Source organism: Loxodonta africana, chromosome 7, assembly GCF_030014295.1.
Source record: "Loxodonta africana isolate mLoxAfr1 chromosome 7, mLoxAfr1.hap2, whole genome shotgun sequence".
NCBI classification, from domain to species: Eukaryota; Metazoa; Chordata; class Mammalia; order Proboscidea; family Elephantidae; genus Loxodonta; species Loxodonta africana.
This window is the reverse complement of record NC_087348.1, coordinates 34,473,650-34,545,738: the sequence shown is the minus strand read 5'-3', so window position 1 is coordinate 34,545,738 and position 72,089 is coordinate 34,473,650. Positions and strand designations below refer to the sequence as shown.

Below are 72,089 nucleotides of genomic sequence, written 5' to 3'. Positions count from 1 at the left end.
AGGGTGGCTGTTTTGTGGCTCCTATGAGATAATGCATATAAAAACATTTAGCAAAATTCCCCACACTTCGGAGGTACTTGGGAGTCCTTGGGTGCTGCAAATGGTTAACTACCTCAGCTGCTAAACAAAAGGTTAAAGTTCTATGTCCATCCAGCGACACCTCGGAAGAAAGGCCTGACAATCTACTGCCAATAAATCAGCCACTGAAAGCCCTGTGCAGTTCAACTCTGACACATGTTACGTTGCCATAAGTGGGGATCAACTTGACAGCAACTGGTAACAGGTGCTCAGTAAATATTAGTTATTTTTAGATCTCATTAGATCTCAATGGTTACGTGTCATACTCAAGTGGAAAATTGATTTTCAAGGACAATGCCATAGGATTTATTTCCAGTTCTTTATCATCTCTGTTTATCTCAAAACATTCTTATTAAACTCCAGGTACAAAGAATCATAGAACTCAATGAGCAGGGTGGTCCCAGCACCTGCTCTCAAATAAAGTCCTAAAGGATAAAAAAGGAACAACATACTTCAGTGGTTCAAGAAAAGATTTATTCTCCCTTCCCTTCTGTTCAATAATCTCCCTTGTTCTGACCCAGATTCTCTCAGAAAAAAAGAACCATAATAATCTGTATTTTACTTTTATTATTTTTATTATGAAATTTAAATAGTACATGATTTATGTTATTTATTTCTCAAAGTAATCCTATTACGTATTTACTATTCTTATTTTATAGATAAAGAAAATGAAGCTCAGTGACTGATTTTCCCAAGTTCATACATGCTCATTAGAGATACTTAGGGAAGTAGAGAAAAAAATATAATGAGGAAATAGAAATCACTAACCTTATAGTGAATTTCTGTTCATAATTTTCCTTGAATTATGCTAATCTTTCAAGGAATTTTGAATAAAGGGCATACACAGATTTACATCCAGCTTTTTCTCTTCAATTTAAGCACTTCCCCAAGACAATATTTTTTAAAAACATTTTTAATGGTTGCATTATTTTAAAAGTCCCATAATTTATTTGACGATTTCCCTATTTATGGGCTTTTAAGTTACTTCCAATTTTTACTATAACAAATGACCCTGCTCTGTGACTCTCTGGACAATTTTCCCTAAGATTGATTCCTTAAAGTGGGAAGGCTGAGAAGAGGGGCATGAACATTTTTTAGGATCAGATAGAGTCTCAGTGCAGGTTGATGACAACTGCTCTTTCAGGAATTAGAGAAGATGCTGAAAAAAACAAAGACAATCATTAACTCCCAACCCAGACCACTCTTCCCCAGTCTAAATGTCTTTAAACACCTTTAACCTCTTCTCCAAGGACTTATGTCTGTCCTTGTACTCTCCAAATTCTTCCCCCCTTTCTTAAGCCAGAAATACACTCTAGACTATAGTCTGTGAGGACCTGACCAAGACCGAAGATAGTACAAAAAAGATGTACCACTTCTTGTAACTCATGGTACTACCACCATTATGAACTCCCTACTGTGGGTTAGGCAGCGTTCACGAGCTTCATACAATATCCCAGTTCAAATTCACCACAACACTTTAAGATAATAATTAATGTCCTCACTTTACAGATGAGGAAATGCAAACTCAATCAATTTAACATTTAAGTGACTTTCTCAAGATAACTGATAGTAAATGCCATAATGGGAATGAAAACCAAATCTATTTCAAAAACCAATACTGTTTTTACTGCACTCTTCCTACCACATTCACTCTCTCACTACTTAAAAATTTCAGATATTAACGTGAAACTTGTCTTTGCCCAAAGAAGGCAGCACGATGCCATCAAAAGGTCACTGTCCCGAACCCAAAAGACCTCAGTTTTAGTCCCAATACAATCACTAGTGGCTGGGTGACCCTTTCAAAAGACTTCCTCCCTCTCTTTGGTGCTCTACGCCCCCATCTATAAAACATGAGAGTTGGACTAAGTGCTATGATTCTAAGCAGGGTAAGTAGAAATACACAAAACAAATAATTTCACCTATAATAATTATCAATTTTTGCTGAATTAAAAATAACAAGAAAGAAAATGTGTGGCTTTACATTTTTACTAATTACCTTTGCTACTTTCCCTGAAAATGGGTGGGGGGCTGGGGTTCACATTACATGCTTTCCATGCTTTAAACTGACTTTGATCTCTCACCAGTTAACAGATACATTCTCTGTCTTAAAAAAGAACGTTAAAATGTAAAAAGTCTCTTAAGGATATTTTAACCATCAGGTATCCAGAGATTTCATTTATGTGAAAGGGTAACATGCCTGGGCTTTGGGGAAAGGGTTTCAAGCCTGGAATTGTTCTAATTTCCAGAGAGCTAATTCTCTCTCTCTTTTTTTTTAATGTGGTATCAGGAACCAAAGATAGAATAACCCACAGAAAAGGCTGAGGAACTCAGCCTGCTGTGTAAATCCTGACCCCACCACTCTACATACACTTCCAAGCTCATAGTCTGGACATCCATCTGGAAAGACTCTAAATAATTCAATGCATATGAATGCCTTCTCTGAGCTTTGTGATATCATCTCCACAAGTGTAAGAAATAGTAACTAAAAAAAAAAACTAAAAAAAAAAAAAAAAACTAGAGCTGTATAATTACACCAGCTTGCAATTATTGAGCACGTGTTGTATTCCAGGCCCTGTGCAGATCACTTAAATGACTATCTCACTCAATCCATCCATCAACATTCCTATGAGGAAGCTCCTACAATTGATTCTATTTTTTTGTATGAGGAAAGTGAGGATTAGAGCAAATGAGTGACTTGACCAAGTTCACACAGCCAGTAAAAGGCAGAGACAAACCTGGAGCCTAGTGTACCTGGTTTGAAAGCTGTCTTCTTGGTCACTATACAACAAGAAAATGAGAACATCTTGAACGCCCAAAAAGGGCATGTCCTCTGCACCTAAGGAGTGAGCAAAAACTGCCTGCAGGAAAAGGATTCCAATGATACCATGAGAATCTTGAAAAACAAAAAAAATGAACCCACATGCAAAAACTCACACTTGATGCAATGAAGGCAGGAGCGTGAAAAACACCCTGATACTGAACAGCAGGACTTTCATAGAGGGGATCAGGAACAAACAAAGCAAATGAGGACATCTGTTCTCTGTAAGAGTTCTTGGTCTGTTCAGGTTTATTCTAGCTAAAGAGTGTCCGAAAGACTGAGCCACATGGAAACTCACCTGAGTGAGCTCCACCCTCCTCAGGTGATCAAACTAAGTCAAGAAATCTGGCAGGAGAACTGAATAGTGCAGTAACTTTTAAACACAGAGAGTTCAAGGGAGGATCAAGTGCTATTGCCCCACCCATAACCATCATCAGACTTGAACCCCTCTACTTTGGAAACCATAGCACGTTCATTTTTAGTAAAAGTACTTGAGGCTTGCTAATGAGACCCCAGGGGCATTGCATCCCAATTAGAGGAGTGGGCCATGGAGACAGCAAAACCCCCTTGCCACATTAACTTAGTGCTTCAGACAAACTTTAGAGGTTGAGGAAACTGCTGTTTTTATCCTTGCTTTAGACTCCTATACTGAGTCATCCTAAGCTCATCCATTCAACATGTAATTATTAAGCAGCTACTATGTGCAGGGAATGGTTTTGTGCCATCTGTTTGGGGAAATAAGCTGGCATTCAATGTGAAGTGATCTTTTTTTAAGTAGCAGGGACAAGTTTAAACTAAAATAGACCCTCAAAATTTATGTTAACATGTTGTTCTTAGATGCTGTCTCGTCTATATTCGACTTGTAGTCACCCCGTGTGACCAAAGCAGTATTTACAGAAGCAGATCTCCAGGTCTTTCTCCCAGGAAGCCACTAGGTGGGTTCAAACTGTCAACCTTTCTGTTAGCAGTCCTTAACTGTTTGTGCCACTAGGGCTCCTTTATGTTAACAGAGCCTTTTGAAAAGTGCTACTACTCTGTGAGAAGTTAAGTCAAATGAGGGACAATTTAGTGTGGTACTTAAGAAGAACTGAAGAATCAAGCTGCTTTTTTTTTAAAGTCTGACTTGGCCACTTTCTAGGTGAATAACCTTCAACAAGTGGCTTACACTCTTTGGGGGATGCCATTTCTTTGTCTGCAGTTTTTTTTTTCTTTCTTGGGTTAAAAAAATAAATATAGAACTGCACAGTCATAGATGGAAATATTAACACTCCTCGATAAGTGTTTGTATAAATAGACAAAAAAAAATTAAGTAAAGAATAAAAGAGCTGAACAACATATGAACCCCCTTAACCTAAATGATATTTATAGAGCACTGGACACTAAAACTGAAGTACATTTTTTTCAAATACACATAGTACATTCACCAAGAGAGACCTAATGTTGGGCAATAATACAAGTTTCAACAAATATAAAAGGAATTACATACGTTGGAATATGTTCTCTGATCACAAGGGAATTATATTAGAAATCAATAGCAATAAGATATCAAGGGAACACCACAAATGGAAACTGGAAATTAACAACATAGCACATGACCAAAGAAGAAATCATAAATAATTAGGATGTATTATTAACTGGATGATAATGAAAATTCAACATGTAAAATATCAACAAGAGATGCAGCCAAATTATGCCTAAAAGAAAATTATAGCTTTAAGTTCTTGTACTAGAAAGTAAAAAATGCCTAAAATTAACAAACTAACTTTACACTTTAAGAGTGAGAAAAAGGAGTAGTAAATTTAAATAGCCTAAGAAAGAAGGAAATAAGAATGATAACAGTAGAAATTAATCACATAGAAAACAAAAAGAGAAAAAAAAATTAATACAAAAGCCAAACAATGGTTCTTTGAAAATGTCAACAAAACTAATAAACCCCTAGAAAGAAAGAAAGATAGATAGATGGATGGATGATAGATAGCTAGATGTTGTTAGCTGCCATCAAGTGGGTTCCAACTCATAGCAACACTATGTACAACAATGAAACACTGCCTATTCCTGGGTCATCCTCACAAGCATTGATATGCTTGAACCCATTGTTGCAGTCACTGTGTCAATCCATCTTGTGGAGAGTCTTCCTCTTTTTCACTGACTCTCTACTTTACCAAGCATGATGTCCTTCTCCAGGGACTGATTCCTTCTGATATCACGTCCAAAATACATGAGACATCTTTGCTTCTAAGAAGTATTCTACTTGTACTTGTTCCAAGACAGATTTGTTCATTCTTTTGACAGTCTGTGGTATATTAAATGTTCTTCACCAACATCACAATTCAAAGGAGTCTGGTCTGCTCCAGTCTTCCTTATTCCTCATCCAGCTTTTGCATGTGTATGAGGCAATTGAAAACATGATGGCTTGAATCAGGCACACCTTAGTCTTCAAGGTGACATCTTTGCTTTTCAACACTTTAAAGAGGTCTTTTGCAGCAGATTTGCCCCATGCAGTGGGTCCTTTGGTTTCTTGACTGCTGCATCCATGAGAATTGATTGTAGATCCAAGTAAAATGAAAGCTTGACAACTTCAATCTTTTCTCTATTGAATGATCTACTTGTGTGTGATGTTAATGATATTGTTTGATAATTTCTGCACTCTTTTGAAACACCTTTCTTGAGAATGATTAGAGCAGAAATAAATGAAATAAAGAACAGAAACACAATAGAGAGCATCAATAAGACCAAAAGTTGGTTCTTTGAAAAGATCAACAAAAATAGACAAACCATTGACCAAACTGACAAAACAAAAACAGAAGGGGAAGCAAATAACCCAAATAAGAAATGAGATGAGGAACATTAGAATACACTCAACAGAGATAAAAAGGATCATAACAAAATACTATGAAAAACTGTACTCCAAGAAATTTGAGAACCTAGAGGAAATGGACAAATTTCCAAAAACACACTACCTACCTACACTAACACAAACTGAGATAGAAAATTTGAACAGACCCATAAAAAGAGAAAAGATTGAAGAAGTAATTAAAAATTAATAATAATAATAATAATAATAATAATAATAATAATAATAATAATAATAATAATAATAAAAAAAACTCCCAACATCGACAAAAAAGTCCTGGCCTGGACAGCTTCACTGGAGAATTCTACAAACATTCAGAGAAGAGCTCACACCAGGACTACTCAAACTATTTCGGAACATAGAAAATGAAAGGTAGTCCCAAATTCATTCTATGAAGGCAGCATAACCCTGATACCAAAGCCAAACAAAGACACAACAACAACAAAAACAAACAAACAAAAAACAAAGGAAATTACAGGCCAATATTGCGTATGAATATAGATGCAAAAATTCTCAACAAAATTCTAGCCAATAAATAAATAAGTGGTAACTTTGGTGAAGGGTAAGACAGTACACAGTACTGGAGAAGCCAGCACAACCTGTACAAGGGAAGATCATGGTAGCTCCACAGACACATCCAAATTCCCTGAGGGACTGAATTGCTGGGCTGAGGGCTGTGGGGACCATGGTCTTGAAGAACATCTAGCTCAATTGGTATAGCATAGTTTATAAAGAAAATGTTCTACATTCTAATTTGATGAGTAGTATCTGGGGTCTTAAAAGCCTGTGAGCAGCCATCTAGGATACTCCATTGGTCTCACCCCTTCCAGAGCAAGGAAGAATGAAGAAAACTAAAGATACAAGGGCACGATTAGTCCAAAGGACTAATGGACCACATCTACCACGGCCTCCACTAGACTGAGTCCAGTGCAACTAGATGGTGCCTGGCTATCATCACTGACTGCTCTGACAGGGATCACGATAGAAGGTGCTGGACAGAGCTGGAGAAAAATGTAGGACAAAATTCTAACTCAAAAAGAAAGACCAGGCTTGCTGGACTGACAGAAACTGGAGAAACTCTGAGAGTATGGCCCCCAGACACCGTTTCAGCTCAGTAATGAGATCACTCCTGAGGTTCACCCATCAGCCAAAGATTGAACAGGCCCATGGAACAAAGCAAGACAAATGAAGAAGAATGGCTTTGCGTTCATCATCAAAAAGACATTTCAAGATGTATCCTGAAGTATGACATTGTCAGTGATAGGATAATATCCATATGTTTACAATGAAGACCAGTTAATGTGAGTGTTATTCAAGTTTACACACTAATCACTAAGGCCAAAGATGAAGAAATTGAAAATTTTTACAACTTCTGCAGTCTTAAATTGATTAAACATGCAATCAAGAAACTTTGGTAATTACTGGTGATTGGAATATGAAAGTTGGAAACAAAGAAGAAGGCTTGGTAGTAGGCAAATATGGCTTTGGTGATAGGAACCGTGCCAGATATGGTGTGATAGAATTTTGCAAAACCAACGACTTCTTCATTGCAAATACCTTTTTTCACCAACTTAAACAGTGACTGTTTTTTTAGTATAAGTGGACCTTGCCAGATGGAAAACACAGGAATCAAATCAACTACATCTGCAGAAAGAAACTATGCAACAGCTCAATGTCATCAGTCAGAACAAGGTCAGAAACTGACTGCGGAACAGACCACCAATTGAACATATGCAAGTTGTATACGTGGACCTTGCAGATGGGAAACACAGGAATCAAATCAACTCCATCTGTGGAAAGAAACTACAGAACAGCTCAATGTCATCAGTCAGAACAAGGTCAGAAACTGCGGAACAGACCACCAATTGAACATATGCAAGTTCAGGTTGAAATTGAAGAAAATTAGAACAAGTCCATGAGAGCCAAAGCACAACCTTGAGTATATCCCACCTGAATTTAGAGATCATCTCAAGAATAGATTTGATGCACTGAACACTAATGACCAAAGACACGATGAGTTGTGGAAAGATATCAAGGACATCATACAGGAAAAAAGCAGGGACCAAAAAAAACAAAACAAAAACAAAAAAAACCCATTGCTGTCTAGTCGATTCCAACTCATAGAGACTCTCTAGGACAGAGTAGAATTGCCCCATAGAGTTTCCAAAAAGTGCCCTGTGGATTTGAACTGTTGACCTTTTGGTTATTGGTCGTAGCTCTTAAACACTATGCCACTAGGGTTTCCAAGAAAGCAAGAGGCCATTAAAAAGACAGGAAAGAAAGAAAAGATTGTTAAACATAGAGTAGTTAAAAAGAAAGGAAGAAATGATGAAGTATAAGCTGAACCAAAAATTGCAAAGAGTGGCTTGAGAAGACAAAGTAAAGTATTATAATGAGATGTGCAATGGACTGGAGATAGAAAACCTAAAGGGAAGAACACAGGTGGCATTTCTCAAGCTAAAAGAACTGAAGATTCAAGCCTCGAGTGCAATATTGAAGGATTCTACAGGGAAAATATTAAAGGAAGCAGAAAGCCTCAAAAGATGGCAGGAATACACAAAGTCACTGTACCAAAAAGAAATGGTTGATGTTCATCTATTTCAGGAGGAAGCACAAGATCAAGGACATATAGTACCGAAGAAAGAGGTCCAAGATGCACTGAAGGTATTGGTGACGAACAAGTCTCCAGGAATACCAACTGAGATGTTTCAACAAACGGATGTAGAGCTGAAAGTGGATATTCATCTACACCAAGAAATTTGGAAGACAACTACCTAGCCAACTGACTGGAAGAGATCCATATTTGTACCCATTCCAAACAAAGGTGATCCTATGGAAGGGAGAAATTATCAAACAATATCATTAGTATCACACACAACCATGAGGATTTTATCTTTTCACCACACTTATTTGATCTCGATGCCTTCATCAAGATGGATTGACACAGTGGCTGTAACAATGGGCTCAAGAATAACAAAGATCGTGAGGATGGTGCAAGACTGGACAGTGTTTGTTCTGTTGTACATAGGGTTGCTGAACAAATAATCTGAGAAGCTGGACTATGTGAAGAAGAATGAGGAATCAGGATCGAAGGAAGGCTCATTAATAACCTGCAATATGCAGGTGACCCAAACTTGCTTGCTGAAAGTGAAGAGGACTTGAAGCACTTACTGATGAAGATCAAAGACCACAGCCTTCAATGTGGATTACATCTCAAGATAAAGAAAACAAAAATCCTTACAACTGCACCAATAAGCAACATCATGATAAAGGGTGAAAAGACTGAGGTTGTCAAAGATATCTTTTTACTTGGATCCACAACCAATGCCCATGGAAGCAGCAATCCAGAAATCAAATGATGCATTGCATTGGGCAAATCTGCTGCAAAAGACTTTTTAAAGTGTTAAAAAGCTGAGATGTCACTTTAAGAACTAAGGTGCATCTGACCAAAGCCATGGTGTTTTTACTCCCCTCATACGCATGAGAAGGCTGGACAGTGAATAAAGTAGATGGAAGAAGAATTGATACATTTGAATTAAGTCGTTGGCGCAGAATATTTATATCATGGACTGCCAGAAGAACGATCAAATCTGTCTTGGAAAAAGGACAACCAGAATGCTTCTTAGAAGAAGAAAGGCAACAGTTTGTCTCACATTACTTTGAACATGTTATCAGGAAGAACCAAGCCCTGGAGAAGGATATCATACTTGGTAAAGAAGAGGGTCAGCAAAATAGAGGAATGCCTTCATCAAGATGGATTGACACAGTGGCTGTAACAATGGGCTCACACATAACAAAGATTGTGATGATGGTACAGGACCAGGCAGTGTTTCATTTTATTGTAATAGGGTTGCTGTGAGTCAGAACTGACTCAACGGCACCTAACAACAACAAAATTTGGAAAGGAAAAAGTAAAACTATCCCTATTCTTAGATGATATAGTCCTATACGTAGAGAATGCCAATGATTCCACAAGGAAACTACTAAGCTAATAGAAAAATTCAGCAGAGTAGCAGGATATAAGATCAACATACATGTTGTGGAGCCAACATGGCACTATAGACAGAAGTACTATGCCATCCCTCAGCAACAAAGACTTGAAAACATAAATAAAATAGATACAAATGTTAACCCTGGAACCCTAAGCATGAAATGAAGGGATAAAGAACTAGATCAAGCACCAAAAGAAGAAAATGACAAAGAACAGAAAACTAGGAGAGCTACAAAGTGGAAGTCCCCTTCCAGCTAACATGGCACAGCTTTGCCATGTTGAAGTACAGTCACTAAAGACTCTGGACAGGGAGTAGGGGAAGGTAACTTCACAGAGCTCCCAACAGGAGACACAGCACCTGGCCCTGCACTGCCTCTGCCCCATCCTGATGGGCAATGCTGAGCCATCTGGTGAGACAGACTCCAGCTCATCACCACATCGGTTCCACCCAGCTCCTACTGGTCTGCTTGTTCAGTGCCATATTTTTGTTTGCTTTTTCTTTCATTTTCTTTTCTCATGCCCACCTGGCCCCATGAGCTGCCTCTGTCCCTTCTCAATGGTCCTTACCACACCACTCTGCTAGGAAACCACCAGCACGCAGGCTCCCCACATCTGCCCCCAACTGCCTGCTGGCTTCTACCATGCTGCAATTTTTTTCTTTTGTTTCTCTCTTTTCTATCCCTCTTCCATCTAACTCCACACATCACATCCTCTCCCTTCCCTCCTGCCTCTCTGAACCACCTGCTGAGTACCATGACCCAGAGAGGCAGCTGTGTGGACCTCTGGAACCCTGGACCCCACCCTATTCCACACATACTATGTGTAAGTCCATGTTCTAAGCTTTTTACATCATCTCTTTTAATTATTACAATAACACTCTGAGATAGATATCAATATTATCCCCATTTTACACAAGAGCAAACTGAGGCATAGAAAGGTTAAGCAACTGGCTGAAAATCTCAGGTTATTTACTATACTCTCTCTAGTAGGTGCCTGATAAATATCTGTAACATAGAATATAGGATTGTGTGGAGATTATAGAGAACTTTTTGTTTGTAGTAATGATTTGGGCTATTGTTTTAATTAGGTCATCAAGGTGTATTGAAAGAGTCAGAGGCTTCCTGACTGGACTAATAAATAACATATGCAGGAAATAGGTGAAGGAGAAAGTTCAGCAAATGAGGAAATATATGTTCATTTTATCTTTTTCTCCTGGGCACAAAGAAGCTGTATTTCCCAGTCCATCCAGGTGGAGCCTTGTTACTAATGGGTGGAAGTGGTGTACCTCAGGTCAGTCCTGGCCCCTAAAATGTCTCCAGTGATTCTTTATCTCTCTTTGCTCATTGGCTAGCCAGGAGTAGATGACCCAGCAGAGGGTCCTGAAGCCACAGGTGACTGGATGCAGTGCAAGGTGGAATGGGCCGTATCTGGGAGTCACAGCTTGGTGGAACACTGCCAGGAGACCTACCTGTTTAGGCATATTTGCTCTGGACTTAGTGCAAAAGAGAAAGTTTTATTAGTATTAAGCCGCGGATATTTTGGGGGGCACTGTTTAATCATAGTATTTCTAACCCATCCCAATTAATTCAGGGGACTAATTAATGGAGTTCTTAGTGAATTTATCCAAAAAAAAGAGGAATGGAAATGATGTGAGACACCTAGGAAGGGCTGGATAAAGGACCATTTTGAGGATCATTACTCATGGGACTAGGATCTGTGCTAGGTAGGGTCCTTGCCACGCTACTGCCTGTTCCACAGGACTGCACTGGTCACCATCTTCTACCTCTATGGACAGGTCCCCACAATGCCCCCAGCCACCTAGAGAAATACTTGGGGCATTTCTGAGCCCAACAAACTTGAAACTGTTGAGCGAATGAATGATTAGTGGAGCTCTGCCACATCACAGAATGAGTGTAAGGCGCTGATGTTAATACCGGCTCTGCCTTATTATAAAACTGTGAAGAATGAAGGTGTTAATGGATGAGAACACCTTTTACAAAATCTAATGCACGAATAAGAAATAGCATGATTTCTGCTATTAACAGTCTTCAGCTATAGGCTGCCTCCGGGTTAAGTTGCTGGGAGTGCTGACAAGACTCCCTGACTCCAAATTCCTTTCCCAAAATGCATCATTGTATCTACTAGATTGACTGTACCATAATAGAAGGAGACATGATTTTTTTTTTTTTTTTTCCTGTTTGACACTCCTTATCCCCAAACCCAAGAAACCCTGGTGGTGTAGTGGTTAAGAGCTATGGCTGCTAACCAAAAGGTCAGCAGTTTGAATTCAGCAGGCACTACTTGGAAACCCTATGGGGCAGTTCTACTCTGTCCTAAAGCTTCGCTATGAGTCAGAATCAACTTGACAACAATGGTTTTTTTTTTTTTTCTTTTGTATCCCCAAACTCTACTGTGCACAGTGTTCAACTCAAAGATGCTCAGTTCCTCTTGGATGGAGGATGGACAGATGCCCAGGGAAGTGAAGTAACTTTGATGAAGCTACAGATTTCCTGAGATGGGCTTTAGCTCTTGATTTCAACCTTTAATCTCTGGAAAACTTCATTGGGCTGCTATTCTCTTCTTTTTAAAATGAGAGGTTTGATCTATATAAATTCTCAAATGTTCAAACCTGATTTTGTATTCTACAATTTTGAGAACAATTTAATAAGTTGCCTAGAGTTTCATTTTTATACACCCTCTGGGCAACACATGACCGAAGGAGGAAGTAGAAAATGCATGGGTCATCCCAGAACCAGGTGACACTGTGTGGTAGCGTGCTAAGCTTTAGAGCCAAGCCTCCTAGGACATCATTTGACAGTGGGGACGCTGGAAAAGTGACAGGGAGAGAAGGATCACTGGGTGCTCAGGAGAAGGTAGTTAGAACAGATGAACGGAGACTTTTGGAAGAGATTAAGATTCACGATTTAAGAATGACAGTGAGTCTTCCAACATTCTAGACATGATAGCAGAATTCAGCTTTAGGGTAAGCACTACTGTTTTCTTAGGAAAACATTTTCATAACCCTTTGATTTCTATAAAGGGATGGCCCGGAGTCTCTCTGGAGAAGTTGAGGCAAAGAAGAACTAAGCTGTGCTGCATGATAAAGTAAAAAGGTGACTCGTGGGGTGGAAAAGTTATAATGTTGTGAACTGATTTTTGCTTGCTTCAAGGAGTTCGAGAGAGGTATTTTGGGCTCTGGATTGGGGAAAGAGAGGATCTGGCAAATGGGATGGGGCCCTTGCAGAAGTAGGCCCCAAGAGATTGTGACAGCCTGGTCCAGAAGCTCCTTTCCTTGTGATGTGGCTAATGGACACGAGGAGCCCTGTGCCTGATATTAAATTTTAAGATTTCCTTTTCATTACTATACTTCCTTCATGTTATCCTCAGGGCATATAACTGGGCCAGGTGTTGTTATGCTGAAGAGGATGAAGGGAGGGGCTGGAGTGGCATAGAGAAGTGGTGATTAGATGCCTAGATTCACATGGTTAGAGAAGAGTGACATTGATAATGATAATGATGGTGATGTTAATAATGGTAGTAGTAATACCAAGTACTTACATAGCAATTGCCAAGTGTCAGAAATTGGCCTAAGCATTTTATACATACGATCTTATTTTATTCTCATAATTGCCTAATGAGATAGGTACTATTTTTAGCACCATTTTACAGATGAGGAAACTGAGGCACATAGGCCAAAGGGTAAATTGTTTTTCCAAAAGGAAAACCTGGAGCAGAAATATGAAGGTGAATGATTTTCTGTGGGCATCTAAGATGGGAAGTTGAGCTGTTTACAGTATTTGGATAGTAACATAAACTGTGACACTGAAAGGCTGGAACTCCTGGGCCCACAGGTTGAGCGCTTGTGACAAACTTTGTCCACTTCTCCATATTACCACACCCTGGCCCTGGGCCACACTCAGTTGAGTCAGTGACCTCTGAGGCAGAGTCTCCTAGGATTACCATATTTAAATCACTGGTCCAGTGCCAACTTTCTCCAACTTGTGGGGAAGAAGGAGGTGGTTCCTTTCAGGAGAAGCCTCCCCAGCTTCAGATACTCAGGGAAGACACACTTGCAACTTATACCAGTTTTCAGGGCAGGAAAGACAATGGTATCAGGGGGCTCCCAATCTGGTTGGGTCAAATATTTAGTGTCTTTAGCCAAGAGGTCTGACATCAGGACACTGGAGCTGGAATCATCTAGGGGACAGAGCAGCCATGTCTTTCCCTCACCCTCCTTCTCATTCTGACTCCAGAGGGCCAGCAAAGTAGGGAGTGGGACTGAGATCCGGTGCAGGTGAGTTAGTTGTTACAGTGGTTGCAACATAGGCAAAAGTCAAAATTTCAACTTGTATTTCAGAAATTTTCAATCCTTCAGATTTTTTCTAGAGCAAATTTTCCAAGGAAGAGGATAAAACTGTACATCATTGAAGTCCTTCGAGTTGACTGCTCAAGTAAGTTATCCTTCATTGTTGATGTCATTTCCATTAAATTCAAATTTTCTATTGTTTTCTATGTTAAAACACAATGAAAATAACTTCGGTTTGACTCGGTACTGACTCTAAATTCATCTTTCTCTTTGCTGAATTTTAATTGATATATCTAAAATCCTACTTTATATTTGAGATCAGAGTTTGAATTGAGGAAAAAAAAAAAGGACCACATGTTGGTGATACTAACATGTAACTACTTATATTTTTTCCTGGAGTTTTTTAGTGTCCACAGTCTGTTCGTGTATTTTCTTATCTGTCTTCCTAACTCCCTTCAGAGACAGGGAGACCAAGTATTAAGGTAATCCCTGTTTTATAAATGAAGAAATTGAAGCTCGTATTGGCTAGGTGGAGGGGCTGGGGCCTTCATGGCTTGATGGCCATTTTGGAGTTTCTGGGTCCAATGGCACTAAGAACCTGCCATTGGATTTAGAGACTGAATCTTCTAATCCAGTGTTGTGAATCTCCCACCCATTTGGAATTGAGTTAAAATTCTTTCACCAAGATTTTTTAACCTGTCCTCTGCTACGATGTCCACCCCCAGTTGCTGCAGAGTTGATTCTGACTCATGGCGATCCCCTATGTGTCAGAGTAGAACTATACTCCATAGGTTTCAATGACTGATTTTTTTGGAAGTAGCTTGCCAGGCTTTTTTCCAAGGCACCTCTAGGTGGACTCGAACTTCCAACCTTTCTGTTAGCAGTGGAGGGTGTTACCCACTTGCGTCATCACTCAAGGAAATAAGATATAAAAAAAAAGAAAAAAAGATATAGCTGTAGTCAAATCCTGGCTTTACTTCTTACTAGACTTGGGACAGTAGGTACAAGAACAAATTTTACCGATATTTAATTTCACCACCTCTAAGAAGGGAAAAATAAGACCTACTTTTCAGTTTCATTGCAATGATGAAACACTATGATGCATAATAAAGTGCTTAGTATACATTCAGATAGACCACTTAGATAGACATAAAGATGTCTATCAGTTCTGTAGATGCTTTGGCAAGAAATCTCCAGAAAGGAGACTTGCCACCAATCTGAGAGGCTGAGAGATATTGATCATACACTAAATTACTTCTCAGTTTGCTCTAAATAGCTCCCTATAGAATGAATAGACAATTTCCAAAAGACAGAATATACTGGTTAGAAAAATATAGGAAGTTGTTCATCATCAGTAATGGTCAACAAATGCAAATTAAAAATAAGACAAAATTTAGCAACAACAACAAAACTTGAGGTCCACTACTGGCTAGAGTGAAGAAGTAAGTAATCCATTACATTTTGTTGATAACAATGTAAATTGGTAGTGACCTTTTGGAAATAGATATCAAAAGCCTTTAAAATATCTCTGCTTTTTCATGCGGTATATATCTCAAGAAATCATCCTAGGGATCCAGAAATAACTTGGTGTGTGATTAGGTTCTCTGTGATACAGAAACAACGGCTCATTGTTAGATATGTCTACTTGACAGAATAATATACAGTCATTAGAAAATGCTTTTAAAGAGTTTATAATGATATTGGGAGATGCTTAAAGTCATAATATTGATCAGGATAATATATTAAATATGTAGTATGATTTCAAACGTAAAATAAGAAGTGAAGAAAATCTATGTATGGAAAAAATAATGGAGTAAAATGCATAAGAAGTTTTTCTTTTTGGGTGGCAGAACTAAGAGTAACCTCTTTTAAATATTGTCTAAACTCTCTCTAGTCACCATGGCTTGTCTTTATAATTACTTTCCTCCATTTTTTCCTTAGAAGTTCTGCTGATGCACCACCTTGGCCAAAACCAGAGCTAGCAAATATGTCTTCCCTTTTGTTCCTTTTTGGCTTTCTCTGGGCTGAATGATCTGGGTTCTGAGAGGAGACAGTGTGGTCTAGGCGGAAGGTACAGATTTGGGAGTCAGAAGACATGGGGTCAATGTCAGATGTCTCAAAACCTAGCTTCTGTGACATGGGACAAGTCACTTAATCTCTTAGACCAAAGTGTTAGCATTTATATACCAAAGGAGTTTGGACAAAATTACCACAAAAACACTTTCCTTAATGGCAAAAATGGGAAGCAATGGCTTGAGGAATTCTCTACAGCCTACAAATGGATGAGACCCCTTATTCAGTTTTTGAACCCAGGTCACTTAGGATTGTGGGAGATTTCCAAGTCAGAGAAGAGATTATGAAATCATAGATTTTCTCACTGCATTTTTTCTTCCTGCAGAAACTATCTTTAATCTTATATAGGCATTTAACACATACATCAATCAAAGCAGAAGGGGGTGGACCAGATGATGAGGGAGAATGGACAGATGGCCTGTTAAGAATCCTGTTGGTTCTATAAATCTGGCATGGCATGTTAGGAAACAATAATTCTGGTAGGATGCTATCAGCCTCCTTAGATCCAGTCATTGTAACTTCCCTATATTTTTTTTGTTAGTTTTTATTCATTTTGCAAATACTCATTAGACACTGCTCTAGGTCTGGAAATACAGATATTAAATGCATGGAATTTCTGCTTTCAAGATACTCCAAGTATAGAGTGGCAGGTTGAAGAGAGACCAATACAACATGTTAAGAAATCTGGGTGCTGGAAATCTGGGTGTAGAAATACATTGGAAGGTCTTGTAATCTAGCCTGAGGTGGGTAAGGAAGGCTTCCATGTGGAGAAGACGTTTGAACTTAGTTTTGAAGGATGCGTAAGAGTAAGCTAGCCTTTTGGTTAGGAGTGCACTGGATTAGCTGTTTACACCACCCAGGGACTCCACTGTTGTAATATAGGTATGCATAATTAGTGTACATTGCAGTAATTGGTACACTTTTAAAATAGCTTCAGGTCCAAAACTGTACCCTGCTTTTGCATTTCCTTTTTGGAAATATTTCTGGCATTTAGGTTTTTTTTTTTTTTTCTTTTTTTCAGGTCTATTCTCTTTCTTCTCTTCCTCAGTTTACTCTTTCTTCTCTCTCATTCACCCACCCACTCAGACACACACTTGTTATATTGTGTTTAACGTTTTTTTTTTTTGAGCAGGAGTGTGTGTCTTTTTATGTCAGCTAAGTCTACCATATTGCAGGAGATAATATTATTTTAGGAAACAATTTGGTCATATGTATGAATGTATAGGAGAACTTGAAGCACTTACTGATGAAGATCAAAGACTACAGCCTTCAGTACGGATTACACTTCAACATAAAGAAAACAAAAATCATCACAACTGGACCAACAAGCAACATCATGATAAATGGAGAAAAGACTGAAGTTGTCAAGAACTTCATTTTACTTGGATCCACAACCAACACCCATGGAAACAGCAGTCAAGAAATTAAGCGATGCATTGCATTTGGGAATATCTGCTGCAAAAGACCTCTTTAAAGTGTTAAAAAGCAAAGATGTCACCTTGAGGCCTAAGGTACACCTGACCTAAGCCATGGCATTTTCATTTGTCTCATATGCATGTGAAAACTGGACAACAAATCAGGAAGACCAAAGAAGAATTGATTCTTTATGAATTCTGGTGTTGGCGAAGAATATTATGTATCATGGACTTCCAGGAGAACAAACAAATCTGTCTTGGAAGAAGTGCAGCCAGAATGTTCCTTAGAAGTGAGGATGTTGAGACTTCATCTTAGGTTCTTTGGGCATGTTATTGGGAGGGACCAGTCCCTGGAGAAGGGCTTTTTAAAGTAGAGGGTCAGCGAAAAGGGGAAGATTCTCAATGAGGTGGAATGACACAGTGGTTGCAACAATGGACTCAAACATAGCAACAGCTATGAGGGTGGCATAGGACCGTGCAGCATTTCATTCTGTTGTACATGGGGTTGCTATGAGTTGGAACAGACTCGACGGAACCTAACAACAATGACGATAGTCATGTTCATGTTCTAGTGTTCTGATTTGTTTACCTTTATTGCAGCATATATATATGAAAGCAGCACTGGTGGTGCAAACAGTTAAGTGCTCAGTTGCTAACTGAAAAGTTGGTCGTTCAAACTCATCCAGTGGCTCTGTAGGAGGAAGACCTGGCGACATGCTCCTGTAAAGATTACAGCCAAGAGAACCCTATGGGACAGTTCTTCTCTGTCACATGGGGTCGTTGTCAGTTGAAATCGGCTTGACAGCACCTAACAACAAATCCGTATACAAATATATGTAACAAAACATTTCAACAGTCTTCACAAGTATAGTTCAATGGCATTAATTATGTTCATCATGTTTTTTCAACTCTTATCTGTCCTCAAATTATATAATCACCCTTAACAGAAGGTCAGTGTCCCCTAAGCTTTGAGTTCTTTCTTCCTTCCTACCACCTGCCCCTGGAAACCACTAATAGACTTTGGTCTCTATATACTTGCCTGCTCTAGATATTTCATGTAAGTGGAATGATACAATATTTGCATATTTGTAACTGATTTATAGTAAAGTATCACAAATGAGGAAGCCATGGTGGCGTAGTGGTTAAGTACCAAGAGGTCGGCAGTTTGAATCTGCCAGGCGCTCCTTGGAAACTCTATGGGGCAGTTCTATTCTGTCCTATGGGGTCGCTCTGAGTCAGAATCGACTCGATGGCAGTGGGTTTGGTTTTTTTTTTTTTTTGGCTTATCACAAATGAAGGATTTTTGGTGTAGCAAAATTTTGGAAAAAACCTAGATGTTTAACAACACTTCGTAGTAGATCAGTAAATCACAGCGTAGTTTGTTTATGAACCTTATAACCCATTGCTGCTGGGCCAATTTCAACACATAGTGTCCTATAGGGCAGAGTAGAACTGCCCCAGAGGGTTACCAAAGAGCACCTGTTGGATTCTAACTGTTGACCTTTGGTTAGCAGCCAAACACTTAACCACTGTGCCACCAGGGCTCCATGGACCATTATACAGATATAAAAAGAATGATGACTATAAAAAAATGATGATTGCAAAACTTACAAACACCATGGAAAGCAACATGGAAAACGCTTATGACATAAATGTATGGAAAATTCAGAATACAACACTGTATGCTATATAAAATTATCAAATGCTATACCTTTCTTGACAATGAGCTAGAAATAAAACAGAAAACTGAGTCTCTTTGAGGTAGTAACAGAATTTTCTTGGGCCCCTAGGTAAATCTCCTTTCACCCAAGCAGTTTAGGATTCATGGATAGTCCACGAAACATCACAGAATTCTTCATGGTGGGACTTTCGCAAAACCCTGAGGTACAGAGAGTTTTATTTGTGCTCTTTGTGATCGTCTACTTGGTCTCTATTGGGGGCAACCTACTTATCTTGATCACTATTATCTTCAGCTCCACCTTGGGCTCCCCTATGTACTTTTTCCTGGCATATTTGTCCTTTATTGATACTTGTTATTCCTCATGTATGACCCCCAAACTCATTGCTGATTCCATGTATGAGGGGAGAGCCATCTCCTTTGAAGGCTGTCTGGCTCAATTCTTTGTTGCCCATTTGTTGGGAGGAACTGAGATCATCCTTCTCACAGTGATGGCCTTTGACCGATACGTGGCCATCTGCAAGCCCCTGCACTACACAACCATCATGACCAGGCAACTCTGTGGCTTGCTGGTGGGGATGGCTTGGCTGGGGGGCTTTCTGCACTCATTGGTTCAGCTCCTCCTTGTCCTTCAGTTGCCCTTCTGTGGGCCCAACGTGATCAATCACTTTGTCTGTGACTTGTACCCCTTGCTGGAACTTGCTTGCACCAACACCTATGTCATTGGCCTGCTGGTGGTCGCCAACAGTGGTGTGATCTGCCTGCTAAATTTCCTGATGCTGGCTGCCTCTTACATTGTCATCCTGCACTCCCTGAGGTCCCACAGTGCAGAGGGGAGACGCAAAGCCCTCTCCACCTGTGGGGCCCATTTCACTGTTGTTGCCCTGTTCTTTGTGCCCTGTATATTTATTTACATGCGGCCATCCTCCACTTTGTCCGTAGACAAAATAGTGGCTGTGTTTTATTGTATTCTGACACCTATGTTCAACCCCCTGATTTATACACTGAGAAATGCAGAGATGAAAAATGCCATGATGAATCTCTGGAAACAATGAACAATGGTGGATATATGGTACACATATGGGGAAATAAGTGACTCCAACCATTCTTGGTAAGAACACATATTGTCATGATTGAGTTGAACTACCATCGAAAGTTTTCAGAATAAAATTTGAATGTTTGAATTTATGTGTAATCTGTAAATGCCTGAAATTATGGACCAGGCAAATGATTATATGCCACCTGGATTTCTTCTAACAGCTTGCCTTAATCCATGGAGCATGGAAGCACCACTAGTCTTTGTCCCTTACCTGTGTTTGAGATGAAACCTTCATCATCCTGGCTCACTGTGTGTCTATGATGAACACTTGTTGGTATGTGTTGGTCACATAACCAAACTCAAACCAAACCCGTTGCTGTCAAGTCAATTCTGACTCATAGTGACTCTGTAGGACAGAGTAGAACTGCCCTATAGTGTTTCCAAGGAGCGCCTGGTGGGTTTGAACTGCTGACCTTTGGTTAGCAGCCGTAGCACTTTACCACTAGAGCAAGTCTGATTTTTGTTATGTTAAACCATTGCGATTTATGGTTCATTTTTTTTTTTTAATTTTTATTAAGCTTCAAGTGAACATTGACCATTCCAATCAGTCTGTCACATGTAGGTTTACATACATCTTACTCCCTTCTCCCACTTGCTCTCCCCCTATTGAGTCAGCCCTTACAGTCTCTCGTTTCGTGCCAATTTTGCCATCTTCCCTCTCTCTCTATCTTCCCATCCCCCCTCCAGTCAAGAGTTGCCAACACACTCTCCAGTGTCCACCTGATTTAATTAGCTCACTCTTCATCAGCATCTCTCTCCCCTCCACTGACCAGTCCTTTTCATGCCTGATGATTTGTCTTCGGGGATGGTTCCTGTCCTGTGCCATCAGAAGTTCTGGGGAGCATTGTCTCTGGGATTCCTCTAGTCGCAATCATACCATTAGGTATGGTCTTTTCATGAGAATTTGGGGTCTGTGTCCCATTGGTCTCCTACTCCCTCAGGAGTTGTCTGTTGTGCTCCCTGACAGGGCAGACATCGATTGTGGCCAGGCACCAACTAGTTCTTCTGGTCTCAGGATAATGTAGGTCTCTGGTTCATGTGGCCCTTTCTGTCTCTTGGGTTCTTAGTTGTCGTGTGACCTTGGTGTTCTTCCTTTGCCTTTGCTCCAGGTGGGTTGAGACGAATTGATGTATCTTAGATGGCCGCTTGTTGGCATTTAGGACCCCAGGCGCCACAATTCAAAGTGGGGTGCAGAGTGTCTTCATAATAGAATTATTTTGCCCATTGACTTAGAAGTCCCCTCAAACCAAGTTCCCCAGACCCCAGCCCCTGCTCCGCTGACCTTTGAAGCTTTCATTTTATCCCGGAAACCACTTTGCTTTTAATCCAGTCCAATTGGGCTGACCTTCCTTGTATTGAGTGTTGTCTTTCCCTTCACCCAAAGCAGTTCTTATCTACAGATTGATCAATAAAAAGCCCTCTCCCTCCCTCCCTCCCCCCTTTGTAACCACATAAGTATGTGTTCTTCTCCGTTTTTTCTATTTCTCAAGATCTTATAATAGTGGTCTTACACAATATTTGTTCTTTTGCAACTGACTCATTTCGCTCAGCATAATGCCTTCCAGATTCCTCCATGTTATGAAATGTTTCACAGATTCGTCACTGTTCTTTATCGATGTGTAGTATTCCATTGTGTGAATATACCACAATTTATTTACCCATTCATCCGTTGACGGACATCTTGGTTGCTTCCAGCTTTTTGCTATTGTAAACAGAGCTGCAATAAACATAGGTGCGCATATATCTGTTTGTGTGAAGGCTCTTGTATCTCTAGGGTATATTCCGAGGAGTGGGATTTCTGGGTTGTATGGTAGTTCTATTTCTAACTGTTTAAGATAACGCCAGATAGATTTCCAAAGTGGTTGTACCATTTTACATTCCCACCAGCAGTGTATGAGAGTTCCAATCTCTCCGCAGCCTCTCCAACATTTATTATTTTGTGTTTTTTGGATTAATGCCAGTCTAGTTGGTGTGAGATGGAATCTCATCGTAGTTTTAATTTGCATTTCTCTAATGGCTAATGATTGGGAGCATTTTCTCATGTATCTGTTGGCTGCCTGAATATCTTCTTCAGTGAAATGTGTGTTCATATCCTTTGCCCACTTCTTGATTGGGTTGTTTGTCTTTTTGTGGTTGAGTTTTGACAGAATCATGTAGATTTTAGAGATCAGGCGCTGGTCTGAGATGTCATAGCTGAATATTCTTTCCCAGTCTGTAGGTGGTCTTTTTACTCTTTGGTGAAGTCTTTAGATGAGCATAAGTGTTTGATTTTTAGGAGCTCCCGGTTATCTGGTTTCTCTTCATCATTTTTGGTAATGTTTTGTATTCTGTTTATACCTTGTATTAGGGCTCCTAGGGTTGATCCTATTTTTTCTTCCATGATCTTTATCGTTTTAGTCTTTATGTTTAGGTCTTTGATCCACTTGGAGTTAGTTTTTGTGCATGGTGTGAGGTATGGGTCCTGTTTCATTCTTTTGCAAATGGATATCCAGGTATGCCAGCACCATTTGTTAAAAAGACTATTATTTCCCCAATTGACTGACACTGGTCCTTTGTCAAATATCAGCTGCTCATATGTGGATGGATTTATATCTGGGTTCTCAATTCTGTTCCATTGGTCTATGTGCCTGTTGTTGTACCAGTACCAGGCTGTTTTGACTACTGCAGCTATATAACAGGTTCTGAAATCAGGTAGGGTGAGGCCTCCCACTTTCTTCTTTTTCAGTAATGTTTTGCTTATCCGGGGGTTCTTTCCCTTCCATATGAAATTAGTGATTTGTTTCTCTATCCCCTTAAAGTATGACATTGGTATTTGGATTGGAAGTGCGTTATATGTATAAATGGCTTTTGGTAGAATAGACATTTTTACTATGTTAAGTCTTGCTATCCATGAGCAGGGTATGTTTTTCCACTTAAGTATGTCCTTTTGAATTTCTTGTAGCAGAATTTTATAGTTTTCTTTGTATAGGTCTTTTACATCCTTGGTAAGATTTATTCCTAAGTATTTTATCTTCTTGGGGGCTACTGTGAATGGTATTGATTCGGTTATTTCCTCTTCGGTGTTCTTTTTGTTGATATAGAGGAATCCAAGTGATTTTTGTATGTTTATTTTATAACCTGAGACTCTGCCAAACTCTTCTATTAGTTTCAGTAGTTTTCTGGAGGATTCCTTAGGGTTTTCCATGTATACGATCATGTCATCTGCAAATAGTGATAGCTTTACTTCCTCCTTACCAATCTGGATACCCTTTATTTCTTTGTCTAGCCTAATTGCCCTGGCTAGGACTTCAAGTACGATGTTGAATAAGAGCAGTGATAAAGGGCATCCTTGTCTGGTTCCCGTTCTCAAGGGAAATGCTTTCAGGTTCTCTCCATTTAGAGTGATATTGGCTGTTGGCTTTGCATAGCTGCCCTTTATTATGTTGAGGAATTTTCCTTCAATTCCTATTTTGGTAAGAGTTTTTATCATAAATGGGTGTTGGACTTTGTCAAATGCCTTTTCTGCATCCATTGATAAGATCATGTGGTTTTTGTCTTTTGTTTTATTTATGTGATGGATTACATTAATGGTTTTTCTGATATTAAACCAGCCTTGCATACCTGGTATAAATCCCACTTGATCAGGGTGAATTATTTTTTTGATGTGTTGTTGGATTCTACTGGCTAGAATTTTGTTGAGGATTTTTGCATCAATGTTCATGAGGGATATAGGTCTATAATTTTCTTTTTTTGTAATGTCTTTATCTGGTTTTGGTATCAGGGAGATGGTGGCTTCATAGAATGAGTTGGGTAGTATTCCGTCGTTTTCTATGCTTTGAAGTATCTTCAGTAGTAGTGGTGTTAACTCTTCTCTGAAAGTTTGGTAAAACTCTGCAGTGAAGCCGTTCGGGCCAGGACTTTTTTTTGTTGGAAGTTTTTTGATTACCGTTTCAATCTCTTTTTTTGTTATGGGTCTATTTAGTTGTTCTACTTCTGAATGTGTTAGTTTAGGTAGGTAGTATTGTTCCAAGAACTTATCCATTTCTTCTAGGTTTTCAAATTTGTTAGAGTACAATTTTACGCAGTAATCTGAAATGATTCTTTTAATTTCATTTGGCTCTATTGTGATGTGGTCCTTCTCATTTCTTATTCGGGTTATTTGTTTCCTTTCCTGTTTTTCTTTAGTCAGTCTAGCCAATGGTTTATCAATTTTGTTAATTTTTTCAAAGAACCAGCTTTTGGCTTTGTTAATTCTTTGAATTGTTTTTCTGTTCTCTAATTCATTTAGTTCAGCTCTAATTTTTATTATTTGTTTTCTTCTGGTGCCTGATGGGTTCTTTTGTTGCTCACTTTCTATTTGTTCAAGTTGTCGGGACAGTTCTCTGATTTTGGCTCTTTCTTCTTTTTGTATGTGTGCATTTATTGATATAAATTGACCTCTGAGCACTGCTTTTGCTGTGTCCCAGAGGTTTTGATAGGAAGTATTTTCATTCTCGTTGCTTTCTAAGAATTTCCTTATTCCCTCCTTGATGTCTTCTATAACCCAGTCTTTTTTCAGGAGGGTATTGTTCATTTTCCAAGTATTTGATTTCTTTTCCCTAGTTTTTCTGTTATTGATTTCTAGCTTCATCTTCTTGTGGTCTGAGAAGATGCTTTGTAATATTTTGATGTTTTGGATTCTGCAAAGATTTGTTTTATGACCTAATATGTGGTCTATTCTAGAGAATGTTCCATGTGCACTAGAAAAAAAAGTATATTTTGCAGCAGTTGGGTGGAGAGTTCTGTATAAGTCAATGAGGTCAAGTTGGTTGATTGTTGTAAGTAGATCTTCCGTGTCTCTATTGAGCTTCTTACTGGATGTCCTGTCCTTCTCCGAAAGTGGTGTGTTGAAGTCTCCTAGTATAAATGTGGAGGTGTCTATCTCACTTTTCAATTCTGTTAAAATTTGATTTATGTATCTTGCAGCCCTGTCATTAGGTGCATAAATATTTAATATGGTTATGTCTTCCTGATCAATTGTCCCTTTTATCATTATATAGTGTCCTTCTGTATCCTTTGTGGCGGATTTAAGTCTAAAGTCTATTTTGTCAGAAATTAATATTGCTACTTCTCTTCTTTTTTGCTTCTTGTTTGCTTGATATATTTTTTTTCCATCCTTTGAGTTTTAGTTTGTGTCTCTAAGTCTAAGGTGTGTCTCTTGTAGGCAGCATATAGATGGATCGTGTTTCTTTATCCAGTCCGTGACTCTCTGTCTCTTTATTGGTGCATTTAGTCCATTTACATTCAGCATAATTATAGATAAATAAGTTTTTAGTGCTGTCATTTTGATGCCTTTTCATGTGTGTTGTTGGCCATTTCATTTTTCCACATGCTTTTTTGTGCTGAGACGTTTTTCTTAGTAGCTTGTGGGATCCTCATTTTCATAATGTTTAACTTTGTGTTTGTTGAGTCGTTACATTTTTCTTGGCTTTTTTCTTGAGTTATGGAATTGATATTCCTTTTTGTGGTTACCTTTTTATTTACCCCTATTTTTCTAAGTAAAAACCTAACTTGTATCCTTCTATATCGCCTTGTATCACTCTCCATCTGGCAGTTCAATGCCTCCTATATTTAGTCCCTCTTTTTGATTATTGTGATCGTTTATCTATTGATTTCCATGATTTCCTGTTATGTGTATTATTTTGTTTATTTATTTATTTTTTAGAATTAGTCTTAATTTGTTTGTTTTTGTGCTTTCCCTATTTGAGTTGCGTTGATATCAGGACGTTCTGTTTTGAGACCTTGTATTGTGCTGGTACCTGATATTATTGGTCATCCGGCCAAACAATCTCCTTTAGCATTTCTTGCAGTCTTGTTTTAGCTTTTGCAAATTCTCTAAACTTGTGTTTATCTGTAAATATCTTAATTTTGCCTTCATATTTCAGAGAGAGTTTTGCTGGATATATGATCCTTGGTTGGCAGTTTTTCTCGTTCAGTGCTCTGTATATGTCGTCCCATTCCCTTCTTGCCTGCATGGTTTCTGCTGAGTAGTCTGAACTTATTCTTATTGATTCTCCCTTGAAGGAAACCTTTCTTTTCTCCCTGGCTGCTTTTAAAATTTTCTGTTTGTCTTTGGTTTTGGCAAGTTTGATGATAATATGTCTTGGTGTTTTTCTTTTTGGATCAATCTTAAATGGGGTTCGATGAGCATCTTGGATAGCTTCCTTTTGTCTTTCATGATGTCAGGGAAGTTTTCTGTCAGGAGTTCTTCAACTATTTTCTCTGTGTTTTCTGTCCCCCCTCCCTGTTCTGGGACTCCAATCACTCGCAAGTTATCCTTCTTGATAGAGTCCCACATGATTCTTAGGGTTTCTTCATTTTTTTTAATTCTTTTATCTGATTTTTTTTCAGCTATGTTGGTGTTGTTTCCCTGGTCCTCCAGAAGTCCCAGTCTACATTCTAATTGCTCGAGTCTGCTCCTCTGACTTTCTATTGCATTATCAAATTCTGTAATTTTATTGTTAATCTTTTGGATTTCTACATGCTGTCTCTCTATGGATTCTTGCAACTTATTAATTTTTCCAGTATGTTCTTGAATAATCTTTTTGAGTTCTTCAACAGTTTTATCGGTGTGTTCCTTGGCTTCTTCTGCATTTATCCTAATTTCATTAGTGATATCTTTAAGCATTCTGTAAATTAGTTTTTTATATTCTGTATCTGATAATTCCAGGATTGTATCTTCATTTGGGAAAGATTTTGATTCTTTTGTTTGGGGGGTTGGAGAAGCTGTCATGGTCTGCTTCCTTATGTGGTTTGATATGGACTGCTGTTTCCGAGCCATCACTGGGAAACTAGATTTTCCAGGTAATCAGCTAAAAAAAATGCAGTCAGATCCCTATCTGAATTCTCCCTCTGGCTCCGAGTATTCGGATGTTAATGGAGCCGCCTGGGGAGGGTGGGGGAGAGATCAGAGAGCTAGGAGTGTAGCACCACAGAATACATAGCTGAACACCGCGTTCACGCTCCGCCCCCGTCTGCCAAAATCCGGGCGGGATGGGTCCCCATGTGGGACGCTGCTTTCCCCGCTCCGAGACCAGTCACTTCCTCCTGGGGAGTTCTCCCTCCGGTGTGCAGCACTGCTTGCGCGAACTGGGTGGGTGTTTCCCGCACGAACGGGTGGGCCCGCCCCCAGGGTCTATTCAGGCGAATATAATTGGACCCCGCGGTCAAGCCCCGCCCGCGCGAGCGCCCAAATCCCAGCGGGACGACTTCCCGGCCGGGACGCTGCTCTCCCCGCTCTGGGACCAGTCACTTCCTCCCGGGGACTTCCCCTTCTGGAGCTCCGCACTGCACGCGCGAACTGGATGGGCGTCACCCGCACGACCAGGTGGGCCCGCCCCCTGGGTCAATTCAGGGTGATAAAATTGGACCCCACTCTCATGCCCCACCCGCGTGCGCGCCCAAATCCCAGCGGGACAGCACCCCGGCTGGGACGCTGCTTTCCCCTCTCCGAGACCAGTCGCTTCCTCCCGGGGACTTCTCCCTCCGGTGCACCTCGCCACACGGGCGGACTGGGTGTGCGTCCCCCCGCACGAACGTGTGGGCCCTGCCCCGGGGTCGCTTTAGGGAAATATAGCTGACCCCCCCGCTTGCGCCCTGCCTGCTTCCCGCCAAACTCCCGGTGGGACAGCTCCCCGTTGGGACGCTGTTCTCCCCACTCCCAGATCAGTCACTGACTCCCGGGTGCTTCTCCCTCCGACTGTGCCGCTACGCCGCCCGCGCCAACCAGCTAGACTTCCTCCCGGGATGGGTTCGGGGGGGGAAGGGCTGGGACCCCCTTCTGTGGCGTCTGCCCCCCTGGGCTCTGCCCCAGATCGGACTCCGAGGGTCATCTGCCTGGTACGCTGGCTCCTAGTTCTGAAAACTGTCACTGTCTGCCCATATTTGTTCGTTTTCCGTCTCTAAGTCTGTGCTTGTTGTTCAGAGTTCGTAGATTGTTATGTATGTGATCGATTCCCTTGTTTTTCCGAGTCTTTGTTGCAAGAGGGATCCGCGGTAGCGTCCACCTAGTCCGCCACCTTGGCCCCGCCTCCTATGGTTCATTTCTATTGCATCGTCACCTGACTTATCCTGACGAACAGTTGATATACAAAGCCCTCCATCATGTCCTTGTCTACTGTTCCAATCTCCATTTTACCTCTCTATCTCTTGTTCTTAGGTTCTATTGGGTTGTTTTCAACTCATAGTGACCTCGGGTGACAGAGTAGAACTGCCTTATAGGGTTTTCTTGGCTGGAATCTTTATGGAAGGAGACCACCAGGTCTTTCTCCCATGAAGCCACTTGGTGAGTTCAAACAGATAACCTTTCAGTTAAGCCAAGAGCTTAACCTTCTGTGGCACCATGGTTCCTTCTCCAATGTATATCAATGTTGAAAAGAATGGTGGTAGAATACTGAATGAATGTGGGGTGACTTTGTTTTGGTATGTCCTATATACATTAGCCCCCAAACCAAAAAGAACCTAAACCTGTTGCCATGGAGGTAATTCAGACCCATAGCAACCCTAAAAGACAGGGTAGAAATGCCCCATAGATGACTGCAGCATCTTTTCCCCCACAGAATGGCTGGTAGGTTCAAAGCACCGATCTATCAGTTAGCAAATGAACACTTAAAGACTGTGCCACCAAATCACTATATATTAATTTTGATTTGATGTTTTACTGCTTGTAATTAAAACAACTACTATGACCCACATCATTTTTCTAACACCAGGGCCATATTTTCCAACTACCGATCCTTCTTGTTTCCAACTTGCACATTCCAATCACCAGTAATTATCAATGCATCCTGATTGCATGTTTGGTCAATTTCAGACGGTAGAAGCTGATAAAAATCTTCAGTTTCTTCATCTTCAGCCTTAGTGGTTGGTGCACAAATTTGAATACTAGTCATATTAACTGGTCTTTCTTGCAGGCATTTGGATATTACCCTATCACTGACAGCATTGTACTTCAGGATAGATCTTGAAATGTTCTTTTTGACAATGAATGCAGCACAATTCCTCTTCAAGCTGTCATTCCCAGCATAGTAGACTACATGATTGTCCGATTCAAAATGGCCAATACCAGTCCATTTCAGCTTACTAATGCCTAGGATATCGATGTTTATGCGTTCCATTTCATTTTTGATGATTTCCAATTTTCCTAGATTTGTACTTCATGCATTCCAGGTTGCAATTATTAAAGGATATTTGCAGCTGTTGCTTCTCATTTTTGAGTCGTGTCACATCAGCAAATGAAGGTCCTGAAAGCTTTACTCCATCTGCATCGTTAAGGTTGACTCTACTTCGAGGAGGCAGCTCTTCCCCGGTTGTCTTTTAAGTGTGTTCCAACCTGGGGGGCTCATTTTCCAGCACTATATCAGACAATGTTCCGCTGCTATTCATAAGGTTTTCACCGGCTAATGCTTTTCAGAAGTAGACTGCCAAATCCTTCTTCCTAGCCTGTCTTAGTCTGGAAGCTCAACTGAAACCTGTCCTCCATGGGTGACCCTGCTGGTTTCTGAAAACTTGTAGCATAGCTTCCAGCATCACAGCAACAGGCAAGCCCCTAGAGTACGACAAACCGACATACATGTGGGAAATATGAGGACTGCTTCCTGTCCAACTGACTGGAATAGATCCATATTTATGGCCATTCCCAAGAAAGGTGATTCCACTGAACGCGGAAGTTATAGAACAATATCATCAATATCACATGCAAGCAAAGTTTTGCTGAAGATCATTCAAAAGTGGCTGCAGCAGTGTATTGACAGGGGACTGCCAGAAATTCAGGCTGGATTCAGAAGAGGATGTGGAACCAGGGATATCATTGATGATATCAGATGGTTCCTGGCTGAAAGCAGAGAATACCAGAAAGATGTTTACCTGTGTTTTATTGACTATACAGAGGCATTTGACTGGGTGGATCATAACAAATTATGGATAACATTGTGAAGAATGGAAATTCCAGAACACTTAATTGTGCTGATGAGGAATCTGTATATAGATCAAAAGGCAGTTTTTCAGACAGAGCAGGGGGATACTGAGTGGTTTAAAGCCAGGAGAGGTGTGAATCAGGTTGTTCCTTTCACCATACCTATTCAGTCTGTATGCTGAGCAAATAATCTGAGAAGCTGGACTATATGAAGAAGAATGGAGCAACAGGATTGGAGGAAGACTCATTAACAACTGCGTTATGCAGGTGACATAACCTAGCTTGCTGAGAGTGAAGAGGACTTGAAGCACTTACTGGTGAAGATCAAAGACCACAACCTTCAGTATGGATTACACCTCAACATAATGAAAACAAAAATCCTTACAACTGGACCAATAAGTAACATCAGGATAAATGGAGAAAAGATTGAAGTTGTCAAGGATTTCATTTTACGTGGATCCACAATCAACACCCATGGAAAGCAGCAGTCAAGAAATCAAAAGATGCACTGCATTGGGCAAATCTGCTGCAAAGGACCTCTTTAAAGGTATTGAAAAGCAAAGACATCACCCTGAAGACTAAGGTGAGCCTAACCCAAACATGGTATTTTCAATCACATCCTATGCATGTGAAAGCTGGACGATGAATAAGGAAGACCGAAGAATTGATGCCTTTGAATTGTGATGTTGGCAAAGAATATTGAATATGCCATGGACTGCCAAAAGAACGAACAATTCTTTCTTGGAAGAAATACAATCAGAAAGCTCCTCAGAAGCAAGGATGGTGAGATTGCGCTACATACTTTGGTAATGTCATCAGAAGGGATCAGTCCCTGGAGAAGGACATCATGCTTGGTAAAGTACAGGGTAGGCAGAGGAGAGGAAGACCATCAACGAGGTGGGTTGACACAGTGGCTGTAGCAATGGGCTCAAGCATAACGACGATTGTAAGGCTGATGCAGGACTGGGCAGTGTTTCGTTCTGTTGTGCATAGGGTCACTATGATTTGGAACTGACTGGATGGCACCTAACAACAACAACGACACATCATTTTTCATAGGCTAAAACTTCTGAGCTGTGGGAAATTTTTCCTTTATGTATGTAAAACCAAAAATAAATAAATAAAATAAAAAAACCCCAAACAAACCTCTTGCTGCAGAGTCAGTTCTAAGAGAACTGCCCTATAGGATTTCCAAGGAATGGCAGGTGGATTTGAACTGCCAACCTTTTTGTTAGCAGCCATATCATTTAACCATTGCACCATCATGGCTCCTTATCTATACAAGAGTAAGTTAATACTAGACCATAATAACGGAAACCATGGTGGTGCAGTGATTGAGGGTTCGGCTGCTAACCAAAAGGTTGGCAGTTGGAATCCCCCAAGGCGCTCCTTGGAAACCCTGTGGGGCAGCTCTACTCTGTCCCATAGGGTCTCTATGAGTCAGAATCGACTACAGCAATGGGTTTACACCATAATAAAGAAACCCCCAAAATTTCAAGGCCATAACATAATGAAAATATATGAAAGGATATATTAAAGGTTATACTTAGGTTCAGACTTGTAGAGAAATCAGAGATGCCAAATACAAAGACATCCTGAAAGGAGACAGTCGTGAAAATAAATGAAAAATATATGCATTATAAAATTATACCATACATTTTTATATATCATATTTGGCATATATAATACGTTTGGAAACCCAGTGGCGTAGTGGTTAAGTGCTATGGCTGCTAACCAAAGTGTCGGCAGTTTGAATCCGCTAGGCGCTCCTTGGAAACTCTATGGGGCAGTTAGTTCTACTCTGTCCTATAGGGTCGCTAAGAGTCGGAATCGACTCGACAGCACTGGGTTCTGGGGTTATAATACGTTTATGAGACAGGTTCCCGGGTGGCAAAACAATTTGCTCTCAACTACTAACCTAAAGGTTGGTGGTTTGAACACCCAGCGAAGCCTCAGAAGAAATGCTTGGTCATCTGCTTCTGTCAAGATTACAGCCAAGAAAACCTTAGGGAGCAGCTGTACTCCGTAACACACGGGGTTGCCATGAATCGGGATCAACTAGATGGCAACAAGTTTGATTTTTTTGTTACATAATAGATATCATATTACTCATAGTATATTTTATAATTATATAATACACATTGCATATAATTATATGTTTAATATTATATATTATATAATACATATTATATAATTGTGAAGGATAGTGATGGTTCAGTGGTAGAATTCCCACCTTTCATATGGGAGACCTAGGTTAGATCGATTCCTGGCAAATGCATCTTATTTGCAGCTACCATCTCTCTCTCAGTGGAGGCCTGCCTGTTGTTATGGTCATGAGCAGGTTTTATCAGAGCTTTCAGATGACGATGGACTAGAAAGAAAGGCCTAGTGATCTACTTGTGCAAATCAGCCCGTCAACAGATCACAACAGATCTATCTCATTCTGCAGGGGGTTATCTTGAATCAAGAGCAGACTCAACACAGCTAACAACAACATATATATTTATATGCATGACACTACAATGTATATTCTCTCTTACATCCTTCACCCTCTACCTTCCATCCTATATCCACCCTGTATCCTGTATCCACACTCCATCTTGTCTCCACTTCTATCCTGTATTAGCCTTCCATCCTGTGACCATGCTATATCTTGTATCCATCCTTGACCCTCAGTCTTCTCTCTACCCTCTATCTTCTCTCCACCCTCTAACTTGTCTTCACTTTCCATTTTGTACCCATCCTCCGTCTTGTCTCCACCCTCCATGATGACTTCATTCTCTATCCTCAATCTTGTTTCCACCCCCATTTTGTCTCCACCCTCCTTCCTCCATCCTGTCTCCATCCTCCATCTTATTTCCACTATCCATTTTGTATTCATCCTCCATCTTGTCTCCACCCTCCAAGCTCCATTTTGTCTACATCTTCCATCTTGCCTCCACTCTCCATCCTCCATCATGTCATCTCCCTCCATTTGTCTCCAACCTCCACCCTCCATCTTGTCTGCATCCTCCATCTTTGTTCCATCCTCTCAGTTGTACCCATCCTCCATCTTTTGTCTATCCTCCACCCTCCATCTTGTCCCCATATGCCATCTTGTCTATATCCTCCATCTTGTTTATACCCTTCATTTTGTATCCATCCTTCATCTTATCTCTACCCTTTACCTTCCATCTTGTCTCCACCTTCCATCCTCCAGCTGGTTTCCACCCTCTATTTTATTTCCACCTTCAATTTTGTATCCATCTTCCATTTTGCCTCCATCCTCTAACCTCCATCGTCTCCACCCTCCATTTTGTATCCATCCTCTATTTTGTATCCATCCTCCATCTTGCACCTACCCTACACCCTATACCTTGCCTCCATCCTCCATCTTGTGTCCGTCCTTTATTTTATATCCATCCTCCATCTTGTGTCCACCTACCACCCTTCATCTTGTCCCCATCCTCCATGTTATCTCCACCTTTCATCTTGTCTCCACACTCCGAAGTGTCTCCACCCACCATCTTGTATCCTTCATCCATCTTGTCCCCATTTTCTATCTTGTCAGTTGGTTAAATGTCATTTTGACCAGTGTGTTTATTGGCCTTTCTCCATTAGATGGTGAACTCCTTGAGGGGGAGCACTGAATCTTATTCACATCCATGCCCACAGAATTTGACTATATGTCAAACAAAAAAACAAACCAAACCCATTGCCGTTGAGTCAATTCTGACTCATATTCACCCTGTAGGACAGAGTAGAAGTGCCCCATAGAGTTTCCAAGGGGTGCCTGGTGGATTCAAACTGCCTACCTTTTGGTTAGCAGCTGTAGCACTTAACCACCATATCACCAGCATTTCCATTTGGCATATAGGAGGTTTAAATAAGTGTATTGTTGAATGATGGATGGAAACCATACAAATGATAATTGTATATTGCTTCAGGGCATTATGCAATCATTGCTTAATTTCCAGGCTGATTCCAATTTTATCAGTAATTCTTAAGCATATATATATTTTTTATTTTGTGTGTCATTGATTACTTCAAAGTCTTGCCTACATGTATTTTGCTATCTAATTTTCAAGCGACATTCAGAAAATATTTTGAATTTTTTTCCTTGGAATTTTGTCCATATTTTCCCCTCATAGTTTAATTTGAAAAGTTAATACAACTATATGTATTTATTTACAAAGTTGTTTAGTTCGGTGTAAAACAGTTCAGAGAGTGAATGAAAACCCACACTACACTTTTAAGATGGTATTTCAGAGGTACAATTGTAATTTTAATGTAGTTTCATCTCTGGCTGATCACAGCACCACCTCAGCTACAGTTCTTTAGTAATCTTTATCCAGGTCTTCTAGTAATCTTGAAGTTACATTCCATTCACGCTTGTCATAAATCCAAGTTTTTCCAAGTAAGAAAATGTATAGGTTAACAATATCTTAGTAACTTCCATTATAGTCTTGGTAGAGGTGTTGATATTGTTTTTATGTATTAGACAACTAATGTTTCTCCTCCAGACTACTACAATTTACTTTATTAAGACAGGAGCTGGTTAAAATCCACTAATCTGGTCTTCCAACTCAGGACACCAGAATATTGATCACAAAAGTTGCTGATGGTTCACGTATACCTGGTTTCTACCTACAATGAGATCAAAAGGAATCTTTAGCTATGGACTTTTAGAATACAGCAAAATAAGATCAGAATTTACTGAATTGAAATCATGGAACTTTACAGAATAATTTTACACTAAAATTAACATAAGCATGTTTGTATACAACAAACTATAGTATGTCATGGAATTCTGAAATAAATGTTTAAGTATTATGCGTACATTACCTCCTACACATAGACACACAATCTTTCATTTATTGAGCACTGATTCTATTAGGCATTGTGGTAATCACTTTATAAACAAGATCTCATATTGCCTTCACAAGAAGTAAACATTGTTTTCTTTAAAACAAAAACAAAAAAACCTGAAAAACCGTTATCCACAGAAGCCAAGTAACTTAATCAAGGTCGAGCTAGAATTTAAATCCAGATCTTTCTGCCTTCATGTCTGATCTTGCCAAAATGCACAGTGCTTCATGATCTACTGATATTCCCATGAGGGTTTAATGCTATTTATGTTCTCTGCTTATAAAGCTTCCTTTTATAAGGGAACGTCATTATTGTCAGTCTCTGATTATGCACTTGCTCAAATTTATATTGAGCCCAGAGTCATTATCTGGTATACTTTCAAAGAGACTTTGATTCTTTCTAATATACCCTATAAAATGCATCTTCCAGATTACTTGTTATCATGAGTAACTTTGCTTCCCGTTTGTATGTTTAATTCTAATTTGAATCTTTTTAATTCTCTGGCCAGCTGTCTCAGGTATCTGCTTGTGACTGCATTTTGTTGATAGTATGGTGATAAAACTCTTTGCTGTCAAGTGGATTTTACCTCACCGAGACCTCCTGTGTTACAGAGTAGAACTGAACTCCGTAGGGTTTTCTTGACTGTAATCTTTAGGGAAGCAAATCTCTAGGCCTTTTTAAAGTGGTGCCACTAGGTGGATTCAAACCAACAAACTTTGAGTTAGTAGTCGAGTGTAGACCATTTGTGCCACCCAGGGACCTTAGTATGGTTAAAAATTTTTTTTTTCCCCATTTGGCAGAAATAATAACATAGATGTAAGAAGAAAAACCTTATTAGATGTAATGACATTTCCTGTGTAGAACTACTAAATATTTTCCTGCTTTAAATAGCTCTCAATTTTGTTTTTTCATACCTAATGTCCATAAGTTATACTTTCATCTCCAATTTTATGTTCCATGATACATACATTCTACCCATCCAATTAAAATTCGAACTTCTTACTGTGTCTTTCAAGGCCCAGCATGATCTAGGTCCTGTCATTGATGATATCAACCTCATCTTGTGTTAATGTCCCACTTGTTCACACTGCTCCAGTCATCATGGCCTGGTCTTGGTTCCTCCAACACATCCTGCTCTTTGCTGCTTTGGACATTTACACATGTGGCCCCTTCTGCTTTGAACACACTCCCTTTCCATTCTTCATATGACTCAGTCTTTCTCATCCTTTAGGTCTCAGCTTACATGTCACCTTCTCAGAAAAGACTTCCTTGACTCCCTACCGCAAGGAGGTCTACACTAAAATCAAATCTATTAGTCCTCCTTTCAGATAGTTTCATTCATATCACTTTACATCATATATTTGATTTAATAATTATTCTGTTTATTTGTTTCTCCCCTGCTTTGTTTTGGAGGTGATTATTGCCCCTTCTAGGGAGACATTGGTGGCTCAGCAGTAGAATTCTAGCCTTCCATGTGGGAGACCTGGGTTTCTATTCACAGCCAGTGCATCTCATGCACAACCACCACCTATCAGTGGAGGCTTGTGTGTTGTTATGATGTTCAACACGTTTCAGTGGAGGTTCGAGAATAAGCTAGGAAGAACTAGGAAGAAAGGCCTTGAGACCTACTCCTGCAAATCAGCCAATGAAAACCCTGTGAATCAAAGCGATGTCTCAAGACTGTGCAGTGTTTTGTTCCTTTGTGCATAGATTTGCCATAAGTTGGGATCTGACTTGATGATAGCTAACAACATTGCCCATTCTACAATAGAAGCTCCACACTGCAAGGGAGTATGTCTGTCTTATTCACCATAATATTCCTGGCATTTAGCAAAGTTCTGTTAGCTGCCTTCGAGTCTGCTCTGACTCATAGTGACATTAGGGCTTGCATAAATCTTTATCGAGTTATTGCAGTTGTAGAAGTACAATTCAAATTCAGGTTTTTCTGACTCTAGTTCCCTTGATCTTTTAGCACTCCACACAATAGAGGTATGGCTAACAGACAGTGATATTCTCTCTTAGCTTTGTAGGGGTAGATGAAAGAGCTAATATATGTGAAAGGGCCTAGGTTGGCACACAGAAGGTGCTCTATAAATGCTATTGATTTTGCCGCTGTTGTGCAGTCAGTGAATTCACTAACAACGCTGACTCTCCAATATCATTTTCTGAAACATCCTGGCTCCCTTTCCCTCCTGACAATTTGTGGATTCTCTCTCTAGACACTGGTTGGACACTGGGCATTTCTATGAGGCAGGATAGAAATTGTTCCCTTGTGAGATCAAAACTGTATTCAAAGGGACTAATTAGATGATACCAACAATGTTGCTCTCACCTGTAAATGAGGTGGAAGCTGGTTCCAACACTGCTTCAGGAAGTGGTCCTGTGAGGGGAGAATTAGAGAGGCAGAAAGTATGCAACACCAGTAATCCCTATGTTATCATTCCTACCTTATAAATTTCCCTTTTCAGTGGCAGGAGAAAGATTTTTCACTGAGATTGTGCTGATGAGTATTCTTAGTGGAGAGCAAAGCTCACAAGCTAGCCACCTCTTCTGTGCCCTTCTGTGAGACTTTTCTCCCTAACATTAGCAGCAGTATCTTTTTTTTTTTTTTTGGCCAGAGGAAGTAGACCTTGGAAGGTGGTGGTTATATCAGAAAGCACACAGGCTGGAGTGACAAGAGACCAGAGTTCCAGTAGCACCTCTCCTATGAATCAGCCATATGACTTTGAACTAGTTGCACCTGGTCTTTCTGGGTCTCAAGTTCACCATCTGTAAAATGGAGGCAACTTGAAAAGACGAATTTAAATGTCATATAGAGTTCTTCAGCAAAGAAAAGGATAATGGATTTTAAAATGATGTCCTGACTGCTTGCAAATTCATGACCCCTTTTTGGGTTTTCACCTATTAGCACTCTCGGAAACTTCAGTTCAGATGAGTTTCTGTAATCAATCGCAATTGTCCAAGGTATGTTTTTCTTCACTGTAAAAAGGAATTCGAATCTCATCCAGAAGTTTAATCATGTGAACCAGTCCAATTTGGAATGATACGTTTGAAGCTGGCTTAGATAAGCCTTTAAGAACTCTTCTAGATCTACTATTCCATGATGTTAGGATGGAAAAAAAAATCTTGGTGCCCTGTTGGTGTCTTCAGACCCAGTCAATGTAAGTTTTCTGTAGTTTTTTTTTTTTAAATGAACTAAAAGAAAGGTGCAACTCAAATAAAAATGTAGTGGAAGAATTTTAGTAAAATTTTCATTAATTTCCACAAAATAATTTTGTTTCTCAGGTTAAGTTAAACAGAAGACTTTTCTTAGTTTTTTTTTTTTTCACGAATAATTTATTTTTTATTCCCACAAAATTGAATAAAAAAGATGAATCAGTCTAGCATTTTTATTTTTGGGTATACAAATTCAATATTTGATAACATGGTATTTCACCCAATATTGATCATATTTTCTCCAGCCTCTTGTGCTCTGGATGAGTATCAGTATTAGTGCATTATTTATATTTATAATAAAATTATACCTATATCAATACCTGCTTAGTCCTAAACAAATACACTTAGATCCTTGGCTCCTTAAGCCACATGAAAATTTGTAGCCCATGGTGTTGATGATATAATACTCTGAGGTAACATTTACTGAAAGTTTATCACATGTCAGGCTCTGTTCAGACACTTGACATGCATTGTTTCATTTATTCCTCTCTGTGACTTGAGGGGAGCCGTGGTGCTGTAGTAATTAATAGCTACGGCTGCTAACCAAAAGGTTTTTTTGTAGGCAGTTCAAATCCATCAGTTACTCCTTAGAAACCCTATGGAGCAGTTCTACTCTCTTCTATAGGGTTGCTATGAGACAGAATTGACTCGACAACAGATTTTTTTTGGTGACTTAAGCTGATCCAGTTGCCATTGAGTCAGTTCCAACTCATAGTGACCCCACGTGTGTCATTGTGTGTCTGAGTAGAACCATGTTCCATAAGGGTTTCAGTGGATGATTTTTTGGAAGTAGATCACCAGGCCTTTCTTCCAAGGCACCCCTGTGTGGACTTGAACTGCCAATCTTTCAGTTAGCAGCTGAGTGCTTAAGTGTTTGCACCTCCTAGGGACTCCTGAGGAGGTAGCACTACTTATCTTTATCTTATAGATAAGAAAATTCAGGCTTTGAGACGTTGTCATTGTTGATGATCACACAACCAATAAATGTCAGAGGAAAGATTCAAACCCAGATGTGCGTAAGTGACATTATAGTGTATTGGTGAAGCACACAGACTTTGGAGTCAAACTGCCTGGGTTCAAGCCCCAGATCTACCACTTATTAGTTGGATATGCTTCCTTAAGTTACTAAATGTGTGTCTCATTTTTGTCTTTGCAAAATAATGATAAATTCAGTAATATACCTCATGGGGATGATTTGAGGATTAAATAATTCATACATAAAGCAGGACAGTGCTTGGCAAAGACTAAGTGCTGCATGGGAGTTTGCTTTTATTACTGTAATTTGTGCTCCTGAGCATAGTGTTATACTCTGAAAAGGTCCCCACTTGCAGACACTCTATTTGCCTTTTGCAAAAGAGAGGAAAAGGAGAGAGGAAAAGGTGGCACCTTCCCAGTCAGCACATGGATCTTCTCTCTAGCATTTCTTATATCTGTGTGCCCTTTTCTTCTTCTGACATTTAATGGTTCTCCTTTAATACTTATCATACTGAGCATCATATCTTCAGCAAGTTGGAAGATTTAGTTACTTTAAAAGGGTCTATGTTTCTACAGAGGCTAGTGGTGGTTCAGTGGTAGAATTCTCTCCTCCTGAGTGGAAGACCCTAGTTAGATTCCTGGCCCATGCACCTCGTGCATGGTCACTACTTGTCTGTAAGTGGAGGCTTACTTGTTGCTGTGACTTTGAGCCAGTTTCAGCAGAGATTCCATGCTCAAATGGACTAGACATTAAGGCCTGGTGATTTACTTCCAAAAATCTGCCATTGAAAATCTTGTGGATTACAACTGTCTGATCCACAACCTTTCACGGGGATGGTGCAGGACCTGATATTGTTTTGTTCCATTGTGCACGGGGTTACCATAAGTCAGAGGCTGACATGATAGCAGCTAACAACAACAACAAAAGTTTCTAGAAAAAGGGTGAGTTTGGGAAGGTCAAGACAGTTTTTAATTTCACCAAACCCAGATAAACATGGAAATTTCTTTAATATCAACAGGAGAAGAGAGGGTGTGTAGGACTATTCTGCCAGCTGGTTTAAAACAAGGGATCTGCTCTCCGTACACCCACGGCTTCCCTTATGTAGAGAGCAGACAGACAACCACTTAATTGAATCTTTCACTGCTGTTCACCAACGTTTTTATTTTATGTTGAGTCCTCTCTGTAGACTGCAGAGGGACTAGCAGCTTTTAATTGAAAGTATTTGACCAAGTTCAGGGAATGAAAAACACGTAAGTATGTAAAATGTATAAAGCAAGGGGACAAAGTAATTGAAATTGGTTTCCTAGATATGATGCTGCCACAACATGGGCACTGAATGGGAATAAATGAACAAGAAGAGAAATGAAGTTGGACAAGTCTCCAGCTGCAGCCTAGTCAGTTCCTCCCAAGTCTGCTTCAGTTTTTTTTTTTTAATCAATTTGTGTTACCATCAGATATGTGGGTAGAAAGTGTAGCCAACCTCACTGTGAAGTCCAAGAAGAAAGCTTTAATCCAAAGAGTATGCCCTGTACTTGCAGAGGTTTTGGCCAAAAAAACCAAATCCATTGCTGTAGGTTTGATTCCGACTCATAGCAACCCTATAGGATGAGCAGAACTGTCCTGTAGAGTTTCCGAGGAGCACCTGGTGGATTTGAACTGCTGACATTTTGGTTAGCAGCCATAGCACTTAACCACTACACCACCAGGGTTTCCAGAGGTTTTGGGAGATCCTAAAAATTCATGGTTTTCTGAAGCACCATCATGTCTGCATGGGGCCATGCTGAAAATGGTGAGATGTACTCCAGTTTGAATTGGAAAATCAGGATCTGCCCAATGATCAATCTCATTGTAATGAGACAAATGCAGATTTAGATAGTCATTTTCGTTTAGAGAGTTAGATATTTAGTGATCAGTAGTGCTAAATCTGCTGCAAAAGACCTCTTTAAAGTATTAAAAAGCAAAGATGTCACTTTGAGGACTAAAGTGTGCCTGACTCAAGCACGGTATTCTCAATTAACTCATATGCATGTGAAAGCTGGACAATGAATAAGGAAGACAGAAGAAGAATTGATGTCTTTGAATTATGGTGTTGATGAAGAATATTGAATAAACCATGGACTGCCAGAAGAATGAACAAATCTGTCTTGTAAGAAGTACAGCCAGAACGCAGGTGGTGCAGGACCGAGCAATGTTTTGGTCTGTTGTAAGTGGGGTCACTATGAGTTGCAACTGACTCGAGGGCACCTAACAACAACAACGGTGCTAAAGGTAAAAGATAGACATATACTCACATTTTGCAATTAACAGAATAAATTGGTGTAAGAATTTTGGGACAGATGGGATGAAGAGAAAGAAGGATCTAGAAAAGGAAGTGAGCGTGGCTAAAGGAAATCTTGCAACCCCTACCCCTGCCTGCTGCAAACTTGTTTTGTTCCAATTGTGTTTCTCCCTTGGGTTTATAGGTAAAATTATGTCAGCATTCTCAGTGTCCTTGGGATCCATGGAAATACCACACAATATCACTGAATTTATCATGCTGGGGCTCTCACAGAATCCAGAGGTACAGAGAGTTCTCTTTATGGTCTTCTTGATCATCTATGTGGTAACAGTTTGTGGCAACATACTTATTGTGGTCACCATCACCTCCAGTTTCACTCTGGCGTCCCCCATGTATTTCTTCCTGGCCAATCTGTCCTTTATTGACACTTGCTATTCTTCCTGTATGGCTCCTAAACTCATTGCTGACTCCTTGTATGAGGGGAGACCCATCTCTTATGAAGCATGCATGACTCAGCTCTTTGGAGCCCATTTTTTGGGAGGAACTGAGATCATCCTGCTTACTGTTATGGCCTATGACCGCTATGTGGCCATCTGCAAGCCCCTGCACTATACAACCATCATGACCAGGCATCTCTGTGCCCTGCTTGTGGGGGTGGCCTGGCTGGGGGGTTTTCTGCACTCATTGGTTCAACTCCTCCTTGTCCTTCAGTTGCCCTTCTGTGGGCTCAACGTGATCAATCACTTTGTCTGTGACTTGTACCCCTTGCTGGAACTCACTTGCACCAACACCTATGTCATTGGTCTGCTGGTGGTTGCCAACAGTGGTGTGATCTGCCTGCTGAACTTCCTCATGCTGGCTGCCTCCTACATTGTCATCCTGTGCTCCTTGAGGTCCCACAGTGCAGAGGGGAGACGCAAAGCCCTCTCCACCTGTGGGGCCCACTTCATTGTTGTTGCCTTGTTCTTTGTGCCCTGTATATTTACGTATATGAGTCCATCCTCTACTTTTTCTATAGACAAAAACATGGCAGTATTTTATGGTGTTCTGACACCTATGTTGAATCCGCTCATTTATACCCTGAGAAACAAAGAGGTAAAAAGGGCTATAAGAAAGCTCTTCATACAGTAAGATTGAAGGTGTGTAATGAGTGGTAAAGAAGGATGATAAAAATGACTTTATTTCTCTAAATGGAACAAACCAAGGCCTATGTTTGTTACTGTATGTCCTCTTATTCCATCTTATCTATTTTTTTTCATCTCCATAGACTTTTATGCTTTACTTAGTCTTTTTAAGTGAATTACATAATATGATCATCAAAACTCTATGGACTAGATATGGCATAAATGATTATTATCTCTATTTTAAAAATGAGAGAACTGGGTCTCCTGATGTGGTTAATTTATTACTTAAGGTTATCTAGCTTTGAAGTGCCTAAACCAAAAGTCAAAATCAATCCATTTCTGATCTCTAGTCCAAAAGTCTAAATAGCGACCCATATTGATGTCATTTGAGTTTGTGTGATAACTGAGTTGTAGAAATGTGAGGCAAAATACAACTTGAGGTAAATAATTTCACTCTTAGTCGTACAGAAGCTCTTATGCATCCAGGCCTGACTTCTATTCCCTGTCATCATCCTTTATAACATCATCCCTGAATGGTGAAAACAGGTAACGTGGTTGACTGCTAACTGAAAGGTTGGAGGTTCAAGTCCACTCTGAAGCACCTCGGAAGAAAGACCTGGCAATCTACTTATGGAAAACTAGTCACTGAAAACCCTATGGATCACAGTTCTATTCATATGGGGTTGTCATGAATGAGTATTGACATTATGGCAACTGATTTGGTTTGGTTTTGTAGCTGCTGTACTATTGTTGGAAACCCTGGTGGTGTAGTGGTTAAGAGTTTGGCTGCTAACCAAAAGATTGACAGTTCAAATCTACCTGGTGCTCCTTGGAAACTTTATGGGGCAGTTCTAATGTGTCCTATAGGGTCCCTATGAGTTGAAATTGACTCGATGGCAAATGTTTTTTTTTTTGTTTGTTTTATACTATGGTTGAGAGGTTAATATCTCTGGCTCTGGAAATGGATCAACCTGAATTTGATTCTTATTTCCGATGTTTACCAATAACCTTAAGTAAATGACAGAATATTTATAACTCTCTAATGCCTGTCTTTAAAATAATGGTAATGATAATACTTATCTCAAAGTGATGTTGTGACAGTCTTTGTAAAGTTCTTAGCCCAGTTTCTACACTGGGTAAACACACAACATGTTTTAGGTGCTGTCTTAGTTATCTAGTGCTGCTATAACAGAAATACCACAAGTGGATGCCTTTAACAAAGTGAAATTTATTCTCTCACTTTTTGGTAGGCTGCAAGTACAAATTCAGGGCTTCAGCTCCAGGGGAAGGCTTCTTCTCTCTCTGTGGGCTCTGGAGGAAGATCCTTGTCATCAGCCTTCCCTTGGTCTGGGAGCAACTCAGTGCAGGAACCTCAAGTCCAAAGGATGCACTCTGCTCCCGGCACTGCTTTCTTGGTGGTATGAGGTTCCTATGTCTCTCTGCTCGCTTCTCTCTTTTATATTTCAGAAGAGATCAGCTTAAGACACTATCTAATCTTGTACAGCTCATCAATATAACTGCCTATAATCCATTCTATTACATCATAGTGATGGGATTTACAACACATGTGGAAATCACATCAGATGATAAAATGGTAGACATTCACACAGTCATACAAAGGAATCATGCCCTAGTCAAGTTGACAGATTTTTTTGGGGACACAGTTCAGTCCATGACAGGTGCTAATATTATGCCAACCTCAACCTTTTCCTAATTGTCCATAAAAAGAGTTTTCTACAACTTTTTTACATTTTGTATGTCTATTAGTTTTGAAATATATGTTGTCCTTTGAGTTGAATGGTTTAAATTTTTCGCTAGTAATGCAAAATGACATTTCCTTTTATTTTTCCTAACTGTCCCTGTTTCAATCTCCGAGGGATCCTAGCGTTCTGGAATCTGAAACTTATGTCCATGTTTGTCCTGTCTTTTTCATGATTTTGTAAACTCTGACCATACGCATTAGCAGCCCTCACCCTTCAAGAGTAATCCGTTGTTGTCGAGCAAATTCAAGAATGTAAACTCCCTTAATTTATAACACATTTATCCTTTGTTTGCCGAATAACCTACAGTTCCCTAAGTTGCAACATTTCTACTACTTATACTAAGGAACAGTCAAGAAATCAGATGACACGTCGCATTGGGCAAATCTGCTGTGAAAGACCTTTTTAAACTGTTAAAAAGCAAAGATGTCACTTTAAGGACTAAGGTACGCCCGACCCAAGCCATGGAGTTTTCAATCACTTCAATGCATGTGAAAGGTGGACAATGAATAAGGAAGACTAAAGAAGAATTGACACTTTTGAATTATGGTGTTGGTGAAGAATATCAAATATACCATGCATTGCCAGAAGTAAAAACATCTGTCTTCGAAGAAGTACAGCCCGAATGCTCCTTAGGAAAGAGGACGATGAGACTTTGTCTCACATATGTTGGACATGCTATCAGGAGGGATCAGCCCCCGGAGAAGGACATCATGCTTGGTAAAGTAGAGGGCCAGTGAACAAGGGGAATATCCTCAAAGAGATGGATGGACACAGTGGCTGCAACAATGGTTTGAAGCATAACAACGATTGTGAGGATGGCACAGGACCAGGCGGTGTTTTGTTCTGTTGTACATAGGGCCACTAGGAGTTGGAACCAACTCAACAGTACCTAACAACAACAATACCACTAAGGAAAAAACAAACTAGAAATTAATATGAAAATCAAATTCTTAAAAAAAATTTTTTTTGGGGCATTCGGTGAAAGTTTACAGAGTAAGTTAGTTTCGTGTTTGATAGTTTGTACATAAAATGTTCCATGACATTGATTTCATTCCCCACAATGTGTCAATATTCTCCCTATTTCCACCGTAGTTTCCCCATTTCCTTTCATCCTGATTTTCTCCCCCCTCCTGCCTTCTCACCTTTGCTTTTGGACAAATATTGCCCTTTTGATCTCATATAGTTGATTGTTCCAAGGGGGACGTTCTTCTCGGGTGTTATTGTTTATTTTATGGGTCTGTCTATGGTTTGGCTGAAAGGTGGTCTCAGGGAATGTCTTCAGTTACAGGTCAGAATGGTGTCTTAGGGCCATGGTTTTTGCAGTCTCTGTCAGACCAGTAGATTGTTTTTTTTTGTAAATTTGATTTTTTGTTCTACAATTGAAAAGCAATTTCTTAACTATCAGGATATATGTTTTAAATTGATCTCCAGGAACCAATAAATTTGTGAGATCATCAGGAAATAGCTCTTGTTTTATCTCCAAACTTCTATTTCTCGAAATAACTGAATGTTAACAGAATCCTCAGACAAAATACATTTTGTGTTCTTTCATTTCATAGGCTTGGATTTGAATTCTGATTCAGTCAAATTTTAGCTTGAGAAATGTAATTAACCTCTCCGACTCTATGTTTCTTAGTTTGAAAAATGGGAATGACAATAGTGTTGCATTTATAGGACTGTTGTGAGAATTAAACATCAGGAGGAATATAAAACACTTTATACATTGTAAACACTCAATAAATAAAAGCTACAGCATTTCTTCTTCTTTGATCTTCTGTATACATTGTCTAGCTTTCGCATGTATAAGAGAGGTGATTGAAAACACAATGTCTTGGGTCAGGCTCACCTTAGTCTTCAAAGTGACATCTTTGCTTTTTAACACTTGAAAGAGATCTTTTGTAGCAGATTTGCCCAATGTAACAGGCCATTTGATTTCATGACTGCTGCTTCCATGGCTGTTGACTGTGGATCCAAGTAAATGGAAATCCCTGACAACTTCAATCTTTTCTCCATTTATCATGATATTGCTTATTGGCCCAGTTGTGAGGATTTTTTTTCTTTATGTTGAGGCTGAAACCCTGGTGGTATAGTGGTTAAGAGCTACCCTGCTAACCAAAAGGCTGGCAGTTTGAATCCACCAGGTGCTCCTTGGAATCTCTGGGGCAGTTCTACTCTGTCCTATATGGTCTCTATAAGTTGGAATCGACTTGACAGCAATGAGTTTGGGTTTTTATGGTTTTATGTTGAGGTGTAATCCATGCTGAAGGCTGTGGACTTTGATCTTCATCAGTAAGTGCTTAAAGTCCTCTTCACTTTCAGCAAGCAAAGTTGTAGCATCTGCATAGTGCAGGTTGTTAATGCGTCTTCCTCCAATTTTGATGCCACTTTTTTCTTCATAAAGTCCATCTTCTTGAATTATTTGCTCAGCATACAGATTGAATGAGACTAGTGAAAGAATACAAGCCTGAAACATACCCTTCTTGACTTTAAACCACACAGTGTCCTCTTGTTCTGTTCAAGGACTCCCTCTTGGTCTAACATTGTTTTATTGATGCTCACACCCTCCTATCGTAGAGGTACAATTACCTTCAAATAATGAAGTATTTTAGATAGAAGAAAGCTCCACAGTTTGAAGCTTAAAGTAAAGGATGAAATGTTAGCAGCTCTGTGCCTCTAAAGCAAATAAGGTGAGTACTAACCTCAGGATTTTAATCAGAGAAAGTTCTCGATAAACATTCACTACCACCATCACCACTGCCATTGTTATCATTATTACCACAACCACCATCACCAACAGCAGAGGCATCATAATCATCATTTTTACTGTTTTTTTTTTTTTTGTATTTTAAAAACTCTACTTCTCATCTGTCTTCTTGCAACCTGCAACAAGATCTTCAAAAGATAAATTTGATTTTTTTTAAAGCACACATTTGCTTGTATATATTTATAAGCTGGGCATATGTAAGAAATTATGGAAAAGCATCAGCTGCTTTTTTTTTTAAAATAACTTTATTTGTTTCGTTGTTGTTGAGAATACACATAGCAAAACATACATCAGTTCAATGGTTTCTACATGTACCATTTAGTGGCATTGATTGCATTGTTCGAGTTGTTCGACCATTCTCACCCATTCTGAGTTGTTCTTCCTTCAATAACATAAATTCACTGCCCCCTAAGTTTCCTACCTAATCTTTTGAGTTGCTGTTGTCAGTTTGATCCCATATAGATAGTTCTTAAAAGATCATAATGCTCAAGGCAGATTTTTTTTCCTAGTTAAGCTAAAGTATTGTTTGGTTTTAAGAAGACTTCAGGGGATATTTTTGGTTTAAAGTTTACAGTTTATCTCAGGACAATAGTTTCAGGGGTTCTTCCAACTTTTCTGGCTCCAGGAAGTCTGGAGTCCACGAAGCATCTTTTTTTTAAAAAGCATTATCTGTGAGATCTGACCCGACTTAAAGTCCTGAGAACATGGGAAATGCCAGCATCATGTGATTGTCTAATGCCTGGTTTAGAAATCTCCTTCTGAAAACAAGTTTCTGAGCTTTCCCTGGAAGTCACAAGCTCTGTATAGAGATAAGTCTTTTGGTCCCTGGCACTCGGCTATCCCTTCTTTTTCGTGAGGACCAGAACAGGGCAGGATCCATCATTAGTGAGTGTGCTTTTGAAATTAGTTCTGCTGAAAGCATCTCATGGTCCTTCCCTCCAGTGTCCTCATTTCTAACTGCAACTATGTTTAAGACCATTTTTATCCCAGAATAGTGAGTTAGTGATGGGCTCACCCTTCAGTTCTCAGAGGCCTGGCCACCGTGTCTTTTAGGAGCTGTTGCTGAGATAATTGCTGTTGTTCTTCCTGTCTAGCTGGCTCTGATTCATGGAGATGCCATGTGCAGCAGAGTGAAACTTTGCCCAGTCCTGTTACACCTTCATGATCATTGATAAACTCAAGTTCATTTTTGTGGCCACTGTGTATTTTAAGAGCCTTCATCCTAAGGGGCTCATCTTCCTTCACTATCTTGAACAATATTCTGTTGTGATCCACAGGGTTTGCATTGCCTAATTTTCAGAAACTAATCACCAGGCCTTCCTTCCAAGTTTGTTTTAGTCTGGAAGCTTCTCTGAAACCTGTCCATCATGGTGATACTGCTGGTATCTACAATACTGGTGCTGTAGCTTCCAGTATCAGAGCACCATGCACACCACCATAGCACAACAAACTCACAGAGGGTGGTGGCGGAGATAATAAACCACCCTGACGTTGACTTACTAGGAAATGGATGACATTTATGACATATTTTGAGTGAAGTGAGACTGCGACATACATTGGTCCTGCCATGGTCACAGTTATCAAGGGACTGTAGTGGTGCTCTTGGGTTCCTCTGTCAGAAACAGAGAAAGGTTACCACAAGCCCTGGGGGGCATCTCTGAAGTCTGCACAGTTTGAGCATTTTCGACTATTTTTCAAGTGAGTCGTTTTTCCAATTTAAATCATTATCTTGTCACACTTAAGGAAATATGTAATATAATTTTCCTTTTACAGAAGAAGAAACAGGTAGAGAGAGGTGAACCTACTTGTTTACATTTCCAAGGCTAATCACCTCCAGAGACAAGATGAGAAATTAGACCTATTAGATCAACATCTTTGACTTCAAATCATGTGACTATTTCTAAATCTCTCAGTAATTCATTGCATTCTTGGTATAGTTCTTTTCTATAATCTAGACCTGGGATTCCTGTTGTCCAGTTACATGACACAAACTTGATCTTACATCACTGGTAATTTCCTACCACTGCTGTTTTGTTTTCTGGGCCTCCTTTTCCTTTGTGTCTAAAATCAGATTTTAATATACAGATATTACATCTGTCTTAACTCTACAGAATTTATTTGTTACATTTCTTTTGCTCCAGGCAATTCTGTTTCCAATAATTTCTCTAGACAACTGTAGACTGCAGGGAATGGTGGAGATGCAATTTTAAGAAAGTACATTTGCATGCAAATGCTCTCTTCTAGGGGGTGTCATATCTAAAATGTTTTCTACTTCTATGGTGGAAGAGTATTTAGACCTCTCAAACTTAGGCAAGTAAAAGAAAAAAAAAATTACATTTTGATGAAAGTCTTTGTTTTAGACTCTGTCCATTGCATTCTTAACTCTTTTCATATAAATTGTTTTTCCTTTTTTTTTAAAAAAACTTCTCTCTAGCTATAAAAAACCCAGTGCCATCTCTAGCTATAGTATTGTGTATAAATATTATTTGTGAATAGTGCTGTTAATGTGCTTCATACCCACAGTCAAGGCCACGTTATGACTTTTGTGGACTCTACAGACTTTTGTCTTCACCGGCCATAACCTCCATAAAAAATATTAAAACTGCAGATGCGTATTACTGCACTGGTAGAAAGAGGAATATAATCCAAGTTGGAGTATATTCTTCTTTGTCTTCTTATTTTAGAAAAAATTGAAATATTTCTTGGGCCCTTTAAAGTATCCTAGGCTCTAGGCACTGTGCCTGCTGTACCTCATGGAAAAGTCAGCCCTGCCTACAACATGTGGGCTCCTAAAACCAATTGATCCAGAGAAGTTACTCTCCCAAGTTTAATCAAGATTCTTTTTCTAATTACTTTAATCAGAAGATTTATTTGTCACCATTTTTCATGATTTGATCCCAGAGCTTCTTCATGACATTTTTCACTTCTGCGTTTCTCAGGGTGTAGATTAAAGGGTTCAACATAGGAGTTACTAGGGTGCAAAATACTGTCACAGCTTTGTCAGTAGGGAAGGAGGTCATGGGTCTTAGGTACAGGAATGAACAAGGTACAAAGAATAAGACGACAACAGTGACATGAGAGGCACATGTAGAGAGGGCTTTGCGGCGCCCCTCAGAGCTGTAAGACCTCAGGGAGTGCAGGATGATGACGTAGGAAGTGACCAGCATAGAAAATATGAGTAAACAAAGTGATCCACTATTGGCAGCAATCAGGGGTCCCAAAGTGTGAGTGTCCATGCAGGCCACCTCCAGGAGAGGTATTAAATCACACATAAAATGGTCAATGACATTGGGGCCACAAAATGGTAACTGAACTATGAGCGAAAGCTGGATCCCTCCATGAATAAACCCCAAAATCCCAGCCATTCCCACCAGAAAACTACATAGAGGTCTGCTCATGATGGTTGCATAGTTTAAGGGCTTGCAGATGGCCATATAGCGGTCATAGGCAATTGCAATTAACAGGATGATCTCAGCTGCGCCAAAAAAATGTTCAGCAAAGAGTTGAATCATGCAGCCAATGAAGGATATGGTGTTTTTCTCAGAGATCAAGTCAAAGACCATTTTGGGAGCTATGGAGGAAGCATAGAAAGAATCTATAATGGACAAACAGGACAGAAAAAAGTACACGGGAGAGCCCAGGGCTGGGCTGATGAAGATAGTGACTGAGATGAGCAGATTACCTGCCACAGTGATCAAGTAGGTGATTAAAAACACAGGAAGTAAGAGTTTCTGTAGTTTTGGATTCTGAGTCAGACCCAGCAAAATGAATTCTGTTACATTGCTCATCCTTTCTACCAATGCAGCTGAAGTTGAGGGCATGTGACTCATTTGATCAGATCACAGTACTTCTGAGTGATGATATTTTTAATCCAAAAGCAAAATATTCCATCACCTCTTTAGTCCTGGTCTCTGGGATTGATGGAAGTACAATTCCCTCACCTCTGCCATTTTGTGGATAGTCATAAAGAAGAACAGAATTAGGTTAATTTCTCCTAATTTATATTCATTATATAGTAACAATACCTCACAAACATCTCAATAAAAGCAAGGTGTTATTATGAATGATGATTTGTGACCGGCTTCCAAACTCCCTCTCTGTCTCTAAAAGTCTCCCAGATTGTAGAGTTTGCTTTATTTCAGTCTTGGTGACAAATTTCATCAATAATAATCATTTTGGAAGTTATACTTATCCATTGGCATGAATATTGATAGGAATATGAACACTAGATTCTTTTACAAGTCAACCATGTATTAGGTATGAACTTGCCAAAACGTGTTATATCTACGTCAGCTGTGTTCTGCAATCTCTTATTCCTTTCTGTCAAACGAATGCACATGCACATACAGATACAGGCAGAACTGCAGATGGAGATTTTTTTCTTTCAGAATGCCCCGGAGTGATCTTTATAACAGCTGATTAGGCAGCATACATTCAATAGCCCCGAATGTTCTATCTGGCTCAACATGGCCGTATACTTCACTATCAATCTTTCTACCAATTCATATTTGTATATGGACATGTAAGCGTTGCAAAGTCCTCTGAAAAGTTCACAATTTTTTAAATTAATTTTACATGCATTAGGTCTTTCACAACATATACAATCATGCTCTGGATTAGACACATTTTCTCCACTTGCAGTTTATGGATGGAATTAAGTGAATCATGACTTTTCCCTGAGTTTCCTGTTGACAAGATAGAAACACTAGGCCATCTAAGATGATACATTTTTCCTTTAGGAACAAATTTAATCAACTAAGATGATCTTGAAGTTTCATTGGTAACTGGCAAAAATATTGAACATATATATATATATAACAATACATTCTGTTTTGATCTGTACATGATTTTAGAGTGAGTACATGCTATTGTTATAAAGGATCATAAGATATTTCGTTCTCCTTTTTTCCTTCCTTCCCATCCCCTGCAAAAACAAAATAATGTTTTTTTCTTTAAAACTTTTTGGATGCAAAATTTGGTGTCATGGGCCTCTCACCTTCAATAAAGGTGAAGGAAAAATCTTTAGTTTCCACGAGAGCTCAGTCCCTGAGTTTTTTCCTCTATCCATGGCTCTTGTGACTATGTGGTTAATCAGTCTTCTTGAAGAGATGTAAATGTTGACCAGGATGTTGTAAAAATGACTTCAATAGTTCTTAAAGGAGCTTGGATTGGCAACACCACAGATAGGGTTTCTATTGATAGTCTGAGTGTAGCTTTTCTATGGAGACAGATCAATTATTCTTTTATTTGTTTATTTAACAAGCCTATTTTTAGAGCTTAGTATGGACCAGATATCTACTAGAGACAGGGAATAGAGTGGCGACTATGAATGCTGTCATTATTCGTGTAAATCTCTAATCAGATGCAAAGATGTCATCAGAAAATAACTTCATGTCACTGTGTTCAAATTCATTTTCAGACACAAATAGTGAACTACAAGTCACAGACTCTAACCACAAAAACTATTTAAGTGGAATTAACTTGGCTAAATTAAGTTAATCTACTTGAAATTTTGGGAAAAAATTTTTTAATTATCACTGACCTGGGTCTAGTTGATTGTGGAATCCTCATTTTTTAGATTAAGCCCATTCTTTGATATCTTCCCCTCCAGACATTTGCAATCCAGCCACAAATAGACTTCATAAGCTTGAAATGAAAGCATTTCTGGGAAGAAATTCCAAACCAAAATCTAACAAGCGAGACATTGAGATTCCTATCTCTTTAGACATCTCTCCAAATCTTGGATATTTAACTTATTTTTGGTTCCCATTACCAGTCTGGATTTACTGAGAAAATGAGCTATTTTTGTTAGGAAACTTCAATTGCTTCAGGATTTAATTTCTACTCACTTTCTTGGCTTCCCCTGGAAGTATATGTGAATCTTCAATACATATATATTTTTCAAATCTTTTAGAAGTATAAAAAAAAAAAAGTACAAATTAAAACCTTGAGAATAATGCAAATGTTTTCAAACTAGAAAAAGTTAGTACATCGACCCAGAACATGTATAAGTGAACCAAGTCCACTTGATTGGACATTATTTTCTCAAGTCAACTCTGCCAAGGTTTTGGTCCTCCAAAAGTCCATAAGCAGTATGGAGAGAATTCCTTTTATTCCCGTTTCAAACCTTCTTTCTAACTCTGTTTCCTCAGAAACCCACTAAATTTGGGAGCAATGTCTCCCAAGCAAATCTTGGGCTGTTTCATATGAGACTCTGTTGCTGTCATTTGCTCACAGGCCCTTCTTCGTAATTCTTTCTTCATTGACTCTAGAGAGATGTTTAAGTAGACCGTCAAACAGTGTAGGTTGTGGCAATGCACTGACCTCTCAATCATTAGAGCATTAGTAATTGGCCTTGGTGGAACCTTTGGCAGAGCATCAGCCAAAGTCTTTCACTTACTCCCACTTGGCACTAACAAACATCTTGAGAGGACAGTTTTTGAAATTCAATTGAGCTTGGGTTAAAGATAGGTCTGTGGCTATAGTTTGGGATGAGACTTGGCAGAGTAAGTTGGAAACATACTTTATAAGGCTGAGCTGCTCATTGTGGCATCGGTAAACTTGTGGTAGGATGTGTGATTGGATTTAGGAGTAGGCCAGAGTTCAGAGAATGGATTTCTCTCTGAAAATATGACTGATCTAAATGATACGGTTGTCCTGAGAATGGAAATATCAGTCTTCAAGGTTTTGTGCTTTACTATACTGAGATATTTTTCTTAATGATTGACTGAGGGGACTTCGATGGCAGGATTCCCAGGTACCAGAGACTGAGTGATTTAAAAGTCATAAATATATTAACGTCCTTGCGGATGAGTACTTTGATGTCAGACTCTCCTGAAGTGTTTGGGAGAATATAACCTTCCATTTGAGGTTTCCGCCTGAAGGGTAAACTAAAGGTTGGCAGGTCAAACCCACTCAACAGTACTGCAGAAGCTAGGTCTGGTGATTGGCTTCTGTAAAGATTACAGCCAAGAAAACCGTATGGAGTAGTTCTACTCTTTCAGTCAGCATGAGTCAGAACCGACTCTATGGCAACTGAAAACAACAGCCTATCCTATCCTACACTGAGAGAGTTATGGGGACTTAGAGTTAGGTGCCATGCTTTCACACAGTAGCCAGAGAGGAAATCATATACCAAAAATCATTCATGTATAAAGACACCAGCGACAGAGAAATAGAAATACTGTGGAAAGGAGGCTCCATGGCTACGTTCTCTCCTTTAGCTTCTGAGGTAATTAAGAGCTGGCTACAAGCTTGCTGGGAATCATGTTTCTTCATTATCAACCTTTACCTTTAAACCAAACTAACACTTACCTGAAGTCTAGGACCAGAAATGGGAATCAACACCTTCATTCTATTATTAGTAGTCAATAATTTTGCTTCTCTGTTGGCTGTCAATATCACTCACAATATGTCCCTCTCCCTTGGTATTTTGAATCTAGCCTTTTCTTTGGTCTAAGTAGATGATGAGTGAAGGGGTTGGGCACTTACTTCTTGTCTCGGTTTTCTAGTGCTGTTGTAACAAAAATACTCCAAATGAATGGCTTTAAGGAACTGAAATTTATGTTCTCACAGTTTAGGAAGCTAGAAGTCTGAATTCAGGGTACAAGCTCTCAGAGGAGGCTCTCTTGTCTTAGATTCTTTAACCTGAACTTCCTTAGTTCTTGCTAGTGAATGCCAGCACAAAATACATAATACTTTTTCTTCAGAAATTGTGGACATCTTATCGCAGGCCTCAAGGCATCAACATCTCAAACATCAGAGAAAAAACACAAAACCTTTAGTTCTCAGGACTGCCCGGTCCCAGAGTTGTTTCTTCACTAGCCACAGGTCTAGTTAATGGTGACTATTTAGCTAATTATTTTCAATACTTCTAATTCACAAATGGTAATTCCAGTTTGCCAACATGGTAGCCATATAAAGGTATTAAACAGACATTAAAATACCAGTGAAGTTGAAGTTTCAGTTCACCTGGGCATGAATATTAACTACATTGCCAGTAAGGAAGATTCAGTAGCTCTTTCCAAAGTTTGGATTGGAGAGCACAGAAATGAAATTTCTATTGATGTCTTAAGCTCAGATTTTTCATGGAGAATATTCAATCTTTCATGTATTCATTTATACAATAAATAGATGTCAAGCACTGTGATGGATGCTGGGCACATGTCATTCTGTCATTAATTATGTAAACCTATACACAGTTGGAGTCCATTGGTGGCACAAAAGGTTAAGCAAAATATTGGTAATTCAAACACAGAGGCACCTCAGAAGAAAGGCCTGGTGATCTGCTCCTGAAAGTGCACAGCCATTGAAAACCCAGTGAAACAAATTTCTACACTGAAACACAAGAAGTTGCCATGAGAAGGAATCCACTAAATGGCAAAAACAAAAAACAAAACGAAACAAAAAACTCAGTTATATGCTTAATTAATATAAAACACATTTTTGTGGTGTTGTCTCCAATTTATTTTTAGTCTATGAATCACAGACTCTCACTATACAACTGATTTTTGTAAGCATGCTTGGATAAATTATGTCAGCTTCAAATTTGGGAGAAATATAATAATTGTTGCCATGTGTCTTGTTGATTGCAGACTCCTCAGTTTTTAGATTGAGCCCAACCATTGTTTTCTTCTTTCTGCCACAAAGGGTCCCCCAACTACTAAACAAGAAAAAGTTCCCAAGAACTACAAATTTAAAAATTAATTGGAAAGAAATTGAGCTTCTTATCCCTCTAGATGCTCTCTAATCTTGAGAGTTTTGATCAAAATTTGGTGCTCAGTATCAGTCTGGTTTCACTCAAGAAATACACTAGTTTTGTTACAAAACTTCTATACTTTTACGATTTAAATTATACTTCCATTGTGTATCCATAGAGCTATATACCAATCTTTAAAATACCTATTTTTAAATTCTATTAGAGCTAGTCATGGGAACAGCAATTTTCTTCCCTAAAGCTATGAAGTTATAATAAATTTATAGATCTCAAAAGCTGTGGTCACCCATGGTGGACAGGTTTCAGCAGAGCTCCTAGATTAAGATAGACTAGAGAAAAGAACCGGGCACTCTACTCCTAAAAAAAATTCACCAGTGAAAACCTTAGGAATAACAGCGGAACATTGTCTGATGTAGCTTTGGAAGATGAGACCCTAAGCTAGGAAGCACTCAAAGTATGACTGGGAAGGAGTTGCCTCCAGGTTGCAAGGCACACAAAAGACAACTGGGAAAGAGCTGCCTCCTCAAAGTAGAGTCAACCTTAATAATGTGGATGGAGTAAAGCTTTCGGGACCTTTATTTGCTGATGTGGTATGACTTAAAATAAGAAGAGACAGTTGCAAACATCCACTAATAATCAGAATGTGGACTGTATGAAGTATATATCTAGGAAAATTAGAAGTCATCAAAAATGAGATGGAGTGTATAAAGATTGATATCCTAGACATTAGTGAGCTGAAATGGACGGGTGTCGATTATTTTGAATTGGACAATCATATGGTCTACTATGCCACGTACGATAAATTGAAGATGAATGGGTGTTGCATTCATCTCAAAAAGAACATTTCAAGATCTATCCTGAAGCATAATGCTTTCAGTGATAGGGTAATATCCATATGCCTGCAAGGAAGACCAGTTAATAAGACTATTCAAATCTATGCACCAACAACTAATGCCAATGATGAAGAAACTGAAGATGTTTACCAACTTCTTCAGTTTGAAATTCATCAAACATGCAATCAGGATGCATTGATAATTATTGGTGATTAGAATACAAAAGTTGGAAACAAAGAAGAAGGAACAGTAGTTGGAACATATGGCTTTGGTGACAGAGATGGCACCAGAGCTTGCATGATAGAATTTTGCAAGACCAATGATTCGTTCATTACAAACGCCTCTTTTCAACAACATAAACGACAATTATACATGTGAACCTTGCCAGAGGGAATATGCAGGAATCAAATCAACTACAACTGTGGAAAGATAAAGGAGAAGCTCAATATCATCAGTCAGAACAAGACAAGGGGCCAACTGTGGGACAGACCATCAAATGCTCATATACACGTCCAAGTTGTTGCTGAAGAAAGAGCAAGTCCATGAGAGCCAAAATAGGATCTTGACTGTATCCCACCTGAATTTAGAGACAATCTCAAGAATAGATTTGACCCATTGAACACTAATGACAGAAGACCAGATGAGTTATGGAATGACATCAAGGACATCATACATGAAGAAAGCAAAACATCATTAAAAAGGTAGAAAAGAAAGAAAAGAGCAAAGTGAATGCCAGAAGAGACTCTTAAACTCGCTCTTGAACATAGAGTAGCTAAAATGTACAGAAGAAATGATGGAAAAGGGCTGAATGGAAGATTTCAAAGGGCAGCTTGAGAAGACAAAGTATTATAATGAAATGTGCGAAGACCTGGAGATAGAAAACCAAAACAAAAGAACAAGCTCAGCATTTCTCAAGCTAAATCACTGAAGAAAAAATTAAAACCTTAAATTGCAATATTGAAGGGTTCTATGGGCAAAATAATGAATGATGCAAGAAGCATCAAGAGAAGATGGAAGGAATACAGTGTACCAAAAAGAACTGGTCATCTTGAACCATTACAGGATGTAGCATATGATCAGGAACCGATAGTATTGAATGAAAAAAATCTAAGCTGCATTGAATATATTGTCAAAAAACAAAGCTCCAGGAATTGATGGAATACCAATTGAGATGTTTCAACGAATAGATGCAGCTCTGGAGGTGTTCACTCATTTATGCCTAGAAATTTGGAAGACAGCTACCTGGCCAACTGACTGGAAGAGATTCATATTTGTGCCCATTCCAAATAAAGGTGATCAAAGAGAATGTGGATATTATCATACAATATCATTAAAATCACGTACAAGTAAAATTTTGCTGAAGATCATTCAAAAGTGTTTGTAGCAGCACATCCACAGGGAACTGACAGAAATACAAACAAGCTGGATTCAGAAAAGGTATGGAACAAGGGACATCATTCCTGATGCTAGATGGATTTTGACTGAAAGCAGAGAATACTAGAAAGATGTTTACCTGTTTTATTGACTATGCAAAGACATTCGACTGTGTGAATCATAACAGATTATGAATAACATTGCAAAAATTGGCATTCCAGAACACTTAATTGTGTTCATGAGGAACCTGTACATAGACCACAAAGAACAAGGAATGCCATGTGGTTTAAAGTTAGGAAAGGTAAGCATCAGGTTGTATCCTTTCAACAGACTTATTCAGCCTGTATGCTGAGCAAATATTCCAAGAAGCTGGATTATTTGAAAAATAATACAACATCAGGATTGAAGGAAGACTCATTAACAACCTGTGATATGCAGATGATACAACCTTGGTTGCTAAAAGCGAAGAGAACTTGAAACACTGATCATCAAAGACTATAGCCTTCCGTATGGATTGTGCCTCAGTATAAAGAAAACAAAAATTCTCACACTGGACCCATGAACATGGGATTCTGTGGCAGTTCAAATCCATCAACCACTCCTTGGAAACCCTATGGGGCAGTTCTCCTTCCTATAGGGTTGCTCTGAGTCAGAATCAACTCGATGGGAACTGGTTTGATTTGGTTTTTTTTTGGACCAATAAACAACAGCATGATAAATAGGGAAAACATTGATTTGTCAAGAATTTCATTTTACTTGGATCCACAGTTGACGCCCATGGAAGCAACACTCAAGAAATCAAACAATGCATTGCACTGGGCAAATCTGCTGCAAAAGATGTCTTTTAAGTGTTAAGAAGCAAAGGTGTCAGTTTGAGGACTAAGGTATCCCTGACCTAAGCCATTGTATTTTCAATCGCCTTGTATGCATGGGGTAGCTGGACAATGAATTAAGGAAGACTGAAGAAGAATTGATGCCTTTGAATTATGGTTTTGGCAAAGAATAGTGAATATATCATGGGCTGGCAGAAGATCGATCAAATCTGTCTTGGAAGAAGTAGAACAAGAATCGTCCTTAAAAGGGAGGATGGTGAGACCTTGTCTCAAGTACTTTTGACATGTTATCAGGAGGACCAAGTTCCTGGAGAAGGACAGCATACTTGGTACAGGGTCAGTGAAAAAGAGGAAGACCCTCAATGAGATAGATTGTCACAGTGGCTGCAACAATGGGCTCAAGCATGACAAGTATTGTGAGTAGGGCACAGTATAGGGCTGTGTTTCGACCTGTTGTATGTAGTGTCTCTATGAGTGGGAACCACCTTGATAGCACCTAACAACAACATTGAGTACTTTGTTCCCTTTGCTGATATTCAAGTGGAAATTTGCAAAGATTACTGTGATTATTTAAATTGTTCATTTTTTTTTTTCTGGGTATTCTTGGTTTCATATGAAATTTTTTTTTAAATAATTTTTATTGTGCTTTAAGTGAAAGTTTACAAATCAAGTCAGTCTGTCACATATAAGCTTATATACACCTTATTACATACTCCCATTTACTCTTCCCCTAATAGGTCAGCCCTCTTCCTCCTTCCAGTCTCTCCTTTTGTGACCGTTTTGCCAGTTTCTAACCCTCTCTACACTCCCATCTCCCCTCCAGACAGGAGATGCCAACACAGTCTCAAGTGTCCACCTGATACAAGTAGCTCACTCTTCATCAGCATCTCTCTCCAACCCATTGTCCAGTCCCTTCCGTGTCTGATGAGTTGTCTTCGGGTATGGTTCCTGTCCTGGGCCAACAGAAGGTTTGGGGACCATGACCGCCGGGATTCTTCTAGTCTCAGTCAGACCATTAAGTCTGGTCTTTTTACGAGAATTTGGGGTCTGCATCCCACTGATCTCCTGCTCCCTCAGGGGTTCTCTGTTGTGCTCCCTGTCAGGGCAGTCTTGGGTTGTGGCCGGGCACCATCTAGTTCTTTTGGTCTCAGGATGATGTAAGTCTCTAGTTCATGTGGCCCTTTCTGTCTCTTGGGCTCATAGTTATCGTGTGACCTTGGTGTTCTTCATTCTCCTTTGATCCAGGTGGGTTGAGACCAATTGATGCATCTAAGATGGCCGCCTGTTAGCATTTAAGACACCAGACGCCACACTTCAAAGTGTGATGCAGAATGTTTTCATAACAGAATTTATTTTGCCAATTGACTTAGAAGTCCCCTTAAGCCATAGTCCCCAAACCCCCACCCTTGCTCTGCTGACCTTCGAAGCATTCAACTTATCCCGGAAACTTCTTTGCTTTTGGTCCAGTCCAGTTGAGCTGACTTTCCCTGTATTGAGTATTGTCCTTCCCTTCACTTAAAGTAGTTCTTATCTACTAAATAATCAGTAAATAACCCTCTACCACCGTCCCTCCCTGCCACCTCTTGTAACCACAAAAGAATGTGTTCTTCTCAGTTTATACTATTTCTCAAGATCTTATAAAAGTGGTCTTATACAATATTTGTCCTTTTGCATCTGACTAATTTCACTCAGCATAATGCCTTCCAGGTTCCTCCATGTTATGAAATGTTTCACAGATTCGTCACTGTTCTTTATCAATGCGTAGTATTCCATTGTGTGAATATACCATAATTTATTTAACCATTCATATGATTTTTTTAATGTCAGGATAATAGACTAAGAGGCCAACTAGGAGGAGTTTTGAGGTACCTGTTCCTAGACAGTCCAGGTAAGAGAAGGAGTCAACTGAAAGAATGACAGAGTAGTACTCTGAAAAGACAGAGTTTTGGATTGTTTGATTCCTCTCTGGTTCTCTTTTTCTTTTCTTTCAGGTAAAAAATTCTTTTCTGGAGTTTTTGTTACCTATGAAACATAGATGGAGAATAACAGGAATGTGACTGAATTCATTTTCATAGGTCTTACACAGAACCCAAAGATGCAGAAAGGAGTGTTTGTGGTATTTTTCTTCTGTACATGGTAACACTGTCAGGGAATCTACTTACTGTTGTTACTATTACTACCAGCTAGTCTACTTACTGTTGTTACTATTACTACCAGCCAGTTCCCCCATGTACTTTTTCTTGACCCAACTTTCTTTGATAGACACAATTTATTCTTCTTCTTCAGCTCCTCAGCTGATTATGGACTCCCTTCATGAGAAGAAAATGATTTCCTTTAGTGGGTGTACAGCCCAAGTCTATGTAGAACACATTTTTGGTGCTACTGAGATCATCCCGTTGATGGTGATGGCCTATGACCACTATGTGGCCATCTGTAAACCCCTGAACTCCATGACCATCATGAGTCACAGGCTATGCATTCTCCTGGTGGGAGTGGCCTGGACTAGAGAATATCTCTATGCAACCATTCAGATCCTCTTCACAGTCTGGCTTCTCTTCTGTGACCCCAACGTCATAGACCACTTCATGTGTGACTTGTACCCTTTGTTGAAACTTGTCTGCATGGACACTCGTACCCTTGGTCTCTTTGTTGCTGCCAACAGTGGATTCATATGCTTGTGAAACTTTCTCCACTTGATGGTATCCTATGTGGTCATTCTGCACTCGTTAAGGGCCCATTGCTTGGAGGGGAGGTGCAAAGTCCTCTCTACCTGTGTCTCTCACATCACAGTGGTCATCTAATTCTTTGTACCCTGCATATTTATGTATCTGCTTCGAATGACCACTTTGACTATAGAAAACTGTTGCTGTCTTTCATGTTTAACATAGGTGACGTCTCCAAAGTACGTAAGATGAAGTCTTGCCATCCTCACTTCTGTGCAGCATTCTGGCTGTACTTCTTGCAAGAGAAATTTGTTTCCTGTCATCACCCTTTATGACATCCTCCCTGGTGCAAAGAGTTAAAGTGTTCATCTGCTAACTCAAAGGTTGGAGGTTTGAGTCTATCTTGAGGCACCTTGGAAGAAAGGCCTGGCAGTCTACTTCTGAAAAACTAATCATTGAAAACCCCATGGAGCAAAATTCTACTCACATGGAGATGTCATGAGTCATTGTTGACTCCACAGCAACTGGTATTTTTCCCTGTCCCTGTCATTGCCTTTTATAATATCCTCCCTGGTGCAAAGAGTTAAAGTGCTCAGCTGCTAACTGAAAGGTTGGGGGTTTGAGTCCACTCTGAGTCAACTCAGACAAAAGGCCTGGCAATCTACTTCTAAAAACTAGTCATTGAAAATTCTATGAAACACAATTCTACTCACACGGGGTTGTCAGGGGTTAGTATCAACTTTTCGGCAACTGGTTTGGTTTGGTTTTAAGCTACTATAATATTGTTGAGAGATTAAGATCTCTGTCTCTGAATATGGCTGAACCTGAATTTGAATCTTATTTCCCATGTTTACCAGTGAACTTGAGTAAATGACAAAACATTTATAAACCTCAGAAGCCTGTCTTTAGAGTAAGAATACTGATAATACATAACTAAGAGTGTTGTTGTTAAAGTAGTTTGTAAAATTTTTAGTCCAGCTTCTGTACACAGTAAACACATTAGCATATTTATAATGTTAACGTCAACCCTTTCCTAACTGTTCATAAAAAGAGTTTTCTGTGACTTCTTTTTGTTTTCTGTATCTATTAGGTTTGAAATATATGTTGTCCTTTAAGTCGAATGGTTTAAATTTTCAGCCAGTAATGCAAAAAGACATTTCCTTTTGTTTTCCCTAATGGTCCCTGTTTCACACTCCAAGGGATCCTAGTGTTCAGGAATCTGAAACTTATCTCCATGTTTGTCCTGTCTTTTACATGATTTTATAAATTCTGACCATAACCCTTTGCAGCCCTCATCCTTCAAGAGTGTAACCTGTTGCTGTTGAGTATATTCAAGAGTGTAACTTCCTTTACTTCACAACAAATTTGGCCATTGTTTGCCAAATGATCCACAGTTTACCATGTTGCAACTTTTCCACCTCTTACATTAAGGAAAAAAAAAATCTAGAAATTAATATGAAAAGCAAATTCTTTTTTCAAGGAACTTTTTATTGTGCATCAGGTGAAAGTTTACAGAGCAAATTAGTTTCCCGTTCAATAATTTGTACATAAAGTGCCCCATGACATTGGTTTCATTCCCAATGTGTCAGCACTCTCCCTATTTCCTACCTAGTTTCCCCGTTTCCTTTTGTCCTGATTTTCTACCCTTTCCTGCCTTCTCATCTTTGCTTTTGGGTAAATATTGCCCTTTTGATCGCATGTAATTAATTGTTTTAAGGAGCATGTTTTTCTTGGGTGTTATTGTTTATCTTATGGGCCTGTCTATGGTTTTTCTGAAAGGCGGTTTCCAGGAATGGCTTTAGTTCGGGGTTAGAAGGGTGACTTAGGGCCATAGTCTTCAGGGTTCTTCTAGTCTCTGTCAGATCAGTAAGTCTGGTCTTTTTTAGTGAATTTAATTTCTTGTTCTACAATTGAAAAGCAATTTCTAAACTATCAGGATATATATTTAAAATGGTCTCCGAGAACCAATAAATTTGTGAGATCATCAGAAAATATTTCTTGTTTTATCCCCAAACTTCTATGTCTAGAAATAACTGAACATTCACCGGGCCCTCAGACAAAATGCATTTTGTCTTCCTTCACTTTATCATATAGGCTAGTAATAACTAGATGTAACTGATACCCTGAATTCTACACCCACTCATTTCTGCTGTTGGGTGATAAAAGTATAATTGAGCCAGTCTCCTAATCACCTAAGAAATATGAAGCCCTGGTGAGGTTCACTAAAAAATAGCCTATCTCTTTGTCAGCTTGCTACAATTATGTCAAGGAACTTTCTAGAAAAACAAACTAGTCCATTTGAAAAGTACCTTTATTTTAGTACAGTTAAAAATATCAAATAGCATGTAGTTATAAATTACCAACTAGTCACTAGCTGGGTCTTTGCAGACTCACCCATTTCAAAACTGAACTGTCTGTGAAAGCAAGTTCACCTTCAAATTGGCTCAAAAAAGACCAGAGAATTTTTAGAGGAAAATTCCAAAGAAAAGAAAGAAACGTAAGACACCGAGCTTGTTGTCTGTTTGTATTAAGCAGAAGTAGAATGCGACTTTATGAAGTGTGAAGGCTTTGGGTCACACAGGCTTACATTTGAATTCTGATTCAGTCAAATTTTAGCTAATTGATCTTGAGCAATATAGTTAACCTTTCTGACCCTCAGTTTTGTAGTTTACAAAATGAGAATTACAATAGTATCAAATTTATAGGACTATTGTGAGAATTAAATGTCAGAAGGAATATGAAACACTTTACAAATAGTAAACACTCCATAAATTAAAGAAATGATAATTCTTTATATTACATTGTTTCATTGATGCTCACACTCTCTTATTGGTAGAGGCACCATTATCTTCAAATGATGAAATATTTTTGACAGAAGAATGTTCCACAATTTGAAACTCTAAGCACTGTGCCTGCTATGCCTAATGGAAAAGTCAGCCCTGCCCACAACATGTGTGCTCCGAAAGCAAACTGAATCAGACAAGAGAAGTTACTGTTTCAAGTTTAATCAAGAATTATTTATCTAAATACTTCAATCACCAGATTTACTTATCACCAGTTTTCATTATTTGATCCCAGAGCTTCTTCATGACATTTTTCACTTCTGCATTTCTCAGGGTGTAGATTAAAGGGTTCAACATAGGAGTTACTAGTGTGAAAAGTACAGTCACAGCTTTGTCATCAGGGAAGGAGGTCATGGGTCTTAGGTACAGGAAAGAACAAGGTACAAAGAATAAGATGACAACAGTGACATGAGAGGCGCATGTAGAGAGGGCTTTGCGGCGCCCTTCAGAGCTGTAAGACCTCAGGGAGTGCAGGATGATGACGTAGGAAGTGACCAGCATAGAAAAACTGAGCAAACATAGTGATCCACTATTGGCAGTAATCAAGGGCCCCAAAGTGTGATTGTCTGTGCAGGCCAGCTCCAGGAGAGGTATTAAATCACACATAAAGTGATCAATGACATTGGGGCCACAAAACGGTAACTGGACCACGAACAAAAGCTGGATTTCTCCGTGAATAAACCCCAAAATCCCAGCCATCCCCACCAGGAAACTACATAGAGGTCTGCTCATGATGGTTGCATAAGGTAAGGGCTTGCAGATGGCCACATAGCGGTCATAGGCCATTGCAATTAACAAAATGATCTCAGCTCCAGCAAATAAATGTTCAAAGAAGAGCTGAGTCATGCAGCCATTGAAGGATATGGTGTTTTTCTCAGAGATTAAGTCAAAAATCATTTTGGGAGCTATGGAGGAAGAGTAGAAAGCATCTATAATGGACAAACAGGACAGAAAAAAGTACATGGGAGATCCCAGGGCTGGGCTGATGAAGATAGTGACTGAGATGAGCAGATTACCTGCCAATGTCATCAAGTAGGAGATTAAAAACACAGGGAATAAGAGTTTCTGCAGTTGTGGATTCTGAGTCAGGCCCAGCAAGATGAATTCAGTTACATTGTTCTTTCTTTTTACCAGTGCATCCTGGGTTGAGGGAATGTGTCCCATCTGAAAAGATCACAGCATTTCTGAGTGGAATTGACCTGACAACACTTAACAACAACAACATAAAGAAGAACAGAAGGAGGTTAAATTTCTCCTAATATATATATATTCATCAAATAACAATACCTTACAAATATCTCAATAAAAGCAACATCCTATTATGAATGATGATTTGTGTTTGGCTTCCATACTTACTCTGTCTCTAAAAGCCTCGTAGGTTGTAGGGTTTGCTTTATTTCGCTTTTGGTGAAAAATTAAATCAATAGGAATTATTTTGGACATTGTACTTGCCTCTTTTCATGAATCCCTCAAGATTCAGTCAGTTTCTTGTACTGTGGGGACTTGAGTGTTGCGGTGATGATGCCACTGGTATTCAAATACCAGCTGCGTCACTCGTGGTGGACAGGTTTCAACTGAGCTTCCATACTAAGACAGACTAGGAAAAAGGACCTGGCAGATTACATCTGAAAAAAATCATGCAGTGAAAACCTTATGAATAGCAGGGGAACATTGTCTGATATTATGCTGAAAGACGAGCCCTCAGGTTGGAAGGCACTCAGAAGACAACTGGGGAAGAGCTGCCTCCTTGAAGTAAAGTTGACCTTAATGACAGGGATAGAGTCAAGCTTTTGGGACTTTCATCTGCTGTTGTAGCATGACTCAAAATGAGAAGAATCAGCTGCAAACATACATTTAATACTCGGAACATAGAATGTACAAAGTATGAATCTAGGAAAACTGAAAATCATCAACAATGAAAATAAATGCATAAATGTCAATATCCTAGGCATTAGTGAGCTGAAACGGACTGGTACTGGAAGTTTTGAATCAGACAATCATATAGTCTATTATGCTGGGAATGACAAATTGAAGAAGAATGGTGTGGCATTCATCGTCAAAAAGAACATTTCAAACTCTATCTTTAAGTACAATGCTGTCACTGATAGAATAATATCATATGCCTACAAGGAAGACCAGATCATTAGAGTAATCAAATTTACCCACTAACCACTAAAGCCAAAGAAGAAAAAAACAGAAGATTTTTACCAACATCAGCAGTCTAAAATTAATCAAACATGCAATCAAGATGCATTGATACTTACTGGTGATTGACCAGACGAATTGTGGAATGGCATCAAGGACATCACACCTGAAGAAAGCAAGAGATAATTAAAAAGACAAGAAAGAAAGAAAAGACCAAAGTGGATGTCAGAAGAGACTCTGAAATCTGCTCTTGCACGTACAGTAGCTAAAGTGAAAGGAAGAAATGATGAAGTCAAAGAGTTAACAGAAGATTTCAAAGGGTGGCTTGAGAAAACAAAGTAAAATATTATAATGAAATGTGCAAAGACCTGGAGATAGAAAGCCAAAAGGGAAGAAAATGTTCAGTTTTTCTCAAGCTGAAAGACCTGAAGAAAAAAATTGAAGCTTCGAGTTGCAATACTGAAGGGTTTTGCAGGGAAAATATTAAACAAAGCAGGAAGCATCCAAAGAAGATGGAAGGAATACCCAGAGTCACTGTACCAAAAAGAATTGGTTGACATTCAAACATTTCAGGAGGTAGCATGATTACGAACCAATGGAACTGAAGAAAGCAGTCCAAGCTGTGCTGAAAGCACTGGCAAAAAACAAGACTCCAGAAACTGACAGAATGCTGACTGAGATATATCAACAAATGATACAGCACTGGAAGTGCTCAGTCATCTATGCCAAGAAATTTGGAAGAGAGCTACCTGACCAACTGACTGAAAGAATTCCATAGTTGTACCTGAAACCTGCTCTTGAGCATCGAGCAGCTAAAGCAAAAGGAAGAATAGATGAAGTGAAAGAACTGAACAGAAGATTTCAAAGGGCCTGTCGAGAAGACAAAGTAAAGTATTATAATGACAAGTGCAAAGAGCTGGAGATGGAAAACCAAAAGGGAAGAACACGCTCGGAGTTTCTCAAGCTGAAAGAACTGAAGAAAAAATTCAAGCCTTGAGTTGCAATAGTGAAGGATTTCATGGGGAAAATATTAAATGATGCAGGAAGCATCAAAAGAAGATGGAAGGAATACACAGAGTCATTATACCAAAAAGAATTAGTCGGTATTCAACCATTTCAAGAGGTGGCATATGATCAGGAACCCATGGTACTGAAGGAAGAAGTCCAAGCTGCTCTGAAGGCATTGGCGAAAAACGAGGCTCCAGGAATTGATGGAATATCAGTTGAGATGTTTCAATAAACAGATGCAGTGCTGGAGGGCCTCACTCGTCTATGCCAAGAAATATGGAAGACAGCTTCCTGGCCAACTGACTGGAAGAGATCCATATTTATGCCTATTCCCAAGAAAGGTGATCAAACTGAATGTGGAAATTATAGAACAATATCATTTATATCACACACAAGCAAAATTTTGTTGAAGATCATTCAAAAATGGCTGCAGCAGTGTATCGACAGGGAACTGCCAGAAATTCAAGCTGGTTTCAGAAGAGGATGTGGAACCAGGGATATCATTGCTGGTGTCAGATGGATCCTGGCTGAAGGGAGAGAACACCAGAAGGAGGTTTACCTGTGTTTTATTGACTGTGCAAAGGCATTTGACTGTGTGGATCATAACAAACTATGGATAACACTGCGAAGAATGGGAATTCCAGAACACTTAATTGTGCTCATGAGAAACCGTTACATAGATCAAGAGGCAGTTGTTCGGACAGAACAAGGGGATACTGATTGGTTGAAAGTCAGGAAAGGTGTGCGTCAGGGTTGTATTCTTTCACCATACCTATTTAATCTGTATGCTGAGCAAATAATCCGAGAAGCCAGACTATATGAAGAAGAATGGGGCATCAGGATTGGAGGAAGACTCATTAACAACCTGCATTATGCAGATGACACAACCTTGCTTGCTGAAAGTGAAGAGGACTTGAAACACCAATGAGGATCAAAGACCACAGCCTTCAGTATGGATTGCACCTCCACATAAAGAAAACAAAAATCCTCACAACTGGACCAATGAGCAACATCATGATAAATGGAGAAAAGATTGAAGTTGTCAAGGATTTCATTTTACTTGGATCCACAATCAACAGCCATGGAAGCAGCAGTCAAGAAATCAAAAGACGCATTGCACTGGGTAAATCTGCTGCAAAGGACCTCTTCAAAGTGTTGAAGAGCAAAGATATTACCCTGAAGACTAAGGTGTGCCTGACCCAAGCCATGGTATTTTCAATCACATATGCATGCGAAAGCTGGACAACGAATAAGGAAGACCGAAGAAGAGTAGACACCTTTGAATTGTGATGTTGGCGAAGAATATTGAATATACCATGGACTGCCAAAAGAACAAACAAATCTGTCTTGGAAGAAGTGTGGCCAGAATGCTCCTTAGAGGCAAGGATGGCGAGGCTACATCTTCCATACTTTGGACATGTTGTCAGGAGGGATCAGTCCCTGGAGAAGGACATCATACTTGGCAGAGTACAGGGTCAGCGGAAAAGAGGAAGACCCTCAAGGAGATAGATTGACACAGTGGCTGCAACAATGAGCTCAAGCATAACAATGATTGTAAGGATGGCACAGGACTGGGCAGTGTTTCGTTCTGTTGTGCACAGGGTCGCTATGAGTCGGAACCGACTCGACGCCACCTAACAACAACAACAACAACCTATTACAAAGAAAGGTGATCCAACAGAATGTGAAAAGTATCAAACTATCATTAACATTACATGCATGTAAAATTTTGCTGAAGATCATTCAAACCCAGTTGCAGCAGTACATTGACAGGGAACTGCCAGAAATTCGAGCCAGATTTAGAAGAGGATATGGAACTAAGGATATCATTCTGAAGTCAGATCGATCCTGGCTGAAAGCAGAAAATACCAGAAAGATGATTATCTGTGTTTTATTCACTATGCAAAGGCACTGGACTGGGTGGATCATAAAGAATTATGGATAACATTGCTAAGAATGGGAATTCCAGAACACTTAAATGAGCTCATGAGGAACCTGTACTTAGACCAAGAAAGTCGTTTGAACAGAACAAGGGGATACTGCGAGGTTTAAAGTAAGGAAAGGTATTGTATCCTTTCACCACACTTATTCAATCTGAGTGCTGAGCAAATAATTGGAGAAGCTGGAGTATAAAATGGAGAATGCAGTTTCGGGATCAATGGAAGCCTCATTAACCACCTGAAATATGCAGATGACACATGCTAAAAGTGAAAAGGACTTGAAGCGCTTACTGATGAAGATCGAAGACCACAGCCTTCCGTATGGTTTGCACCTCAACATAAAGGGAACAAAAATCCTCATACCTGGACCAATTAGCAACATTATGATAAAGGGAGAAAAGATTGAAATCATCAAGGATTTCATTTTACTTGGGTATTCAATCAATGCCCACGGAAGCAGCAGTGAAGAAATCAAAGGACACATTGCATTGGGCAAATCTGCTGCAAAAGATTTCTTTAAAGTATTAAAAAGGAAGATGGCACTTTAAGGACTAAGGCGCGCCTGACCCAACCCATGGTGTTTTCAATTGCCTATGCATATGAATATGAAATGCATATGAAAGCTGGACAATGAACAAGGAAGACTGAAGAAGAATTGATGCCTTAAATTATGGTTTTAGCAAAGAATATTGAATATACCATGAACTGACAGAAGAACAAATGCATCTGTGTTGGAAGAGGTACAGCAGGAATGCCCGTTAGAGGCAAGGATGGCAAGACTTCATCTCACATACTTTGGACATGTTACCAGGAGGGACCAGTCCCTGCAGAAGGACATCATGCTTGGTAGAGTAGAGGGCATAGAAGAAGAGGAAGACCCTCAAGGAGATGGACTGACACAGTAGCTGCATCAGTGGGGCCAAGCATAGCAACAATTGTGGGGATGGTGAAGAACTGGGCAGTGTTTCGTTCTGCTGCACATAGGGTAGCTATTTTTCAGAACCAACTCCATGACACCTAACAAAAACAGCAACATTGGCATGAATATTTATATGTATATGAACACAACATTCTTTGAAAACTCAACTGTGTATCAGATATGAACTTGCCAAAACGGGTTATATCTATGTCAGCTGTGTTCTCTAATCTCTTATTTCTTTCTGTCATATGAATGCAGATGCACATACAGATATGGACAGAGCTGCAGATGGAGATATTTTCTTTCCAAAAGCCCAGGAGTGGTCTTTTTAACAGCTTGTCAAGAAGCATCCATTGAATAGCCCTGTATGTTCTGTCTGACTCAAAATGACCCTTTATTTCACTCTCAATCTTTTCACCAATTCATCCTTCAATATGGACATGTAAGTGTTGTGAAGTCCTCTGAAAAGTTTGTAATGTTTCTTAAATGAATTTTGCATGCAATGAGTCTTTCACCACATATTGAATCATGCTCTGAATTAGAGATATTTCCCTGCTTGCAATTTACAGAGGGAGTTAAATGAATCGTGACGTTTCCCTGGGTTTCCTGTTGACAAGACAGAAACACTAGGACAATCTGGGCTAATACTATTTTTCGTTTAGTCACAGGTTTAATCAACTAAGATGAACTTGAAGTTTCAATGCTAACTGGTGGAAATATTGAACATATACAAGAATATATTCTTTTTTGGGAATGATCTGTACTTGATTCTCAAGAGTGAGTACATGTTACTGTTACATAGGGTCACAAAGTATTTCATTTTTTTTTTCCTTCCTTTCCAACATCTGCAAAAAAAAAAAAAAATACGTATTTTTCCTTAAAAAATCTATGCATACCAAATTCAGTATCATGGGCATCTCAACTTTAAGAAAGCTGAGGGAAAAATTTTCAGTTTTCAGGAGAGCTCAGTTCCTGCATTATTTTCCTCTATCCCCGGCTCTTGTGACTACATGGTTAGTCAGCCTATTTGGTGAGACACAAATGTTCACAACAATGTTGTAAAAGTGACTCCAGTAGTTCTTAACAGCCTCTGGAGTGGCAAGATCACAAATAGGATTTGTATTGATATTTGGGGTGCATCTTTTTTATGGAGAGCAATCTTTTGATCATTTCTTCAATCAATCTGTTTTTAGAGCTTAGGGTGGACTAGATATCTTCTAGAGGCAAGGTATAGAGTGTTGACTATGAATGCTGTCATATCCATGTAAATATCTAATCAGATGAATAAATGTCATCAGAAAATAATGTCATGTCACTACATCCTGGTTGTCTAGTGGTTAAGAGCTCGGCTGCTAACCAAAATGTTGGCAGCTTGAATCCACCAGCTGCTCCTAGGAAACCCTATGGGGGCAGTTCTACTCTGTTGTATAGGGGAGCTATGAGTCAGAATCAATGCGTTGGCAACGGGTTTGGTTTTGGTGTCCAAATTCGATTTCAGAGTAAAATACTAACCTATAAGTTATAGAATCTAACTACAAAAAAAATTCAGTGGAAATAACTTGGCTAAATTAGGTTAATCTACTTGAAATTTTAGGAAAAAAAT

General features: G+C 39.4%; 4 protein-coding genes and 1 pseudogene across 4 annotated transcripts; 3 read left to right on the top strand and 2 right to left on the bottom strand.

The window, feature by feature from the left end:
- The first annotated feature begins 19,359 nt into the window (after positions 1-19,359).
- Positions 19,360-20,268, top strand: LOC100669287 (olfactory receptor 4C3D). Its single transcript, XM_003412231.3, has one exon. It carries the CDS (start codon positions 19,360-19,362, stop codon positions 20,266-20,268), a length of 909 nt encoding a protein of 302 aa, XP_003412279.1.
- A 21,369-nt stretch (positions 20,269-41,637) lies between these two features.
- On the top strand, positions 41,638-43,293 carry LOC100658402 (olfactory receptor 4C3). The gene has a single exon (XM_003412082.4). The coding sequence runs from the start codon at positions 41,754-41,756 to the stop codon at positions 42,690-42,692; it is 939 nt and encodes a 312-aa protein (XP_003412130.2). The 5' UTR covers positions 41,638-41,753; the 3' UTR covers positions 42,693-43,293.
- Positions 43,294-50,079: 6,786 nt separating this feature from the next.
- LOC100658118 (olfactory receptor 4C45-like) lies at positions 50,080-51,284 on the bottom strand. Its single transcript, XM_003412081.3, has one exon. The coding sequence runs from the start codon at positions 51,040-51,042 to the stop codon at positions 50,080-50,082; it is 963 nt and encodes a 320-aa protein (XP_003412129.2). The 5' UTR covers positions 51,043-51,284.
- A 9,460-nt stretch (positions 51,285-60,744) lies between these two features.
- LOC100657830 (olfactory receptor 4C12-like) lies at positions 60,745-61,914 on the top strand (annotated as a pseudogene).
- Positions 61,915-64,675: 2,761 nt separating this feature from the next.
- On the bottom strand, positions 64,676-65,721 carry LOC100657542 (olfactory receptor 4C45-like). Its single transcript, XM_003412080.3, has one exon. The coding sequence runs from the start codon at positions 65,636-65,638 to the stop codon at positions 64,676-64,678; it is 963 nt and encodes a 320-aa protein (XP_003412128.2). The 5' UTR covers positions 65,639-65,721.
- Positions 65,722-72,089: the final 6,368 nt, after the last annotated feature.

Bases quoted from the DNA above. Each gene is read 5' to 3' on its own strand.
- LOC100669287 (XM_003412231.3), top strand. From the start codon at position 19,360: ATGGATAGTCCACGAAACATCACAGAATTCTTCATGGTGGGACTTTCG.
- LOC100658402 (XM_003412082.4), top strand. From the start codon at position 41,754: ATGTCAGCATTCTCAGTGTCCTTGGGATCCATGGAAATACCACACAAT.
- LOC100658118 (XM_003412081.3), bottom strand. From the start codon at position 51,042: ATGAGTCACATGCCCTCAACTTCAGCTGCATTGGTAGAAAGGATGAGC.
- LOC100657542 (XM_003412080.3), bottom strand. From the start codon at position 65,638: ATGGGACACATTCCCTCAACCCAGGATGCACTGGTAAAAAGAAAGAAC.